Below are 72,089 nucleotides of genomic sequence, written 5' to 3'. Positions count from 1 at the left end.
TAGAAAAGACAATATTTACAGTAACAGAGAGCTGATTAATGATTGCCCAGGGCCAGGAAGAAGAAATTGACTACAGAGGAGCAAAAAAAAGCTTCTGGAGTGATGAAAAGGTTTTATGTCTTGTGTATCCTTTGTCACTAGAGATCTCTTCAAGAAAATTAGAGATACCGAGGGAACAGTTCATGCAAAGATGGGCACAATACAGGACAGGAATGGTATGGATCTAACAGAAGCAGAAGATATTAAGAAGAAGTGGCAAGAATACACAGAAGAGCTATACAAAAAAGATCTTCATGACCCAGATAACCATGATGGTGTGATCACTCACCTAGAGCCAGACATCCTGGGATGCAAAGTCAAGTGGGCCTCCACTATGTACAAAGCTAGTGGAGGTGATGGAATTCCAGGTGAGCTATTTCAAACCTTAAAAGATGATGCTGTGAAAGTGCTGCACTCAATGTGCCAGCAAATTTGGAAAACTCAGCAGTGGCCACAGGATTGGAAAAGATCAGTTTTCATTCCAATCCCAAAGAAAGGCAATGCCAAAGAATGTTCAAACTGCCACACAGTTGCACTCATCTCACATGCTAGAATGGAGAAGGCAATGGCACCCCACTCCAGTACTCTTGCCTGGAAAACCCCATGGATGGAGGAGCCTGGAAGGCTGCAATTCATGGGGTCCCTGAGGGTTGGACACGACTGAGTGACTTCACTTTCAGTTTTCACTTTCATGCATTGGAGAAGGAAATGGCAACCCACTCCAGTGTTCTTGCCTGGAGAATCCAAGGGACAGGGGAGCCTGGTGGGCTGCCATCTATGGGGTCGCCCAGAGTCGGACACGACTGAAGTGACTCAGCTGCAGCAGCACGTGCTAGAAAGGTAATGCTCAAAATTCTCCAACCCAGACTTCAACAGTACATGAACTGTGAACTTCCAGATGTTTAAGTTGGTTTTAGAAAAGGCAGAGGAACCAGAGATCAAATTGCCAACATCTGCTGGATCATAAAAAAGCAAGAGAGTACCAGAAAAAGATCTATTTCTTCTATATTGATTATGCCAAAACCTTTGACTGTGTAGATCACAAAAAAAGTGTGGAAAATTCTTCAAGAGTTGGGAATACTAGACCACCTCACCTACCTCCTGAGAAATCTGTATGCAGTTCAAGAAGCAATAGTTAGAACTGGACATGGAACAACAGACTGGTTCCAAATTGGGAAAGGGATACATCAAGGCTGTATATTGTCACCATGTTTATTTAATTTGTATTCAGAGTACATCATGTAAAATGCCAGGCTGGATGAAGCATAAACTGGAATCAAGATTGCCAGGAGAATTATCAATAACCTCAGATTACACAGAGGATACCACCCTTATGGCTGAAAGCTTAGAACTAAAGAGCCTCTTGATGAAAGTGAAAGAGGAGACTGAAAAAACTGGCTTAAAGCTCAACATTCAAAAAATGAAGATCATGGCCTCCAGTCCCAGCACTTCATGTCAAATAGATGGGGAAAAAATGGAAAGAGTGAAAGACTTATTTTCTTAGACTTCAAAATCACTGCAGATGGTGACAGCAGTCATGAAATTAAAAGACACTTGCTCCTTGGAAGAAAAACTATGACCAGCCTAGACAACATATTTAAAAGCGAAGACATTACTTTGCCAACAAAGGTCTATCTAGTCAAAGCTATGGCTTTTCCAATAGTCAATGTATGGATGTGAGAGTTGGACCATAAAGAAAGCTGAGTGCCAAAGAACTGATTCTTTTGAATTGTGGTGTTGGAGAAGACTCTTGAGAGTCCCCTGGACTGCAAGAAGATCAAACCAGTCCATCCTAAAGGAAATCAGTCCTGAATATTCATTGGAAGGACTGATGCTGAAGCTGAAGCTCCAATACTTCGGCCACCTGATGTGAAGAACTGACTCCTTGGAAAAGATCCTGAAGCTGGGAGAGATTGAAAGCAGGAGGAGAAGGGGACGAGGAAAACAGAGGATGAGATGATTGGATGGCTTCACCAAGTCAATGACATGAGTTTGAGCAATCTCTGGGAGTTGGTAATGGACAGGGAAGCCTGGCTTGCTGCAGTCCATGGGGTCACACAGAGTTGACATGACTGAAAGACTGAACTGAACTGATACCTTTGTCACAACTAATTGAACTGTACACTCAAAATAGACATACAGGCATATTTTACCTTATGCAAAGTATTTTACCATATGCAATTAAGTTGGTTTACAAAGTTAAATAGCTCCCAAAGCAAATACAATCAATAAATCAATGGCAGCAAATTTTTAAAATCTGTAGGAAACACAAGTTTCCGAAATTGGCCCAAGAAAACATCAAAAATATACAGTGACCACATAACAAACTTAAAAGATGATTTAAAAACTGTGAAAGACTACTTGGAAATTACTTAACTCCTTGATTTTCAGTTTCTTAATCTGTAAAATGGAAATAAAGTAACACCACAGAGAATTTTTGTAAAAATTGAATGAACATGCTTAGTTTAATACTTGGAACCCAATAGGTGCTCAAAGAGACTTCTCTGGTGGCTCAGACAGTAAAGAATCTGCCACGTAGGAGACCTGGGTTCGATCCCTGGGTTGGGAAGATCCCCTGGAGATGGTTACCCACTCCAGTATTCTTGCCTGGAAAATCCTGTGGACAGAAGAGCCTGGTGGGCTACAGTCCATGGGGTCACAGAGTCAGAAATGACTGAGCAACTAACACTTCTACTTTCAAGTGCTCAGTACTAGTTTTCCTGATTTGCGTAGTGTTTTAAGCCTAACTCAGCATGTACACATGCATACACATGATGATAGCTTTACTTCTCTTTCCAGAAAGGCAACATAACACTACTTAATTCAGTCAACAAACACTGAGTTCCTCCTTTGCAGGCTCTTCCCAAGGACAGTCTCAACTCCACAGGATGGCTGTCTTTCTGTGATTTTCTTTCCTGAACCTAAATGTGAAGAGTGAGGAGAAAAGACAACTAAAAGCAGGAAACAGGAGACTAAACCCTCAGAAAGGTAAGTACTACCAAGCAAGGTAGGTAGGAGATGTCTGAAGACTGTCTTCAGCATATTCAACACACACTCCCTGTGCAAGCCCTCAACTAGGATGATACTGCCAATTCTACACTGAAGAATGTTCAGGTTTCTAAAGCGTAAGCTGTGGTGTTGCAAAGCTGAGCACTTCACCCCTAAAGCTAAGCAGGTGATTGATGGAAATGGAACTTTTCACCATGGGTGCCTTCAGCACGCCCATCTCCACCCCACCCCAACCTCCTACACCTCCCCCTAGGGGAAACATCTGAGCTGAGGGTGGAGCCTGCTCCCCTGGGAAGTTTGGGAGTGGCATTCAGAGAAGGCAGCCTCCTGCCAGGTTGGAGGTCTGAAGGAATGTGGAAGGTCACTTCTCTGCTGACCTCCTCCCCTCTCCACCCCCAGTGACTGTTTCTGTTGGCCTCCTCCAAGATCTGGGACTCCTTCAGACAACTGCTGGAGTCTCCTGTAGCTCTGATCTTGGTGATGCAGAATGCCAGGGAGTGTGTGTGTGGATAGCAAGGAAGAGCACAGGCTAGGGAGCTCCTAGGGAGCAACAGTAATTTCCAATATACCCACTATCATATCCCCTCCACCCTCAAATACGTCTCTCCCCACATTCACACTAAGAGAAGTCAACATCAGAGAGTCGGGTCAGGCTCAGTGAGATTCTTCAGAATTCCCAAGAATCTGCCATCGCATCTTGGGAGCTATTCAAGAACTTCCATAGGTGACTTCTGGGGACCTTCCTCCAAACAGAGACCCACATTCTAGGCAAAGTAACTGGCATTGAAATCAAACAGATCTACCAATGGGACCTGCCATGCAGCAACTTTGGGGCCTCAGTTTTCTCATCAATAAATTGGGGATGATCATATCATTTCTTTTTTAAAAATTATTAATTTAGTTATTTTTGGTTGCACTGGGTCTTCATTGCTGTGAGTAGGCTTTCTCTAGTTGCAGCGAGGGACTACTCCTCATTGCAGTCTTCCGCTTCTTTTGTTGCAGAGCCCACGCTCTAGGGCACTCAGACTCAGTAATTGTGGCACACAGGCTTAGTTGCTCCACAACATGTGGAATCCTCCCAAATCAGGGACTGAACCCATGTCCCTTACACTGACAGGTGTATTCTTATCCACTGTACCTCCAGAGAAGTCCTATCACCTCCTTTTAATGGTTGGATTGAGAATGACAGAGGATAGCATATGTCAAGTGCCTCGTACTGTCCCTGGCTCATGACAGAGCCTCAGTAGGTATTAATCTTCCCCAGTCACTGTCATTTCACATACTTTCAGTAGGAGCATGCAAGACAACTCCCTCTATCCTGTAAATTTTCCCCAGTGCCCCTTTCATAAAAGTCACAGTGAATTTTGGTGACAACTGGTTTGCTCAACAAAAGACAGTTCTACTCAAATTTGACTTAAGAAAGATCTGTAGAGCACAAGCTATCTCTGTGTAGGTCCTGGGAGGTAGAGATGATTTCTGGTTGCCTATTGCCAAAACCACCCTCAAAATGTAGTGTTTTAAAACAACAATGTCTTACTGACTTTGTGGTTCTGTGGGTTGACCCAGCTTGTTTTCATGCAATGACAGTTAGTGCTGAGTCATTGGAAGGCCTGTCTGGGCTGGGTGTCCAAGACCACTTATTCATTGATTTATCTGATGTCTCAGTGCTTCTCCCCATGACACCTATCTCCAGGAGATCAGCCAGGATTTCTTAATTGGTGGCTTAAGGCTCCAAGGGAAAGGAAGTAGAAACTGCCAGTGATCTTAAAGCCTGAGCCTAAACACGACTGAAGTGACTTAGCAGCAGCAGCAGCAGGAAGGACCCCGGTTGTCTTCTGCCTGATTCTAATGACAAAGCAACTACATGTCAGCCCAGATTCAAGGAAGAGGAGGAATAGATGCTACCTCTCAGTGGGGGAGTAGCGTATGTTCACAAAGGGGAGGAATTGATTGATAGTGGACATCTTTACTTTAGAGACAAGCTGCCACCAGTGGATACAACATATGCATTCCACGTGGATATAAATGCACGATGTTTACTCATAAGGCTTTTTTGAGCTGATAGTTCTTCACCCAAGTGTGCCATAAACACCATTCGTGTGTCTCAAGCTTTTGAGTTCTTACCACTGGAAATGATGCCACAGTTAGGCACAAATTTAGTAACTGCATCAGATCATTATATTTTTCACTTGGCGAAGGCGTCTTCATCACCTTGGAACTCTTTTTTATCCACAAATTTTATCTTCCATGTGAGCCTGTCACTCACTTTGTAACTCATTGTTCTGACTTCAGAGTAAAAACCAAGGCTTCAGATCAGTCAGATGCTGCTTTATGTTTTTCTTTTGTCCAATGATCATGGCTTCCAGTGAGTTCTAATTACTCAGCTAATTCTTCTAACTAGAATAAACCACATCCTTTAATAGCTCCTTATACTTCAAAGCACTTACCTTAATTTGTAACTATATTCATGAGATTGTTGAATTGATTTCCATCTTCCCCACTAGACTCCAAACTCTATGGAGTCAGATACTATGTAACTCCAGCATTTAGGTCTGTACTTAGAACATACTGCTGCTGCTGCTAAATTGCTTCAGTCATGTCCGACTCTACGCAACCCCATAGATGGCAGCCCACCAGGTTCCTCCGGCCCTGGGATTCTCTAGGCAAGAACACTAGGTTGCCATTTCCTTCTCCAACGCATGAAAGTGAAAAGTGAAAGTGAAGTCGCTTACTTTGGTAGGCTGGACGGCAGCCTACCAGGCTCCTCAGTCCATGGGATTTTCCAGGCAAGAGTACTGGAGTGGGTTGCCATTGCCTTCTCCGTAGAATATACTAGATTCTCAATAATATTCTTTGAATGAATGGTTTCTTTTTCAGAACTATGGCAGAAAGAAGATCAACCCTATGAAAACAAAAAGAAATATTTTAGAAATTTATTTCGAAAAATGTAGTGTTTATGTTGACGTGTCAGACCTTCAAAACCTTGATACCCAACTTAAGAAAAGTGAAATTATTGGATTCTGTGACTCAAGCAGTACAAACGAAAGAATCTTTCAGAAGCACTCTACAGCAGCAGATGTAACCTCAGGCACACCAGGCTCTGCTAGAGGAACGTATCTAGGTTTCTGTGTTCCTGCATCTCACATTCCTTTCCAGTTGCTTCATACCTGGTTATTCAATCCTTGCTAATGGATATTACAGTTGTAATATCCATTTGGCTTAAAATCTCCCTGAATTCCCTGAACCCCTCAGACAATATCTTGCAAAGTTCTGCCCTGCCTCATGCCCACACCCACACAGAACTCTGGAATCCTTGATTAAATTCCAATACCCTGATTCTCAAAGTATTCAGACACAGCCCCATTCCACTTTGGGCCTCCACAAACTACAAACATAGAGGAGCGATAGAACTCCAGAAATCTTTTTATTCTTATTTTTTATCATGGAAAACTCAAAGACAAAGAAAATACTATAGGGACTTCCCTGGTGGTCCAGTGGTTAAGACTTTGCCTTCCAGTGTAGGGGGTGTGGTTTGATCCCTGGTCGGGGAACTCAGATCCCACATGTCTTGCAGCCAAAAAACCAAAACGTGAAACAGAAGCAATATTATAACAAATTCAAAAAAGACTTAAAAAAAAAAAAGAAAATACTATAACACACTTTGATGTGTTCATCACGTAGCTTTAATTATCATCCACTCATGACCAGTCTTTTTCCAGTCACATCTCCACCCACTATCCCTCTTCCCTGTGGATTTCAGTATCCATCTCCAAAAGATAAGTACTTTAAAAAAACACAGCTAAAAAAAATGATCATACCTAAAAATTCTCTGGGCCTTCTAAATGTCAGTGACTACACATTTTTAGTCTGAAAGGTATTGATATAAGAGAGTGCCATAAACTTAACCCTTCTCCTCCACTGCCCTCCCCAATGATCACAGATACACACTCTCTAAAGTACAGAAACTGGCTTCCCTGGTGTTCCAGTGGTTAAGACTCTGTGTTCCCAATACAGGGGATGCTGATTTGATCCTTGGTTGGGGTACTAAGATCCTACATGGTGCAGCCAAAAACAAAAAGTACAGAAAGATGTGCTTTTCTGATTATGTCCTTTATTGTCCCACGTGAGATATGGCACTAACCGACTACTGGCTTTGCTTTTTTCTGTTCTTCAAAGACCACCAGGAACACCTGTAGTGGGATAAGATGCTATTTTTTTTGTTTTAATCGGTTGCAGTGGTGGGAACACACACTATGGGGAACAATGGAGCGTCTCAGTAAGAGGGTGTCAGAAGAAGCGAGTGAAGGATTCGTAGTTTGGGACAGAATCAGTGGAAGTAAGGATTTACTTTGGGTTGGGGGTTGTCAGAAAGTGGGAGTAGTTCTATGAATGGATATCTCAATAGGTCATCTCTGTGGGGAGGTCAGACCAGAGAAGGGTGAACACTGATGTTGGTAGAGAAATTAGTCTCCCACGCAGCAGATGAGGGCAACATTTGGTATTTTGTGTTGGGCAGCAACCTTATTTTTGTCTCACTTGATGGTGGTCTGAGAGGAACCTGTTACAGATATTCTGTAAGAATGTTTCTGTGCAACAGGAAAGCAAAGTGACCCTGTGAGCCTCAGACCAGCTTATAATAACATTGACATCTAACTGTGAAGGTCAAATCCATTCTGGATGTCAGGAGCTATATTTTTTTTCTTTCTCATTACTTCATCAATTTCTACGGTAAATGAATTCACTGAATACTACTATTTGTAATCTTGGTTCTGTGTGACTTTCTGAATCCCCTTCTCCTTTAAGATCGTTTTTTTATCACTTATTATTTACCGGTGTGTATAATGAAAGTGAAAGAGGAGAGTGAAAACGTTGGCTTAAAATTCAACATTCAGAAAACTAAGATCATGGATTCTGGTCCCATCATTTCATGGGAAATAGATGGGGAAACAGTGGAAACAGTGTCAGACTTTATTTTGGGGGGCTCCAAAATCACTGCAGATGGTGACTGCAGCCATGAAATTAAAAGACGCTTACTCCTTGGAAGCAAAGTTATGACCAACCTAGATAGCATATTCAAAAGCAGAGACATTACTTTGCCAACAAAAGTCCGTCTACAAGGCTATGGTTTTTCCAGTGGTCATGTATGGATGTGAGAGTTGGACTGTGAAGAAAGCTGAGAGCTGAAGAATTGATGCTTTTGAACTGTGGTGTTGGAGAAGACTCTTGAGAGTCCCTTGGACTGCAAGGAGATCCAACCAGTCCATCCTAAAGGAGATCAGTCCTGGGTGTTCGTTGGAAGGACTGATGCTGAAGCTGAAACTCCAGTACTTTGGCCACCTCATGCGAAGAGTTGACTCATTGGAAAAGACCCTGATGCTGGGAGGGATTGGGAGCAGGAGAAGGGGACGACAGAGGATGAGATGGCTGGATGGCATCACCGACTTGATGGACATGAGTTTGAGTGAACTCCGGGAGTTGGTGATGGACAGGGAGGCCTGGCGTGCTGCGATTCATGGGGTCGCAAAAAGTCGGACACGACCGAGTGACTGAACTGAATTGAACTGATGTGTTCTATTATTTTATATTCAACTGTGTATAAACCCTCTTAAATATTTTTCTGGACAAGAAAAATGAATTCATGTTTGAAGGAATGTTTGCAAATGTGAAACTAACCCAGTTTCACTAGTCAAACACTAGTCAGAAACTAGTCAAACACTCCAAAATCAAACTCATTTTTGATGCACATTCAATACCATTTTATTTTCCTAGGGCAGTAACCAGGCCTACGTTAAAATTAATGCATTCAGTTTGGAGGCAATTTTCTCAAACTTTTTCACCCTTGCTGGGACCCTTGGTAAGGAGTACATTGTACTCAGTAAAAAGTACACACACACAATATACTCGTCTCATACACATACCTTCCCAAACTCAAAATTCTACAAAGCAATGCTAATATTTACTAATTGTGATATACCACAATATTTTCTATTTTATTTTATTTAAAAATTAAATAGTAACCTTCTAAATTGATTTCGTGACCTCCTAATGGATCTCAACTTGAAGGTTTAAAAACTGGCTTGGCATTAGGAAGTTATTTTGCACAAAATAACATATTTGGATGTTCTTCATTGAATTGATTGGAGAAGGCAATGGCACCCCACTCCAGTACTCTTGCCTGGAAAATCCCATGGATGGAGGAGCCTGGTAGGCTGCAGTCCATGGGGTCGATAAGAGTCCGACACGACTGAGCGACTTGACTTTCACTTTTCACTTTCATGAATTGGAGAAGGAAATGGCAACCCACTCCAGTGTTCTTGCCTGGAGAATTCCAGGGACAGGGGAGCCTGGTGGGCTGCCATCTATGGGGTCGCCCAGAGTTGGACACGACTGAAGTGACTTAGAAGCAGCAGCAGCGTTGAATTGATACTGATGTTGCTGTTGTTTTTTAAAACCTTGGTGAGTACTGTAAAAACCATTTAAAAATCTTTCCTGCCTAGAATGATGGTAATTAATGGTGAATGGCATAGATGATGACAAATTATTTGTGGAGAGAAATCTTAGCCCTCCCTCTTAGTACTTTTGTGCTTTCCCCATGTAGAGAAAACCTGTGTTGGGAGTATGCCTCCATCATTCATCCGGACTCTCATAACAGGACTTTAAGCCAAGTCCAGCCCTTACTTATCAGCAGAGAAGAACTGCATTCCAGTACTTCTCAAGAAGTATGATCTCTCTTTCCACCCTACCAAAAGAAGAAATGGAAGAAATGTCTGTAGAAGGAAGATATTTGGAGATATATACTATACCTAGATCTTCGTTGCTGACTCTCCATTTCTACTCTCGTCACTGTCAACATCATTCTTTTTTTGCTTCGTGGCTCTTTCATTTGCCATAAAGAGGAAAGGATCCAAATTTACCCAGAGTAAATGAGAGTCAGAATGGAGATTGTAAGTTCACCGTCAAAAGCAGACATAAACTTGGCTTTGAATACCAAGAGTCAAAGAAATCAAGACATTCACCCAGCAACAATAGATGAGAGACCAAAGAACAGAGTAGAAGGACTAAGCTGAACACTTCAGGGTGGGCAGCCTGGGGTAGGGTTGGGGAATAGGGTGAGAGTGACGAAAATTAAAAAGGGGGGTGGGGCATTAGTAGGCTGGAGGTTAGTGGGGCCCTACTGGGGCATCTACCTAGAGAAGACATTGTGGCATCAACAGACTGCCCAGCCCTGCCAGAGTGAGCCCAGTCCTTCACAGGGGCAGATTGTTGAGCCAGTACACTTGACTGATCATTGACATTCACTTGAGGAGAGCACTTCAATTTTAACTAATCAGTCTTGCTAAACTTAGTTGTTTTAGCTGCTATAAAAGAGCTTGCTGCTACTGCTAAGTCACTTCAGTCGTGTCCGACTCTGTGCGACCCCATAGATGGCAGCCCAACAGGATCCACCATCCCTGGGATTCTCCAGGCAAGAACACTGGAGTGGGTTGCCATTTCCTTCTCCAATGCATGAAAGTGAAAAGTGAAAGTGAAGTCGCTCAGTCGTGTCCGACTCTTGATGACCCCATGAACTGCAGCCTACCAGGCTCCTCCGTCCGTGGAATTTTTACAGGCAAGAGTACTGGAGTGGGGTGCCATTGCCTTCTCTGATAAAAGAGCTTGGGCTCCCCTAAAAAAAAAGGAAATCCTAACACATGCTACAACATGGACAAACCTTGAAGATATTATATAAAGTAAAATAAGCCTGACATAAAAGGACAAATATCATATCATTGCATTTATATGAGGTACCTAGAGTACTCAAACTCATAGAGAGAGAAAGGAGGAGAGTGGTTACTTAGGGGCTGAGGGGAGGGCAGGATTGAAAGTGGGTGTTTCATGGGTGTGGAGTTTCAGTTGTGAAAGATTAAAAAGATCTGGAGATGGATAGTAGCGACGGTTGCACAACAATGTGAATGTACTTATGTCTCTGAAGTGTAAATTTTAAAATGGCACAGATTAACCTATTTGCAGGGCAGGAATAGAGATGCAGATGTAGATAACGGACATGTGGATACAGGGAGGAGGGGAAAGTTAGGTTGGGATGAACTGGGAGAATATGACTGGCACATATACAATACCATGTGTAAAATAGATAGCTAGTGGGAATCTGTTGTATAGCACAGAGAGCTCAGCTTTGGGCTCTGTAATGACCTAGAAGGGTGGGATGGGGGTGGGGCATCCATCTAAGAGGGATAAGATACATGTATACATATAACTGATTCACTTCGTTGTACAACAGAAACTAATCAACATTGTAAAGCAATTATAGCCCAATAAAAAAATAGCTAAAATAGGGAATTCCTTGGCAGTCTAGTGGTTAGGACTCATTGCTTTCACTGCTGTGACCCAGGTTCAACTGCTGATCAGGAAACTAAGATCCTGCAAGCCTCCCACTGCAGCCAAAAACAAAAGGTTAAAATGGTAAATTTTAGTTTATGTGTATTTTACTATAATTTTTTAAAAGGGCAGGGAGCCCTCAATATGCAACTATGCTGAGCTGCGTGCATGCTCAGTCACGTCTGACTCTTTGTAACCCCACGGACTGTAGCCCGCCAGAATCCACTGTCCATGGAATTCTCCAGGCAAGAATACTGGAGTGGACTGTCTTTGCCTCTTCCAGGGGATCTTCTGCACCTGGGGATAGAGCTTGTGTCCCTGCAGCTCCTGTATTGCAGGCAGATTCTTTACCCCTGAGCCGCCTGCAAAGTCTAATATGGAACTATAATATACGTTGAAATAATCAATAATTATTTTAAAATTTTGTTCTTTTAAAATCCTGCACCCAAGGGAAATCTCCCAGGTGCTCCCCCACCACCAACACCACCACTTAGGGCTCTGTTTGCTTGCACATCCAGTAAGTAAGCCTTATTCAACTTCAACCTGTGTGGTGGGCACCCAGCTTCCTTCTCAGAATACAGTGATGGGTCTACAAGACGCTCACAGTTTAGTAAGGATTTGTCTCCTACTAGACCATCCATCCTTGAGGGAAAAAGAGTCAAACAGGGACTTGGTGGTTCCAGTGGTTAAAAAGCCATCTTGCAATGGAGGGGAGGCAGGTTCAATCCCTGGTCACATGCCACAGAGCAGCTAAGCCCATGGACCTCAACTACTGAGCCCTCAAGCCACAACTAGAGAGGCTGCATTCTGCAACTAAAGATCCCACATGATGCAACTAAGACCCGACACAGCCAAATAAATACAAACATAAATAAATATTTATTTTAAAAAAAGAAGAAGAATACAACTTTTTTCTTCCCTGAATTACCTTCATCTATGGAGTTACCATACGTAACAGTTGCTCTGGCCTAAAACCTGGGAAATAATCTTGGCTTTTCTCTTTCCCTGTGACCTCACATCCAGACTTTGTCATGATCTCCATCCAAATCCTTTCTCAAATCTGCCATTTCTTTGCAACCACCAACCTCAATACAACTCACTTGGGCCACCACCATGCCCTTCGGTCTGGCCAGCTGACTCATATTTTGTCTTGCTATAATCCATTCTCCAGCCAGGAACCAAAGAGATCCTAACTAAAAGGAAAAATAGAAAGAATTGTGTCACTCTTCTGCTTAAAATTTCTTAATGGGACATCACTGGGAAACCCCAACTTCTGACCCTGACGTCAAGGCCACACGTGACCTGACCTCGCTTCTTCCCTTCAATCACACTGCATCCTCTGCCTTCTTCACTCATGGCCCAGCAGCACTGGGGCCAGGTGTTGCCACACAGGGGCCTCTGCACAGGCTGTGCCCTCTGCCTGCAATGAGACTCCCCTTCTCCCTGTTTGAATCTTATCATGAATGTCTCTGAACCCCGTGCAGCGTTGGTCATCCCCACGGTGCTCCCACTCACCTTATTATTCCCTATTCTCTTATTCTGTTTGGTTCCTTTTTTAGGTTTCATCTCAATTTTTATGTACTTTCCTTGTATTTTCTTACTTTCTCTCTCCCCTGCTAAGCTCCATGAAGGTATGGACCAAGTCTGTTTTATTTACTACTTTAAACCCGGCACTGCTGGGCACAGAGCTAGCATTCAATAAAATATTCATTAATGAATAAATAAGATATATGAGATACATAAGCAAATCACATTCAAAGTAGGAAGTGATACGTGCTTGAAAAAAATGTGTGCTGTTGAATTCAGAGTCAGGAAAGACAGCTGAATACATGTGTGCTTGTGTGTATGTGTGTGTGCATGCATGTACATGGGGATGGGGGCACGGAGAGAATCAAAGAAAGTTACAAGTAAATACATGTTAAAAATATATGAATACATGCATTATATGTAAATCATATATATCTATTTGATCTTTTACCCTTTTTGCTCTCAAAGTTATACTTCAAATGTTGACAAATTTTTCCATTACAACCTAAATAAATCAAGCATTCTTCTCTTGGTCTGCGTTCCTATTGAGATGCAAGGGAACATAGTTGTTTAAAAAGAGCTTCTAAATTTTGATGATTATAAAACTATGATTTATGAACCAGAAAGATTAAAGACTATGGTATAATGTGAGCCCATGTGAAACACTGGCAGGAAATTCAGAAGGCTTGAGTACAAGTGCTACATTCGTGTGGACCTGATTTTGTCCCTGCTTCACCAGGTCTACAGCATCTTAGCTATAATACACTAGTTTGGGCCAGATGACTTGTTAGCACTATCAATCTCTGTTTATAGGGCATAAAATAATCTTCTCTGTATTGTATAAATATTTTTTCCTGCCTTCTAACTTTTGTCATGGGAAATTTTGAACAAGTAAAAAAGTTGAAAGAACAGTAAAAATGACCCCGTGTGGCCATCACCAGCTTCCTGGCCACCCAGTTCCCAGCGCTGGCTGAAGTTGCTCTGTCTCTGCTCCGACCCACGCCCATGGCTATTTTGAAGCAAATCCCCAGACATCATGTGTTTCATCTGCCATTCTTTCCTGGAAAAAAATGTTTTTAAGAGAAAGAGCAATTTTTAAATTTAGAGTCCCACAATGTCACATTTGTTCATATTTAGAAATTTAAGGACAAAGAGGCTACATGTAACAGGGTGACTGGAAATAGACAACAATTTGATCAGAAGTGGTTTTAAGAGGCATGATGCCTAGCTGCTAGAGTTAAAAAAAATAAAAAAGGTAAAGATATAATTTTTTCCCAGAATATTCTTTGCATTTAAAAATAGTCTCCTGTGGCTATTTGTCAGCATTAATTGAAGTGATCCAATGAATGGACGTGGGGATCAAAGAGAATCTGTGAGCCACAGGATGAAGAGAGGGTCAAGCCACAGTCTGATTTTCTTCTCTGGCCCCGGCTTTTGGAAGGCTGAGTACCTAGGTCTGCAAGGTCAGTCTGGCCTCCCCAAAACTGTGGGCAATCAGTGAATTTGATAGTGTAGATTCCGCACAGGTCCATATTGTAAATTAAGCACGTAAATTTGCAATACGGACCTATTGCAAAAGTTGCCAGATTTAGCAAATAAAAATATAGGACGTCCAGTTGCATTCTAATTTTGGAATAACAATGAGTCATTTTTTAATATGAGTAAGTCCCAGATAATGCATGAGACATACTTATATTTTAAAAAATATATTGTTTTTCTGAAACTTCTAATTGAACTGGACACCCTGTATTTTATCTGACAGCCTTAATTACAAAGCATAGGTTCCAGGTAATCTGTCTGCATAATGAAACTTAATGGCTTACAGCAACAAAAGCTGTTTATTGTATCACATACTTTCTACAGGTCAGGAACTCAGAAAGGGTATTGGGGGACAGTTTCTGCCATTTCTGCCTCACTATGTCTGGGGCCTCAGCAGGAAGATGGAACGTGCCTGTATTTGGCAGTGGATGCTTGTCAGCACTGCACACAGCTCTTGGCTGAAGTTCTCACATGTGGGCTTCCTTACAACACAGTAGCGGGTTTCCAAGGGTAAAAGTCCCTAAGGTAAGAACCAGGAAGAGGTCATTTGCTTTTTATGACCCAACCTCAGTGTCACTTTTACCCTGTTTCAAAGGGAAGGGACATAGACCTGAACTATCTTTGTCACATAGTGAGAAGAGTGTGTGGGATGGGAGTATATATTGATATTAATCCTTAAAAATAGAATCTTCTAGAGTACATGGTATCACTTAGATATCTTGTACCTGACTGTTCATTTTCAAATACAGATAAACATTCCAAAGATAACTTGGAATGAAGACTCTCCTTATGTATTCTTTTCCTTTATATACTATTGGACAGCTAAAATGAAATCATATGTATTTATATATCTAAGATAGAGTGCCTGATGAACTACGGACTGAGGTTCGTGACATTGTACAGGAGACAAGGATCAAGACCATCCCCAAGGAAAAGAAATGCAAAAACGCAAAATGGCTGTCTGGGGAGGCCTTACAAGTAGCTATGAAAAGAAGAGAAGCGAAAAGCAAAGGAGAAAAGGAAAGATATAAGCATCTGAATGCAGAGTTCCAAAGAATAGCAAGAAGAGATAAGAAAGCCTTCCTCAGCGATCAATGCAAAGAAATAGAGGAAAACAACAGAATGGGGAAGACTAGAGAATTGATGCTTTTGAACTGTGGTGTTGGAAAAGACTCTTGAGAGTCCCTTGGACTGCAAGGAGATCCAACCAGTCCATTCTGAAGGAGATCAGCCCTGGGATTTCTTTGGAAGGAATGATGGAAGGAAGGAAGTACTGAAACTCCAGTACTTTGGCCACCTCATGCAAAGAGTTGACTCATTGGAAAAGACTCTGCTGCTGGGAGGGATTGAGGGCAGGAGGAAAAGGGGACGACAGAGGATGAGATGGCTGGATGGCATCACTGACTCGATGGACGTGAGTCTGAGTGAACTCTGGGAGTTGGTGATGACAGGGAGGTCTGGCATGCTGCGATTCATGGGGTCTCAGAGTCGGACAGAGTCAGACTGAGTGACTGAACTGAACTGAACTGAGAGATCTCTTTAAGAAAATTAGAGATACCAAGGGAAAATTTCATGCAAAGATGGGCTCGATAAAGGACAGAAATGGTATGGACCTAACAGAAGCAGAAGATATTAAGAAGAGGTAGCAAGAATACACAGAAGAACTGTACAAAAAAGATCTTCACGACCAAGATAATCACTATGCTGTGATCACTCACCTAGAGCCGGACATCCTGGAATGTGAAGTCAAGTGGGCCTTAGAAAGCATCACTACGAACAAAGCTAGTGGAGGTGATGGAATTCCAGTTGAGCTATTTCAAATCCTGAAAGATGATGCTGTGAAAGTGCTGCACTTAATATGCCAGCAAATTTGGAAAACTCAGCAGTGGCCACAGGACTGGAAAAGTTAGTCTTCATTCCAATCCCAAAGAAAGGCAATGCCAAAGAATGCTCAAACTACCGCACAATTGCACTCATCTCACACGCTAGTAAAGTAATGCTCAAAATTCTCCAAGCCAGCCTTCAGCAATACGTGAACCATAAACTTCCAGATGTTTAAGCTGGTTTTAGGAAAGGCAGAGGAACCAGAGATCAAATTGCCAACATCCGCTGGATCATGGAAAAAGCAAGAGACTTCCAGAAAAACATCTATTTCTGCTTTATCGACTATGCCAAAGCCTTTGACTGTGTGGATCACAATAAACTGTGGAAAATTCTGAAAGAGATGGGAATACCAGACCACCTGACCTGCCTCTTGAGAAACCTATATGCAGGTCAGGAAGCAACAGTTAAAAGTGGACATGGAACAACAGACTGGTTCCAAATAGGAAAAGGAGTACGTGAAGGCTGTATATTGTCACCCTGCTTATTTAACTTGCATGCGGAGTACGTCATGAGAAACGCTGGACTGGAAGAAACACAAGCTGGAATCAAGACTGCCAGGAGAAATATCAATAACCTCAGATATGCAGATGACACCACCGTTATGGCAGAAAGTGAAGAGGAACTAAAAAGCTTCTTGATGAAAGTGAAAGTGGAAAGTGAAAAAGTTGGCTTAAAGCTCAACATTCAGAAAACGAAGATCATGGCATCTGGTCCCATCACTTCATGGGAAATAGATGGGGAAACAGTGGAAACAGTATCAGACTACTTTTGGGGGCTCCAAAATCACTGCAGATGGTGATTTCAGCCATGAAATTAAAAGACGCTTACTCCTTGGAAGAAAAGTTATGACCAACCTAGATAGCATATTCAAAAGCAGAGACATTACTTTGCCAACAAAGGTCCATCTAGTCAAGGCTATGGTTTTTCCTGTGGTCATGTATGGATGTGAGAGTTGGACTGTGAAGAAAGCTGAGCACCGAAGAATTGATGCTTTTGAACTGTGGTGTTGGAGAAGACTCTTGAGAGTCCCTTGGACTGCAAGGAGATCCAACCAGTCCATTCTGAAGGAGATCAGCCCTGGGATTTCTTTGGAAGGAATGATGCTAAAGCTGAAACTCCAGTACTTTGGCCACCTCATGCGAAGAGTTGACTCATTGGAAAAGACTCTGATGCTGGGAGGGATTGGGGGCAAGAGGAGAAGGGGACGACAGAGGATGAGATGGCAGGATGGCATCACCAACTTGATGGACGTGAGTCTGAGTGAACTCCAGGAGTTGGTGATGGACAGGGAGGCCTGGTGTGCTGCGATTTATGGGGTCGCAAAGAGTTGGACATGACTGAGTGACTGAACTGAACTGAACTGAACTGAAGGGTAAAATGTCAAAATAATTCATTTTTATTGTGAAAGCTGTTTATTTTATATACAAAAAAATTAAGAACTACTAAGTTGATAGGGAAATCAGTTGACAGTTTGTGCAATGATTTAACCTTTGCAGAATGAATTGGTGTTCTAACTTTCATAAAATTAAATAAAATAAGCTTTCAAAATTGTATTTCAATTTTGGTTATTTAAATTTCATTTAGGCCATAAATCAAAGAAAAGTCCTTTTTAAAAATTCTTTACATATTAGGAGGATGCATTAAAAGCATAGATATAACATTGGTAATTTAGTTGCTAAGCCATGTCCTACTCTTGTGAACCCCATGGACCATAGCCCACCAGGGTCCTTGGTTCATGGGATTTTCCAGGCAAGAATACTGGAGTGAGTTGCCATTTCCTTCTCCAAGTGATCCTCTAGACCTAGGAATTGAACCCAGGTCTCCTGCATTACAGGTGGATTCTTTACCGACTGAGCTATGAGGGATGCCCTAAATATAACATTAACACTTCAAAAGATTATGAGTAGAAGCTTCAAAATCATCTGACATCTGTGATCAATTATCTTTGACCTAGAGAGAATAATGTTATGATTCCATGCCTAGACTATTGTGAATATATATACAATGGAATACTGTTCACCTTTTAAAAAGGAAATCCTGCCATTTGCAACAACCTGGATGAATCCAGAGTGTATTATGCTAAGTGAAATAACCCAGAGACAGAAAGGAAAAAAACTATATGATCTCACTTATATGTGAAATATAAAGTCAAATACATAGAAGCAGAGGGTAGATTGGTGGTTACCAGGAGCTGGGTAGGTGGGGGAAATGGGGAGATTTTGGTTAAAGGATATAAACTGTAGCTATGGAGGATGAATAGAAATCTAATGTACAACATGATGACTGTAGTTAATAGTACTGTACTGAATAGTGGAAATATCCTAAGAGAGTAGATTTCAAGTGCCCTTATAAGAGGTAACTATGTGAGAACAGGGTATATTAAGTAGCTTCATTGGGTCTGGGAGATCCCCTGGAGTAGGAAATGGCAATTCACTCCAGTATTCTTGCCTGGAAAATCCCATGGACAGAGGAGACTGGCGGGCTACAGTCCACAGGGTTGCAAAGAGTCAGACTGAGCGACTGAACACACATACACACACAATAATCATTTCTTTTTGTATACGTATGTCAAATCATCATGTTTTACACCTTATATGTATATTCAACTTTTACTTTGAAAAATGCTATGAAAAGAAAGAAAATATAAATAATAGTGTTGCTGTTATTATTGTTCAGTTAATAAGTTGTGTCCAACTCTTTGTGACCCCACAGACTGTAGCACGCCAGGCTCCTCTGACCTCCACTATCTCCCAGAGTTTGTTCAAAGTCTGATCCATTGAGTTGGTGATGCTATCTATCTCATCCTCTGCTGCCTGCTTCTCCTTTTGTTTCAGTCTTTCCCTACATCAGGGTCTTTTCCAATGAGTCAGCTATTCTCATCAGGTGGCCAAAGTATTGGAGCTTCAGGTTCGGCATCAGCCCTTTCAATGAACATTCAGGGTTGATTTCCTTTAGGATTGATTGGTTTGGCCTCCTTTCAGTCCAAGAGACTCTCAAGAGTCTTTTACAGCACCACAACTTGAAAGCATCAATTCTTTGGCACTCAGCCTTCTTATGGTCCAGCTCTCACATCCATACATGACTACTGGAAAAACCATAGCTTTGGTATCTCCAAATATCTTGTTTCTCCATCAGCTTCAGGTGAAATGAGCATCTATTTAGAGTAGAAGACAGCATCCAGCAGTAGATAGTGCTGATTAATTACTGATCTCATGCTAGTCACACTTCTACAAAAAGTTCAAATAATAAAACTGCAGTGATAATTAAGTTTATTGGCAAAATTCCAGATTCATTCTTATATCCCTTATTCTATGGGGCAAAATTGGATGAATATTGATCTTAACATTTGGTTGTTATTCATGGGGTCAAAATAGATACAGTAAGCTTCCAGTGGCAATATACCATATATAATCAATAGAGCAGCAGGTTCTAATTCCAAGATTTATACAAAGGCTCTGTTTGCTTACACACTGTTTTTGGACATTTTTATTTGGTTTCCAATCACTTTCAAATTGGAATATTTTGTATGATTTCTAACTTCCTTTGAAAGATCTGGAGGGGTAACAGCCTGGTCCCATATTTCTTCATGGTAGCCAGAAGAAAGAATTCTCAGATTGATTGGAATGGTGACCCCAATTAAAGGCCTCAATTTGACTTTGCAGGTCCTCTTGTTTAGAGAGGTCTCTTTCACCATCCTTTGAATCTGGGCAAGCCTTGTGATTTGCTTTGATCAATAAAACATATCAAATGAAATCCGGCAAATACCAGTGTCTCTCTTGAAACCCTGTGATTGTCATCGAATAAACAAGCCTAAGTACCTGTAGGAAGATGGGACCACCTGGAGGAGAATCCTGTTGTCCCAGTCTAGGCCACCCTAGACCAGTCTGCTTCTAGCCAGTCTGCCAGCTGATGCCAGACTCATGAAAGAGCCCAACTAAGAGCAGGAGAACTGTAGATTTATGAATAACAAAAGGGGTTTACTAATTTGGGCTTCCCAGGTGGCTCAGTGGTAAAGAATTTTGCCAATGCAGGAGACCCAGGTTCGATCCCTGGATCAGGAAGATTCCCCTAGAGGAGGAAACAGCAATCCACTGCAGTATTCTTGCCTAGGAAATCACATGGACAGAGGAACCGTCACAAAAAGTCAGACACGACTGAGCCTCTGAGCATGCACATATTTACAGCTTTAAATCACTTGGTTTTGGTGTGGTTTGTTATACAGCAATCACAAACTAATACAGGAAAAAAGGGATAATCTCTAGTCCTGTTTAGATAACATTTTTTTCCAGCAAAACCAACATTTAACACACTTAATAATTAAGTCCTTTATATATATATATATATATATATATATATATATATATATGTACATACTTCTTCAGTTTAAGTTTTATCTAGGGGTGGGTGGAGAAGAAGGAGCTGTAGTGAGCAGGAAGCTTGGCCATGTATGTTTAAATATTTTATGTATTTATTTATTTATCTGGCTGTGCCAAGTCTTTAGTTGCAGCATGTAGAATCTAGTTCCCTGACCAGTGATCGAACCCGGGCCTTCTGCATCGAGAGTGCAAAGTCTTGTCCACTGGACTACCAGGGAAATCCTGCCATGTGTGTTAAAGAGTCAGTGATTGGAGTCCCATGCTGGGTGAGCATTCTGGTATGAAAATTCTGTCTCTCTCAGCATCACAGCAGTCAGAGTCCTAGCCTAGGGGTCAGAAGATATTTACTCTAATTTTGGTTCTGCTGTTTGCTGACTGTGTGTGCTCAGTTGTTCAGTCATATCCGACTCTTTGTGACCCTATGGATTGTAGTCCACCAGGCACCTCTGTCCATGGGATTTCCTAGGCAAGAATACTAGAGTGGGTTGCCATTTCCTTCTCCAGGGGATCTTCCAGACCCAGGGATTGAACCCACGTCTGTTGTATCTCCTGCATTGGCAGGCAGATTCTTTACCACTGCACCACCTGACTGTGTGAACTTTGGCAAATCTCTTAACCTCTTCAGCCTCAGTTCCTCATCCACTGGAAAAAAATGGCTGTAATAATACCGACTGGTGATCTCATGGTTGGAATCAAGTGAGATGGAGCTATGAATGCACACTGAAGACTGAATAATAGTCATCTGCACTTATGTGTGTGAGATAAAGTGATTATAGGACCTGAAGCTTTAGCTGATCGTACCCTGGTTTGGTCTGGACTATTCAAAATGTCTGATACCACTTAAGAATTTCAATTAATTTTTAAAAAGTCAGTGTTTGATCTATATTTTGTCAAATGCCTGGATTTTATTTTATAAAATAAACAAATAAAAGTTTTGTTCTGCTTATCAGGCAATGCACATTTTATTCCCTACCCTAGTCTCCCTGCCAGATGCAGGTAGTAAGCATTCTGCAGACAGAGCCATGACCTTCTCAGCTGCCCATGGACGTTAGCTCTGTGGTCTTCTGAGTTCAGTGTTCTTACTGCCTTGGGCTTACCCTCTGGTAGACCATCAGGAGATGACACCTAACATGGAACAGAAATTCTAGTTCTGGAATTCAGTACAAGAAACATTATGTACCATCTGGTATGAGTTTTCTAGTGTCTTTTTTCTAACAGAGGAATAAGGGTAGTAAGTTAATGAATCAGATTTTTTTCTACTCTTCTGGGGGAAAAAAAAGTTGTTACTTGCCTTGACTCTGTCAAAGAAAGGCAGACTTGTGTTTGGTTGGAGCATCCATTTTTCTAAAATATTATATATCTGTCATAATTGCAGATGTTCTTATTCTGAATAAGGAAAAGGAAAGTGAAAACAGGAAAGGGAACTGCTATGTGAATGACTCCCTCTAGAATATGATCTTCCTAAGAGCAGGGTTGTTCACCACCAGGCCCCTACACCTAGAAGAGTGATGACCACACAGTCTGTTGAGCACATTGATGAATGAGCCGCTACTCTTGACCTTTGCCTACGTCATCTTCTTGGAAACTTGAAAGCCAATTATTCCACTTCATCAATGAAATGACTAAGGCTCTGACAGGTTAAGTAATGTCTCAAGGGCCACAGTTATTAAGTGACAGAGTAAGAGAAGCCATCACAGTGAGAAGCCTGCATACCTAGAGAGTAGGTATGTTGTAACTATAGTTGTTGTAACTATAGTATGTTGTAACTATAGTAACTAGAGAGTAGCCTGTTGCTTGCCACAGCTAAAGAAAGCCCGCACACAGCAAGAAGACCAAATGCAGCCAAAAATAAAATAAATAATTTTTTTTTAAAGTGATAGTGGGCCTGCCTCAAAGACATACACATCTCAGTTACCTTTTTGTGGGGTGATGACCAGGTGTCTTCACAAGAATGCAGCATAAAACATTAAGAGGACAAATCCCTTCCACCAGGAAGCTTTGGGGGATCTTTTGGATTTTCTTCACTTGCTCTGAAGCTGATAGGTGAACCCTGAGGCTGGCAGGTAGCTCTGGAAGTCACCAGGAGCTGAACTTAAGGTCAGTTAAAATGCTAGAGCTATCCAGGGTCAGGCAGGAGGAAGACTCTGGATCATGATGGTTGTCACATTGTGGTTCATTTGGGGACTCAAAGCTAGAGAATGTGTATACATGGGGGAAGGGAAGTGGCTGATGTTTCCTCTGTCTAAAACATAACTGTCTTGGGAGTTCCCTGGCTGTCCAGTGCTTAGGACTTGGCGCTTTTACTGCCATGGCCCGGGGTTTAATCCCTGGCTGGGGAACTAAGATCCTGCAACATGCTGCATGGCCGAAAAAATTAAACAAACACAAAAAGTATCTAAACTATTTTCCAGAAAGTGTTCAATATGATGTTATTTTTCAGGTGTTTCCCACCCCCAGACAAGGAAAAAACGTGTAAATCAGGTAGGAAAATGTCTCCTTTCCCTCTCTGCCCTCCTCCTGAGCCACATCCCTCACTCCACCTTGCCAGTTTCCACGTACTCTTAAGTAGCTCTCAATTCAATTGTGAAGAAGCAATGAATGGATATTCTTAAGAGCTAACTAGAATTTTTAAATGCACTCAAAACCATACAGGAAGCACAAGAACGTGGAAATCCCAGCCTCTGAACCTTTGGGTAATTAGCTGTGTGGTTATTCCAAAAGGGTATTAAAACTGTGAGTTCAAGAAGTAAATACATGATCCTATCTTATGTTTCCACAAGTCAGGTTTTATAGTTGTGTGGGGGTGGCTGTCATTATCATCGTCATCACCGTTATCAGTTAATAGTTTATGGTGCTTCAATTCAGTGAAGATACCACGTACCAGGTACTGTCTAGGACTTTACCTTTCTAAAGATACAGTCACTGTCTTCAAGGAGTGGTCTGTCTCTTTTTCTAGGATCGAGGTTAAGATGAAAGATCTTCTGTGTGTGTGGCAGCACCATGCAGCACGTGGGATCTAGTTCCCTGACCAAGGATCAAACTGGCACCCCCTGCAATGGAGGCTTGAAGTCTTAACCATTGGACCACCAGAGAAGTCTAAGATCAATGAATTTGATGTGGTGATGAGTTTGGAAAGTCAATGTAGCCCTGGAAGTCCCAGGAAGAGAGAACAGTGCAGAGTGCTAACTTCCAAAGTCCTTGCAGAGATAACCAGTGTGACTCCACAATGGAATGCAGCAGTGGCCAGAGTGAAGCCTGAGAAATCACCACTGGATTCAGTCATGCAAAACGTTGGTGATGAACTTTCTATGGTGAGCCCAGACAGGACCCATGCAGCAAGAGGTTAACAAATCAGACAGAACCAGGGACTGGAGAGAGGGGCTTGATCACAAAAGGAAACCAAGAAGTAGGGTGATAGCTGAGGGAGGGAGCAGAGCAGAGGGAAGATGTTTCCAAGAAAAAAAAAAAAATCAGAAGTGGCAAATTTTGATAAGGATTGAAGTTTATGAATGGGTAAAAAGGAGCTCCGGCTTCCCACGTGGTGCAGTGGTAAAAAACCTGCCTGCCAAGGTAGGAGATGCAGAAGAAGCGGATTCAGTCCCTGACTACCAGCAGCCCTGGAAGCCTGTTAGAATTGCAAAGCCTCAAGCCCCACTCTGCTGCTGCTAAGTCGCTTCAGTCGTGTCCGACTCTGTGCGACCCCATAGACGGCAGCCCACCAGGCTCCCCCATCCCTGGGATTCTCCAGGCAAGAACACTGGAGTGGGTTGCCATTTCCTTCTCCAATGCATGAAAGTGAAAAGTCAAAGTGAAGTCGCTCAGTCATGTCCATCTCTTCACGACCCCATGGACTGCAGCCTACCAGGCTCCTCCATCCATGGGATTTTCCAGGCAAGAGTACAAGTCCCGCCCTAGACCTTCTAAATCAGAATATTAACTTTAACAAGCTCACAGATGAATTATATACACAGCAAATTCTGAGAAGCCATGGTCTATAACTGCTAAAATCTTTGATACACATATAGGTAATCACAGTAATGCTAACTTCAATAAAGAAAAGTACTGCACCTCTGCCAAGTCCCTCAGGCTGTACCGGATACTGAGAAGACTACCAAAGACCTCTAGGATGTATTGTCTACCCTCTAAGTTTGATCAGCATAGTTATTACTGGGAAGATTTTTTTTTTTGCAATTATAGTTTAGATTCTAAAGGAAAGTTGTTTAACTCTGATTTTCTGTGATTTGGAGCTGGTCAATCAAATGCAAGTGAGTGATGCTTACCATTCAACTCAGGCTTCTGGACATCCTTGTCAGCAGAGGAGGGCAGCCCAACCTGGCCACAGAGTAAGCACGTGTCACACCAGCTGCCTACACCAAGACTTGCTTTTTAAAAATTCTATTGTAATTGGAGAATAATTACTTTACAATATTGTGATGGCTTTTTCCATACTTCAATATGAATCCACCATAGGTATACATGCGTCCCCTCCATCCTGAACCCCTGTCCCACCTCCCTACCCATTCCATCCCTCTGTGACAGTTTTGAAGACTTGTCTTTTTTAAACTTGGTTTTAATATTTTCAACACCCTACCCTCTGTCCATGGAATTCTCCAGGTAAGAATACTGGAGTGGGTTGCCATTCCCCTCTCCAGGGGATCTTCCTGACCCAGGGGTCAAACCCAGGTCTCCTGTATTGCAGGCAGATTCTTTACTGTCTGAGCCACCAAGAAAGCCCTATTTTATTCTTACCCATAAGTTTTTGTCTCTTGCTCAGTGCTTTTGCAACTGGAAACCAGTCCTTAAAGTCAACGTGAGCATGCTTGGGCAGCAGGGCACCTTGAGCCCTTCCATCTCCCTGGGCACTGCCTCTCCTTTTGCTATGATAAACAGTGTGTGGGCTTGGGTTCAGATGCTGACTTGATGCTTTCTACTGCATGGTCCTCAGTAAGCTCCTTACCCCTCTGAGCCACAGTTCCTCCCATATAGGAAAGAGTGAGTTACTATATCCACTTCAGACGGCACTGTCAATTAAATGAGCTAACAATGAAAAGCATTAAAGGCTCCTAGCAAGGAGCAAGTGCACAATAAACATTTGTGTGTGTTTGTTAGTGTGTGTTACTCGCTCAGTCATGTCCGACTCTTTGCAACCCCATGGACTCTAGCCCACGAGCCTCCTGTCCATGGGATTTCCCAGGCAAGAACACTGGAAGCGATAGCCATTTCCTTTTCTAGGGGATCTTCCTGACCCAGGGATTGAACCTGAGTCTCCGGCATTGCATGAAGATTCTTTACCATCTGAGCCACCAGGTAAAGCTATATAATTTTGTTAAAATTTTTTCTTGGCAATTAAGTTTCAAAGGTATGTTACCTTCTTAGACAAGCTTTGATATTTTCCAAATTTCACTTGTTTTATGCTTTTTATTGGTTTCAAATATATTTGTAAACTTTCTAAAAATAAATATGACTAAAGAAATACCTGTGCAGAGCCATAGACCAAATATATGTATATATATTTGGCCCATATATATATAATTATATATTTATGAAATTATATATGCTTTTATATTGTTATTGGTATATAATTATATGTAATTAATAAAGTAAATATGACTGGGGAAATACCTGTGCAGAGGCATAGACCAAATATATGTATGCACATATAAATTTGGTATAGTACAGGTATAATAATGCAGGTATTTCCCAGTCATATTTACTTTATGAAATTATATATATAGTTATATATTTATAAGTATATAAAATTATTTATATATAATTTCATAAAGTCAGATTTATAAACATAAGAACTAAATGCAGTGTTCACATGTCTCTGCCTTTAAACCATGACATGAATTTCTTAATTTAGTCTACTTTAGAACCTGTGAGTACACTTAATTTAAAAAGAGGATAAAGAACCTCAGTTAGTGATGTTCTACTTTATGGAGAGTGAGTGAGGGCTGAGTTTCTTTTGAAAGCTAACTTTCCACCTATAACCATAGCAACATAAGGCTAAAAAGAGAAAGATCGCTGAAACCAATCGATATTTGGGCAGGTCTCAGGAAAGATTCGTCAGCCAAGGTTCATGCCTCTCTGAAGGGTCAAGTTGTGCCCTTTTGTACTGAGACCTGGGTTGGGGAGGGTCACAGAGCACCTCTTTGAGTCATAAGGCAGGGTGTGCTTGCAATTGCTCATTCTGATTTTGAAATCAACAGGAGACATGGACTCTTTGGTGTTGATGGTGCTTTCAAAATTCCCAAGTCCAAATCCTAATCGAGCTGTGTCCACTCCTATAAAATAGAGGGAAGTATCCAGAGTATCCAGCCTGTAGCTGAAAAAGGCCCTTGATGTGAAGCTAGTGCACACCGGCAGCCCTCCCTGTGTTGATCGAAACTCAGTGTATTAAGAATTACTTTGTGGTAGTTAAGAGCTTCGCCTCTGGAGAGAGACTCCCTGGGTTTGAATCCTACCTCTACTAGTGTGGCAGGTTAAAGACTGCCACAAATGCTTTGAGACTCTTTTCATACAGAGGTAGAGTCTGTGCCCCTCTCCTTGAATCTTAGAGGACTCTGATGCAGAGAATAGGCCAAAAGTGACCCTGTTCCAGTTTCTGACTCAGGTTTTAAGAAAGTGATAGCTTCTAATTCTTATCTCTCGAGTCATCATATAAAATCTCACTTTGTTGTTCAGTTCCTAAATCATGTCCGCCTCTTTGAACTCCATGGACTGTCGCACTCCAGGCCTCCCTGTCCCTCACCACCTTTCAGAGTGCACCCAAATTCGTGTCCACTGAATCAGTGATGCCATCCAACCATCACATCCTTTGCTGCCCTCTTCGCTTGCCTTAAATCTTTCCGGGCATCAGGGGCTTTCCCAATGAGTCGGCTGTTCGCATTAGGTGGCCAAAGTATTGGAGCTACAGTTGCAGACCCCTAAGACTACAGGGGGAAGAGAGGGGCCCTGCTGAGCCCAATCGTATCACCTTTCCCATCAAGGCACCTGGTAGGTGAGTGAAGCCATCTTGGGCCCTGCAAATAAATGCAATGCAGCCCTCAACTGAACAAGAGCAAAGAGCTCCAATGGTACTACCTAGAGCTGAAGAATTACCTGATCTCCTTTAAAACAAGCTAGTCCTACTTCTTCTGCTAAGGAGCAGTTAACTCATTTAACCTCGTGCATGATTTTTTTTTAAATCTCTTGTCACAAGTAAGAGGTGGTAATACTTCGGGGTTGTGCCAGGTCTTGCAGCAGGTGGGATCTTCTATCTTCACTGTGGCCTGTAAACTTTTAGTTGCAGCATGAGGGATCTATTTCTCTGACATAGGGATCAAACGCCGGTCCCCTGCTCTGGGAGCTCCGAGTCTTAGCTGCTGGACTGCCAGGGAAGTCCCAAGGTTGTAAAACCAGTGAGGTCAGAAAGCAAGTCAGATTTATTTTGTTCACTAGGACAGTACTTGGCACACTGGTGGACACACTGTGGGTGCTTCAGACACACTTACGGATTGCACTGCATTGCACTGAATTCATGAGTCTTCATCAACTGCCAGGCGAAGAGTTCAGCAGACTGAGAAACACTAATAAGTGTCACCCAAGTATTAATGCATGTCTTCTGCAGATGGTCAGGGTCACCGGGCAAACATCTCCCAGGCCTGTGCTCGTTGGCTTAGGGATGGAGTGCCTGCATCACTCCTAAGGTCCGGGAACCCCTGGACTTCCTGTGGCTGAATTTACTGCCAGCAAACTCCCAGAGGATGTGGTCCAGGAGGGCAGCTGCCAAGCTCATATTCTCCTTTTCTTTCTACAAGGATCCCTTTCTGTCCCTTCGAGAGCTGCCATCTGCTCTCACTTCTGAGGTCTTCTTCCTGCAGAACAGGAACCAAAGTGGGGCTCAGCCTCAGCCACCTCGTCCTCACTGTCTCTAAAAAGGAGGGCTCTAGCCCTTGCGATTCAAGGGCTTCACTGCTGAACAGAGAGTGAACAGCGAACGTCAAGCATGGGCGTCACAGCCTCATTGTCAGAATCTCACGAGTGTCTTAAGCAAGGACCCAGCCCTTCCTGAGGGTAAACTTCACCAAGGCTCCCTCCCCTCACCTCCCCCTTCCCCAGATTAGATTGCCACTTCCTGCTTGCAAGTCTAAAGGCACAATGAATTGTTGAACAATAAATGAATTAATCACTCTCAAAGTGTCTGAAGTCAGGGCATTCCAGAAGGCTGACTATCCCACAGCGTTTCCCCTTCTGCATACAGGCTATAAACGACCTCTAGCCTCTCCCTCATAGCTCCTCATGTACCACATCTTTTTAAAAATCATGGAAGAAACCTCAACTGTGGTCCCTGGTATCTTCTACTTTCACCTGTTCACTTAGTGATCAGTAACCCGTGTTACTAGTCTGAAAAGTCTAGTCTGAAAAAGTGACCAGTGTTATTCAAATTTCTTGAGTAACTTCTAGGGGCAAAAGTCTCTGAAGAAAGAAGAAACTGCCCAGGCTCCAAAGGGGAGCTGCCTAGCTCCAAGATGGCATCTACAAAGATCAACTCCACTCTTACATGCTGAGAACTTTGGACTTCCTCCCGACACTTTCAGAACTCCTTGTCAAAGCTGGTGGGTTACAAAGAAAGCTCATTTGCACCTGCTCAGAATGTTGAAAAGCAACAGCCAGCAAAGTGATAACAGTCCTTATCTGCTGGTGGTAGGAAAATGGCTGGTTTTTCTTCCTTCTGCTAATCTGTATAACTGACTTTTCTACCAAAAAAAAAAAAATATATTATCTTGTAATAAGAAAAAAATCACAATAGTTCATGGTTGTTCAGAAAGAAGTATGTCCCGCTGTACCCATACAATTCACACATGGTATCATTCTATTGTTTATATTGAAAAGAGAACATTTTTTTTAAGTTCTAAAGAAGAAAATCTATTAGGGAGACCATAGCCCAGGCATGGATGACAAAGAATCTTGTTTTAAAGTCTTGGTTCCTTGTCTTATTATGTTGGGATGACCTTATGATATGTACTTAATCTCTCTGAGCCCTAGGGCCTTCCCTGGGAACAAGTGGCCAACTTCTTGGCAGGACATGTCCTACCACGTTACAATGTTACTTGCTTTTTATTTAGCTACAACTTGACTGCCTGTGAAATTCTGTCTTTCTCTTAACCTCTGCTGCTGCTGCTGCTAAGTCGCTTCACTCATATCCGACTCTGTGCGACCCCACAGACGGCAGCCCACCAGGCTCCCCCGTCCCTGGGATTCTCCAGGCAAGAAAACTGGAGTGGGTTGCCATTTCCTTCTCCAGTGCATGAAAGTGAAAAGTGAAAATGAAGTCGCTCAGTTGTGCCCGACTCTTAGCGACCCCATGGACTGCAGCCTACCAGGCTCAACAAAGGGCTAGCAGGGCTCCCTTTTCATCCCACAGTCCTCCAGCTAGCTGCTAAGCAACACCAGTACCCAGCAGGGAGGGTCACTGCATGACGTAGGGCTTGGTCTAGGCATGGCAGGAGCTTTCTTAAAGTGACACAAAGCGTACTAGTAACCGAATGCTGCCCCAGACAGTTGGCAAAATTTCCAATAAAGGTCCATCTCACCTCCTCTTACACTTTCTAACTGCTCTTTTAACTTTGTCCAATCTACCTCCAATCCCCTCATCAATATCTTTCCTCTCTTCCACCCAATACCAACTCCCTTTCTCCTTACCCTTTTCAAAGATGGAGCTTTTTATTCCTGCAGAGAAGATATAGCTGAACAAGTTGATTGGGAATGGTTTTTGCTAATTCTATCATGCCAGGTAGGGAAGAAAATAGAACTTAATGGAATAGCAAATATGGAAATAGAGCAAGAAGACAACAAAATAAATAATCATCCTGATTTTGTCCTTTAAAAAATTCCTGTGGGCCCGAGCTCAAAAATACCCAACTAGACCATCAGATTGCTATTTTTCTATTGAGGAAAACAGAAGCTCTTTCAAATAACTCTTTTGCATTCCAGGCTTTCAGCGGAAAAGGCAAAGACACGCACTGTAGACCATTAAGTACTTAGGAGACATGATTTTAGCTAGGATGTAACTCAATTTTACTGTGATTTATAAAGAGCCTGGGGGAAATATTTCTTGATTTGGGCAGGCCATTGTCAGATTAAAGGTGCAGTAGGCCCAGATGCTGTTTGTTCCAGCCCTAAGTTCGATTGCAACAAGGTTGTGTCTTGTCTGTGCTGGTGGATTATTAACAGAGGTTATTGGTCTCCATGGCAAAATGATTGCAATGAACGTAATCTTATTTATGAGGGTGCAGGGGAAAAAAAAAAAGAGCTTCAGGTCAGGGAGAATATAAATGACCATCGCCATTGAGGTTCTGTTACATTTGAGAAGCTGAAGCAACTCCCAGGACACAGCTCACAGGCTGATTTTGCTTCTCGGCTCCAAAATAAGAATTGATTTGAGGACAATTGTTACGACTCTGCAGCCGATAACTTTGAAGAGAACCTGTGAGGAAGGCAGCTAGGGGGGCTTGATTGCACACCTACATCCTACATCTCCGGCATGTGCACTGGGAGCTGTGCCAAGTGCCTGGGGGGCACCCTCATCCCCCTGTCTGTGTTTGGCCTCCTCGCTAACATCCTGCTATTTTTCCCTGGAGGAAAAGTGATAGACAACAATGACCACCTTTCCGACGAAGTCTGGTATTTTGGAGGAATACTAGGAAGCGGAGTCTTGGTGAGTAAGGAAACCTCAAAATCTACCCCCATCGATTTTCATCCTATCTTTTTAAAATTGGGTACTTACTGAACAAGAAGACATTTAGTTGCTAACAAAAGCCCAAGAACTGCATGATGAAACGTTAAGTGCCTCAATATTTTCCCTTCCCCAAAGGGACCAAGGAATCCCCAGACTTAGGCTGGCAGCTCCCATGGGGCCGTAGACTTCCCTGAACCAAACTGAGTGCTACAGAATTTATTTTAACAAGACAATGATAGGGTGCGGGGTTGTGGGGGGTCGGGGAGTGAATATACTTTTTCTAGTAAATTGACTGAAAACTACCAAGAGAAACAGGTGTCAGTGAATTCCTCTTCCAATTCTTTGGTAATGATTTCTTTATCCCTTATTTCCAACATAGACTAGGAACTTCTGGTTTAGAGAGAGAAAAACTCATGTTTCATGACATTGAGGACAAGTTGTTTGCCCTTCTCCTAACCCACCATGTAAATGGAAACTCAGAGTGTCAGATCTTCATATATTGCCTCATTGGGTGTGCAGTTAGACCAAATAGAACCTAAATATTCCATAACACTCATCTACCCACCAGCCAGACTCCATTAGCTGTTGGCCCCCAAGTCCCAGTTTGGAGATGAGGCTCCCCACACAGGCAGGCAGGCATGGGGCCCCCCTTCACGTGCCAAATCACAAGGTGTTTCTTTTGCTTGTAGATGATCTTCCCTGCCCTGGTGTTCCTGGGCCTGAAGAACAATGACTGCTGCGGGTGCTGTGGCAATGAGGGCTGCGGGAAGCGCTTTGCGGTCAGTGCCTGCGGGGGACGGGAGTGGGGAATCAGCCACCAGACTCGCTCCAGAGGGCACTGCCTTCCTGTGCTGGGCATTGAGGGGATGAGTTACCAGCCCCAGGCAACACTCTGGGGGCAGCTGGTACAGGGATAATGATGGAATTCTTGCTGGTGCAAAGTAACAGTAATCATAAATTTTTAAAACCATAGCCCTTCTACTTATAGATGAGTATCATTCAAAATGTTACAGTCAGGGATATCAGAGCTGGAAATCTGCAGTGATGCTATAGAAAGAATGAAGGCTTGAGGACTTCCCTGGTGGTCCAGTGGTTAAGCTGTTGCGCTTTCAGTGCAGGCGGCGTGGGTTAGATCCCTGGTCAGGGAACTAGGATCCTGAATGCAGCACAGCTCGGCCAAAAGGAAAAATTTTAAAAATAAAATGCTAACTAAAAGTATAGCTTAATAAAGAAAAGACTACAGGCTTGGAAGGCAGAGATGGAGGCTGTGACTGCCTCTGCCGCTGAGAAGCCCTGAGACCTTGGGCAAGTCAGTTCTGTTCTCTGGCTCTGGGTTGCCTTGTCTGTAAAGATGGGGCTGGGACAGGATAACAGATGGTGACTTCTTCTCCTGGTAGCCCCATCTGCACCCCTGCCAGGATCACTGCCTCAGAGGCTCAGCACTTCCTTACCTCTACCTCAGTTTTGCCCCCAGCCTTCTGTTTCCTTTCTTGTTTCCTGTAGCCATCCATCTTTAATGAGCAAGCTACAGAAAATAGGCTTCACCATTCTAAGCTGGAGTGGGAAGGCTGGGAGTGGGGCTGAGTCCCATTTCCTCAACTGGGGTGCTCTTTGCCTCACTCTGCCCATCTGTTAAGATGAGGAAGGGACTAACTCAGAATTTCCCAAGGACAGACAAGCTCTGCTGGCACACAGATTTGCTCTTTCAATAATATAGAAAGTTATTTTCTTTTAATTCTCCTTCAATCCTCTTAAGTCTATCAAGAAAACTTACTTTGATGGAAAAAAGTCTTTGCTATTTCTAATTCTCTGTAATCTCCCTAACGAGTCTCCAGCTCCAGGAATGTGAGAAACATTAACTAAAAATTCAATAATATTGTGTTTATGTGTGTTGATAATTCTAGCTTTTCATTCATAGAGGTGATATAAATGAATAAAATAGAGAGCTGATTTAAAGAAAAATATTGAGTTCAGATACACTGATGTAGCAAAAATGAAGAAGGCCGAGACAGAATTACTGGCTGGATGATGGGTAAACCAGCACCTATCTAATATCCAAAGAGTCAGTTGTCCATCTAAAAGAACCCCAATGATAAATTATACATTCCTACCTTAATCACTTAAAGGGAAAGGTGTTGCAACTTGTCCCGAAACCTAATCATTTCTAACATTTTTTTCTTATCCGTATCTCCTCATCTGGTCAACTAAAAAATACCTGTGCTGTGCTATGCTTAGTTGCTCAGTCATGTCCAACTCTTTGCAACCCCAAGGACTGGAGCCTGCCAGATTCCTCTGTCCATGGGGATTCTCCAGGCAAGAATACTGGAGTGGGTTGCCATGCCCTGTTGAATACATGTGAAGAGCTGAGGCTGGTGCACTGTGAATACCATGATGCTTTTCCACTCGAGATCAAGGATCATTCAAAGAGAGTGCTATCACTTTTCAAACACAATCAAGCATTGATTATTATAGCAACATTTAAAATCATTATTGACAAAGAGATGCAAAAATCAACCACAATGCATTTTATACAATTATGTAATTTGATGCAAATTACAATTATGTAATTTGATACATTTGATTTAAAAATTTTGTGTATTGTTGTTGCTGCTTAGTTACTAAGTTGTGTCCAACTCTTTTGTGAACCCAAAGACTATAGCCACAAGGCTCCTCTGTCCATGGGATTTTCCAGGCAATACTGGAGTGGGTTGCCATTTTCTTTTCCAGGGGATCTTCCCAACCCAGGGATCAAATTCCCATCTCTTGCATTGCGGGCAAATTCTTTACCACTAAGCCACTAGGGAAGCTCCAGTGTGTGTTATATATAATTATATTTTCATATACTTAATAATAAAGGAAAGAAGTAAATACGTAATTCATTTTCTCTCTGAAATCTAATCCCACTGCACCTTGTGGATTTGGGGGGAATAAATCAGAGATGAGAATTTGAAAAAAAAAACGAGCAATTAAGGAAATTGGATGAATTACATAGAAATCTAACAGCTCATTCCCTGGTGCTGAGTAGAAGGCTAAACATCAGCCAGTACAAAACCAGGGTCTTTGTTTCATTTTTGTTGTTTTCTTTGTTTCACACATAATCACAGTGAGAAGGGAAACAATATTCAAAGTACTGTGCAAAGCATGTTTTTAAATTAGATTTAAATAGCACAGCACAGATATTTTTTAGTTGACCAGATGAGGAGATACGGATAAGAAAAAAATGTTAGAAATGATTAGGTTTCGGGACAAGTTGCAACACCTTTCCCTTTAAGTGATTAAGGTAGGAATGTATAATTTATCATTGGGGTTCTTTTAGATGGACAACTGACTCTTTGGATATTAGATAGGTGCTCAGATTAAATTAAATTAATCTGAGAGGAAAGCAGAAAAATTATTAAGCACAGTTGAATATATACAATCTGAAACACTTGGTCTGCTCAATGCAAATCATCTGACTGGGGTCCCTCACCTCTCAGTGGGGATCCGTTCTTGATGTAAGTTGAATAGGACTCCTTCCAGCCACTAGCTAACTGTTCACAAGGGCAGTGCCCTTCAAAGGACCAGCTCTACCACTTGGAAACCAAAGCACCAGCCACAGCCGCCCTGCACCAGGGGTGACCACTCTCTAAGTGACCAGCAGAAAGATTTCTTGTTTTGGGTTCATTTGTTTGTTAATCAGCTGCCACCGTTTAAAAATAGATTTCACATATACACAAAAGAAATCTAGATATCTTGCTTCTTTTAAAAAACAAACAACAACAACAACAAAAATAACCTGGTACTCCTGCACCTATATTTTGGCAAAAAAAACCCAGCAATCATTCTGCAATGCAGGAGACATGGGTTCAACCCCTGGGTTGGGAAGATCCTCTGGAGAAGGAAATGGCTACCCATTACAGTATTCTTGCCTGGAAAATATCATGGACAGAGGAGCCTGGTGGGTTATAATCCATGGGGTTGCAAGAGGCAGAAATGACTGAGCGACTAAACCACCACCACTTGGGCATTACTGAGCTCTTTGCCCACCCCAAAAGGCCACGGGGTTCATGTCCCTGCTTCAGATGTTTCCTTAATGTTCCAAGGCTCTGAAGCCATAGTCAGTTTTTAAAGAAAGCTATTTACAAACATGGAGGACGGCATGGCAATCCACTCCAGTATTCTTGCCTGGAGATTCCCCATAGTCAGAGGAGCCTGGAGGGCTATAGAACATAGGGTCGCGAAGAGTCAGACTTAGCCTGCATGCATACATTTACAAACATTTGTCATACAAAAAGAAAAAACCCCTGCAGCATAATTTGATCGGTTCTATAATGCTAAAGATTTGAATTATTTTTCCAAAGGCTCACAATATTCCCTTCCAGGTGTATAAGGAACACTGGGCTTCTGAGAGCATCATGTAAGAAATCCTATTGGGTAGAAAGGCCTGTGAGGCAGGAACAAACTGGGCCAAGAGCTGCTGAGCCAAATCACGTGGCTGTCTTCATAGTTGTCTCTATCATTTGTTTCCTGGTCTGTCTCTCTCTTCTTTGTTCAGTCTTTCAGGAATATTCTTCAGAAATTAGCTGCATCATTCTCTTCTCTTTCCTTGGGCAGTAAAACCAGGAGGTAGGAATCAATAGTGGAAGCAGGATGTGATTGCTGTAGAGATAAAGCAAGACAATAAATAAGCTGGAAAAAAAAATTTTTTTGAGGTTGCCTAGTTGATGGTTTCAGAGTGAAACTAAAAAATGAAGGCTAAACATTCTCTGAAGCAGAGCAAGACTGAAACCCTGTCCCTGAGATTTGTACTCTTTTAAATAAATTAGGGTAAATAAGCGGAGAAGGCAATGGCAACACACTCCAGTACTCTTGCCTGGAAAATCCCATTGGCGGAGGAGCCTGGTAGGCTGCAGTCCATGGGGTCTCGAAGAGTCGGACACAACTGAGCAACTTCACTTTCACTTTTCACTTTCATGCATTGGAGAAGGAAGTGGCAACCCACTCCAATATTCTTGCCTGGAGAATCCCAGGGCCGGGGGAGCCTGGTGGGCTGCTGTTTATGGGCTCGCACAGAGTCGGACACGACTGAAGCGACTTAGTAGCAGCAGCAGCAGCAGGGTAAATAAGAGCTGAGAAAAAGGAGCCCTGGGACAAAAGCTGCAAGAGGAGGGAGACTTTCAAACTGGGCTTTGAAAACCCTGGTCTGGGTGTGTGGCTAGGTCTCACCCTCCTGCTCCCAAACTAGAGGTGTCCTAGCAGCTGATCTGTCCTCTAATCCATTAAAAAAAAAAAAAATTTGACCTCTCAGGGTCCAATGAGCTTACCTAGTGGCTCAGCAGTAAAGAATCCACCTACAATGCCGGAGACTCAGGTTCGATCCCTAGGTGTGGAAGATCTACTGGAGGGGGATATGACAACCCATTCCAGTACTCTTGCCTGGGAAATCCCATGGACAGAGGAGCTTGGGAGGCTACAGTCCATGGGGCCGCAAAGAGGCAGGCGCGACTGAGCATGTACACACAGGGTCCAATGAGACAGCTAATTCATTTTATCAATTCTTTCCTGTTAAGTATGTACTGTAGTAAGAGCATTTAGAAAACCTTGACCTTAACTCGAGGAGTGTCTTTAATAATTGGCCTGATAAAGGAGATATTTAGGGGCAGACAGGAATTTCAGTATCCTGAAAGTATATCATGCAGATAAACGCCCACCCCACCCATAGGCAGGGCCAGAGAGTGCACTGACCAGTTCTGAAGGAAGATCTTGATCAGGTCACAAATCAATCTATTCACTGGAAGTCAGAACTTCTCCCCGCGTCCCACTCGGCTCGCCAGCGACCCCTAGGGACGCCTCCTGGTTGAGCACTTCTGACGTCAGTACTTTCTGAGGCCAAGAGAACTGCTGACAGCAGCCTCCGCATTCCTTATAAGGACCGCTAGTTTGAAGGGGATTTAAGAAAGCCCCTTCTTGTGAAATAATTATCATAAAAGAAGAAATGAAGTATGAAACCCTATTTCTTCTCTAAATGTTCTGTGTTTCAAAATCCTGTCCTGTAAAATGGCCAATGCCAGTGGCTACCTTTCATAAGACCATGGCAAGGGCTGGGGAAAAAGGTTGTAAGCATTAGCTTCAGGGCAGAGGAGGGTAGTACCAAGTGCCTGGGGTACTGGGGACTCATAGAGCCTTCATAAATGCTTATTGGATGAATGAAGTAAATGAAGGGAGGATTTCAGGTCATTTCCGTACTTTATCAGGCTCAATTCTAACAATAGCTCTTTGAGGTAGACATTCCATTTCTCATTTTATAAGTAAGGAAACTGAGGCTCTTGCAAGTTAAGTTTCTGACCACGGCAAACTCCCCCATGCCCCCACCCCCCATACCCAGCCTGTATTCCCAAGACTGAGTCAGAAAATACAGGAGGGCATTAATGTTTAAGTGAAAATATCTTCAAGTAATCTCTATGTATCTCCTTTCTGAAAGGAGACTTCATGCCCACCAGAGATGTTTCCCCAACATGTTGCCACTGCCCAAGCCTTGAAATATCCTGTCTCCTAAACCATCCACTTTTCCTCCCTTCTCAGTGTCCCCCGCCCCACCCCCACACCTCCTCCAGGTGCTTCGGCTGACAGAACACCCACAGGCGGGGGCAGAGCTGGGGTTGGACCCCACCTCATCTGCCTCCAGAGTCTGATAAAGAGGGAGGTCTTAAACTGATACCTGGTGATTCGAGAGCATTCTCTTCCACTTCAAGGGAAGCATTTACAGCATATACATTAACGCATGCTTCTTTAGAAATGCAAACCGAAGGTGTGTGTTGAGCAACCAGAAGACAGCCTGTTTACTTTTCTTTTTCTCCCCAGAGCTAGGCTGTTTGTATTTGTGGAAGGTTAACATATGTGAGGCTATGACTATTAAAATTTTTATAATAAAGACATTTATCAAGTGATTGTTAATGTCACGGAAAATTCTTCAAATATTGGGAATAGGCAAGAGAGATCTCTGGGTATCCTCCCAGTGAAGTACTGTGCTGTGCTTAGTCACTCAGATGTGTCAGACTCTTTGTGACCCCATGGACTGTAGCCCACCAGGCTCCTCTGTCCAGGTGGGAACTCTCCAGGCAGGAATACTGGAGTGGGTTGCCATTCCTTCTTCCAGGGGATCTTCCCAACCCAGGGATCAAAGCCAGGTCTCCTGCATTGCAGGCAGATTCTTTACCAGCTGAGCTACCAGGAAAGCCCCAGTGAAGTGCTAGGCATTATCTAATAGCCTACCCCACCAGGGGGTTATCTGATTTTCTAGACATGTGTACCTTTGATTCCCGATTTACTATTGATTAGGAAATCTTACATGTTATGTTCTGGGAAAGAAAGTGAAAGTCATGTCTGCCTCTTTGTGACCCATTGGACTATACAGTCCATGGAATTCTCCAGGCCAGAATACTGGAGTGGTTGTCATGCCCTCCTCCAGGGGATCGTCCCAACTCAAGGATCGAACCCAGGTCTCCTATATTGCAGGTGGATTCTTTACCAGCTGAGCCACAATGGAAGCCCAAGAATACTGGAGTGGGTAGCCTATCCCTTCTCCAGTGGATCCACCTGACCCAGGAACCAAACCGGGGTCCCCTACATTGCAGGTGGATTCTTTACCAACCAACTGATCTATCGGGGAAGCCCATGTTCAGGGAGACAGGTAGTTATTCTTGAACCTTATTTTACGGAAGAAGAAATGGAGATCTTAGAAAGATAAACTTCCCAATGTCATGGGGGAAGAAACAGGAATCAGACCTAATCTGGGACTTCCCTGGTGGTCCAGTGGTTAAGACTGTATGCCTCCAATGCAGCAGGCACAAGATTGATCCCTGGTTTGGGAACTAAGATCCCACATATCTTGTCGGACAGCCAAAAAACAAAACCCAGATCTGTCTGCCTGTACCCTGTGCCCTTGGCCACTACACAATAGAGTCCCCCCTTTACTATTTATTAATTTAGAATAGGAAAAACATGTCCATAGTACAAAAACTACAAAGGAAGTCACACATTCCTGACTCTATAAAGTTTGGCAACGCCTTTCCCCAGAGGTTAGCAGTGTTCCCAATTATTGTGTCTCCTTCCAGAAATACTCCAGGCCTTTTGCCTGTTTACTTTTAAAAAGCATCAGTTTAGAGTGCCTGCTCCCTATCATATTCAACTTCACTTTCATAATTTCTCTTTTAACTTGAAAAATGTTGTATCATGTAACCCATGGTAAATGAAAGGTACTCTTTCTGATTTTAAGACATAACAGAGTAGTAAATTAAGCAGGTTTTCAAGACTTCTAAACATGAGTTAAAACAAAGTGATATAAAATGTAGCTGGCTTCTCCATCCTGGAAAAGTAATGAAAAATTAATTGGAGAAACTTTTCAAGTTTCAAGGTGAGATATGTCAAATGCGAATACAAAAACAGAACATACCGCCTGTAGCTTTATTAAATTGTAACCTGATGCCATTTTTTCTTCAGATAGTTTTGTAAAGAAATAAAACCGTATTGCTTCAATTGAGAATGACTGTGTAGCCATCCTCTGTTATACACTCCTGCCCCCTGAGAGTAATCATAATCATGAAATCAATACAGACCATATTCATCTATTGTTTTTAACTTTTACTACCCAAAATCAATCTTCCAAATTTTCTAGACTGTACTGTCCAATGCAGGAGCCATCATCCACATGTGGCTATTGAACATATAGAAGGTAGCCAGTCTAAACTGAGATGTACCATAGGTAGAAAACACACACCAGATCCCAAAGAAGTGGTACAAAATATAAAATATCTCATTAGTAGTTTTTTTATTGATTATCTATTGATAATATGTTGAGTATGCGAGTTAAAGAAAGCATATTATTAAAATTAATCTCACCTTTTTGAAACCTTTTAAGTGGTGGTTATAAGAAAATTTTAAATTATGAATGCGGCTTGCATTAGTTTCCATTTGGACACTGTTGGTCAGAGGTGCTTATCAGGGGCCTCTTTGGTAAAGGGGAGATTATCCCATTGATGCTTTATATTAACTGGTTTTGCATGCACTCAGACTTGCCTAAAATGAGGACTGTTGGCAAGTGCACTCACTTTTTGTGTCTGTAAACATTGGCCTGTTGAAATGTTCCAGGAATGATATCTAAAATCCTCTCCTCTTCCCACACAGCAGGAATAGCACAAAATAGGTTTCTCCTCTCCCTTCCAGCCACTGGATGATGAAATCCTGAGTTGTTTTAATTGAAGGCACCTTCTAGAACTACCCACCCCTTTCTTCTGTATACCACCTAAAGCTGAGGCCGGGCAGGTGGAGACCTGGGTGCCGCCGAGAAGGCTAGACCCCTGGGCCCCTCAGACTTCCAAACTGCCTTCCTGGAAAAGCGATCTTCCTTTTCTATTATAGCAATTTTAGTTGCTCTTTCATTCTCAACAGTTAATAGTTTCATGATTCCTGACTCAAGACCAGGAAAAAGAGGAAAAAGATATTTTTTCCTTATCTGTTGTTTTATTTCTGTGAGGGAATCAATGTCACTCAAAGAGAAATTTGCAAATGACAAATTTGATCTGTTGCTAAGGGCATCTGACACTGGTGGCAGTGTGCCGCGCGTGGTGTGTGTGTGTGTGTGATTTGAAGAAGTAGCAGGTACAAGACACTGGACTGGGAGGGAGACTCCAGTTCTTTTTTTTTTTTGAAGTATAGTCACTGTACAATATTAAATAAGTTACAGGAGTATAATACAGTGATTCACAATTGTTAAAGGTTATACTCCATTTATAATTATCATAGAATATTGGTTCTATGCCCCGTGTTATCCAATATATCCTCATAGCATATTTTATACCTAATAGTTTGTACCTCTTATCCTCCACCTCTATGTTGCCCCTCCCCCTAAGCCTCCAGTCTTAGTCTAGCTTGGCCACCTTCTAGATGTGTGACTTGAGAAAGTGACAAGAACATGGCCTTTGGAACCAAATGACCGTGGACGAATCCCAGTCCCACCACTCCACTTTTTGTTTGACTCAGAACTATTAGCTTAATTTCTACTAGTCTCAGTTTCCTGTCTGGAAAACCTAGGTAATCACACCCACCTCACAGGTTTGTTGAAAAGATTAAATGAGATAACGCATCTAAGATTCTAATAGAATGAAGGCATTTTTACTAGTCAGAAAATTAGATGATTGCACTAGAAGGTTTTTGAGATCTTTGCATGAAAATATAAGAATATTCAACCCTTTAAATAAATGGAAATTTTGGCTTTTGAAGACTTTAAGCAATTTTAAGATGAGAGACTATGTATTTGTAGATGTTGTGCTGTGATGAGAGTAGATACATTTCAGGGTCCTGGGGCTAGGAGATACTGATGCCAAACTCTTGGCCTCTGTGGACTAGCACTAAATTGGAGCAGCATCTCCCAAAGTGTGTTGTTGCGAGGATTCATGATAAAAAGGTTATAGTCTCCTGTGAGATCAGAAAACTCTGCAAATTACCATGTATGTGTGCGTGCTAAGTCACCTCAGTTGTGTCTGACTCTTTGGACGGTAGCCCACCATAGCCCACTTATGGACGGTAGCCCACCAGGCCTCTCTCTCCATGGGATTCTCCAGGCAAGAATACTGGAATGGGTTGCCATGCTCTTCTTGAGGGGATCTTCCTGACCTAGAGATTGAAACCACGTCTCTTATGTCTCTTGCATTGGTGGGCAGGTTCTTTACCCCTAGTGCCACCTGGGAAGCTTGCAAATTACCGTATATACCCAAATATAAACTAGGAAAAAAATAAGCTTTATTGCTTTGCTAGGCCAAAGGGGACACAGCAGGCTTGTGCTCTGAAAAACTGTATGTTCCAAGGATTTGGTGAGGTTTTATAGCAGTGGTTCAAGAGCAGTGTTGCTGACAAGGATCAGGGTGTGTGCAGGGCCTGCACTTCTTTAATCTGGTCTCAGGTGGTCTCCTGATGAGTTTCTTAAAGTTATCAAACTGTGATTTTCTCTGAAATGCAGAATGCTAACATCTTCCATTTGTTGGGGGTCTTAATTCTGTAAAGAGCCCAAAGATACTGCTATGCGTATCCCTTGAGACAGAGCCAGGACCCTGCCTCAAGGCTGCACTACTGTTTCTTGGCCATTCCTCCCTTGTCTCTGCATCTCCTTTCTTCCTTTATTAGCAACTGTTTGAATCTGCCTTTTGGGATTCTGGGAAGGTCATGGAGGATGCAGTCTGTTCCCTACAAATAAGAAACAGGGGACATGGAAAGGCTTCCATGCCCAGGAGTCCCATAGGGTCCTGTTGAGTTTTTATATGAAGGAGAAAATGGTCAGTTCTACAGGCACGAGAAGTCAGATATGGTCCATGGAACCAGAGTTCAGTCTTGGAAAGTTGCATCCAAAGTATATTAATACATAATATGATATATGATATGAATATGAATCCAAGCTAAATAGATTACATGGATTCCAGTTGCTTAGGCACAATTAGATCCTCTCTACCCTCTAACCCCTCCCTCAAACCCTCAAACATGCACTGTGAAAAGACTGATACGAATACAAGGAACAGGAAGAAGGAAGTATCTGACATTTAACTTATGTTACCATGTCTAATTTAGGTAGGCTTTATCATGCACATTTCATAGATGAGAAGCTAAGACCCTGAGGCTACATTCATTACGCAGATTCATCATACAGGGAAAAGTAGCGTATCTGAGATTTGAGCTTGAGTCTGCTGACTTTTAAACTCTTGTGCTTTGCACTACACCTTCATGTCCCAATGCAATGGAGGTGATAATTTTTCGTCTCTAATTTCAAAATTGTTAATGTTTCCAAGCTACTCTCTAATTACTGTTTAGAATATAGATTGCATCTCTATGCCTAAATTTTTTCATCTCTAAGAGTGGGTTAGCCTAGATGGGCTCCAAGATTGTTTCTGCATTTTATATTCTATAGTCTATCTTGATTTTATAATTTGAAAAAAAGGCACTAGTACAATCCATTTTTCACTAATTAATCTGTTATATAAAAATATTTAAAAGAACTGAAATTGTTGGGCTTGTGTAACCCAAAGGAGAGAAAATTTGCAGCAGGTAGAAGGGGTGGAGAGATGTCAAACAGAAAATATTTTTGTGTAAAATATAAAATACCTTCAGATATTTTAAAGATTGCTACCTGATGGAAGAGAAGTTGGATTTAATCCCTTTTTGAACTCAAGGGATGTAATTAGGATTGATGAGGAAATATCCTAGATTTCTACCCTTTCTCATAAGCAAAACCTGCCTGCCACATGAGGTCCCATGATGACTTAGACTCAGCAAGATGACTGGACCAGAAAACTTAAGATCTCTTCCCATTTTAAGAGTCTTTGATTCTGTAATAGACTGGGCTTCCATATTAACCCTGTGAAGGACAGTCTATTTTTAACAAAGTTAAAAACTCTGCCTCAAAGGTAAAAAACCATAACTAGCACATGAGTCCTCAATGAACAGGAGAAAAATATATGGGGATGGGGGTAGATAAGGGAACATGAGACATCAAAATTCATTCTAGGAGACTCCACAGGCCCCATTTCCAGTAAAGATTGGCTTCTACCCCAGAACTTCCTCATATTCATCACATCAATGATTGGACAGTCAGGAGTGTTGCATTTAATCTCTGAACACCTTAAGAACCCCACGTGGTCTCTCTCCTTCTCTTTCAGATGTTCACCTCCACAATATTTGCAGTGATTGGAGTCCTGGGTGCTGGATACTCCTTTATTGTTTCAGCCGTTTCAATCAACAAGGGTCCAAAATGTTTCATGAGCCAAAACAGCACATGGGGCTACCCCTTCCAGGACGGGTAAGGTACACCCTGCAATACCAACGTGTCACCACAGTGGGCACCAGGGGGTACATGCCCAAGGGGCACACGGTATAAGGTCCTCCATCTTCAGTTACAAGCTTCAGGAATTTGCTCCTTTGAGGCAGAGCTGCAGTTGTGCAGTGAAGTTCCACAAGATCTCACCTCTCAGTGATCTTGTGATAGACACCAGGAGAAGTAAAATAAGAAGGCACCTCATCTGTTCCATCCCGGGGTTGGGAAGATCCCCTGGAGGAGGGCATGGCAACCCATTCCAGTATTCTTACCTGGAGAATCCCACAGACAGAGGAGCCTGGTGCCTTACAGTCCATAGGGTCGCAAAGAGTCAGACACAACTGAAGCAACTTAGCACTTACTCACTAAGCTGTCCTGAGGGAAGAGGTTGGTGGTATCACCACTTGCACTCAAACATTTATTAGCATCAACACTAGGCAACTTATAACATTAATAAACAGAGAGCTTTGTTTGAAAATCTTATAATAGAAAATGAGAATGATTACTCGTAAACAGAGCTCAAAGGCCTTCACTGGTATTCATAAACAGGGCGTAAAGACCTTCACTGATAGTCTGCATGATAAATACTTAAACAATCTTTTTTTTTTTTAATTTTATTTTATTTTTAAACTTTACATAATTGTATTAGTTTTGCCAAACATCAAAATGAATCCGCCACAGGTATACACGTGTTCCCCATCCTGAACCCTCCTCCCTTAAACAATCTTTTAAGGTGCAAATTTACTGAAAATATTGTAGGTTCATCATGAGAGTTAATGTTAATAGAATTCATTAAAGTAACATTTCATATTTTCAGGTACTTTGTAAAGAACTTTTTAAACAAATGAATTTATAATTTGATCTGCACAACAACCTCAAGAAGTGTGACGTCCCCCCCTCAAGGCAGGCTGAATAAGTGTGATGTGTTTCACGTCTCTCAGTTAGTCGGGGGCAGAGACCAGGCACAAACTCCTGTCTTCTAACTTTGGGTCTTAGTCTTTTTATATTAGACATTCTTCTGCCCCTACCTAGACTGCACCACTCAAGGCAGTAGACAGTTGCTGTATGTGACTACTTAAACTTAAGTTCCAATAAATGAAATAAAGCTTAAAATTCCTCAGTCATACTAGCCATATTTTAAGCACTCAGTAACTGCAGATGGCTATTATTGACCATACTGAACACTGCAGAGATGGGGCATTCCCATCAGATAGGGTTACACTAGATTCTAACTTCCAAGAGGGCTGAGATGGCCTCTGTCTCATTCATCATTACAACCTCTCTGTCTGGCACAGGGACTGACATATCTAGGGAGTCAGAAACTAGAGTTGTTGGGTTTTCCTGCACACAGAGGATGGGCCCACGCCTAAAAAAAAAACCCTATAGGACATCAATTCATTAAGTCAAATCCCTAGTTATGGATGTATATGAGAGGTTACAGAATCTCTGAGAGGTTACAGAATCTCTGGAGCAGGCTCGCAGAGGAGATGGAGGCGGCTGGTTCTTATGACCTGAGGTCTCAGTTTGTCCACAAGGATTTCACATAAAATATCCCCACCCTTCTCTGTAGTTACAAGCCCTCTAAGGGCTTGAGGCAGAGGCAGAGCTGTCATCCTTATAGTGCATGTAGCAAATGCCGTGAGTGTTTATGTTGCTGTGGCAAGCCCTGTCCTTTTACAGAGAACCGCTGTGGGCTTGACTTGCTTGCGTGTAGCATTCAGAAGGCATGAGGCTGAGCCATCTCCTGAGGTCCTTCCGTGGATGGAGCCCTCTTCCTGACCCAGGGGCATACCTACAAAGCTACACATTACACCTCCTTTCAAGGATCTTTCTCCTAGTATTTCTATGGACAGCATTTATCCTATAATGTGAACGGTACTCCCCTTGATGGATCTAAAAACAATTAGAATACATCTACGTCAAAAACAAAGGAGAGAGAAAGAAATACAAGAGATGCCAAGTTACACCCCAAAGCAGTACAGTGGTCTCATATTGTTCTGACACCCTCATACCCAGCTTGGGGTGGGCTGGCACTGATGTTCTAGCTCAGGACAGAGACAGCTGGCCTATGGGTCTCCACAGGAAATAGCAGCTTGGGAGAACGACAGGAAACCACTTTCCTGTTTTTCTCTCTTTTTTTTTTTTAATTGGAGTATAGTTGATTTACATCATTGTGTTAATTTCTGCTGTGCATGCTAAGTCACTTCAGTTGTGTCCAACTCTTTGTGACCCCGTGGACTGTAGCCCACCAGGTTCCTCCGTCCATGGGATTCTCCAGGCCAGGATACTGGAGTGGGTTGTCATTCCCTTCTCCAGGGGGATCTTCCTGACCCAGGGATCTATTCCACGCCTCTAACATCTCCTGCATTGACAGTTGGGTTCTTGACCACTAGCGGCACCTGGGATGCCCCAATTTTTGCTGTACAGCAAAGTGATTCAGTTTAACATATATATATATATATGGACATTCTTTTTCATATTTTTTCCATTCTGGATTCTTTGGTAGCTCAGATGGTAAAGAATTTGCCTGCAATGAGGAGACCTAGGTTCAATCCCTGGGTCAGGAAGAACCCCTGGAGAAGGGAATGGCAAAATAATGAAAACAGAATAAACTGTGCAGAAAAGCAGGAACACTTCAGAATTCTCCCACTCATTCCCTTTTTGCCAAAAGGTTTTGATAGTTATCAAAGGGAGAAAGGTTTGTGTACTCACACATTTGCATAGTAGCTTCAAACTATAATATTAAAAATTTCTGCATTCAGATTTATTACAAAATCATACATACTCTACACTCTGCAGCTGATTTATAAGATAGAATGATTTTGACTATTCGTGCTCTTTCCCATCAGGCCCTGACTGTAGGATTTCATCCCACATAAAATGCAGGTCCACCCTTGGTGTGAACTATGCCACAATTGCTACAGAAGGGCTTTCAGGAGGATGGGTCCAGCATGCGTCTCACCACACCCTCTGCCACCCGGCAGGCTTTCCTCAGCACCCATTCTCCCCTACATCCCGCGTCTTTCCTCCTTTATGGCCTTATCTCCTGCAACCAGCTCCAAACCTTCCTTCCAGGTGCAGAGGCTCATTTCAAGTTTCTTATAACCCTCGAATCTCATGTTGCCTAGTATTTTCAGTCAAAGTGGGAGGCGGTAGTGGGGTGAATCGGGAGATCGGGATTGACCTATACACACTACTGTGTATACAACAGATAACTAATGAGAACCTACTGTGAGCACAGGAAACCACTCAATGCTCTGTGGTGACCTAAATGGGAAGGAAATCCCATTAAAAAAAAGAGGGGATATATGTATATGTACAGCTGATTCACTTTGCTGTACTGCAGAAACTGACACAGCGTATAAAGCAACTATACTCCCATAAAAAAAAATAGTAAAACAATAAAACATTAAAAAAAAAAAAAAAGAAAAGTAAGTGCTTCCACCCCACCCACAATGTTTCATTTCAGCTTCACAAAAAGCTCTCCTTCAGAGGTGATTCAGCAGAGGTCCAAAGAAGACAAATGACTTGCCCAAGGGAATGCTATTCTTAATGATGGAAGCTCCAGTCCAGGTTTTCTGACTTCAGGTCACAATGCTTTTTCAACACTGTACTGATTTCACTGTCTGATTTTTGTAGAGTCCATTTTGAAAAGCCCAGGGGCCTCTGTCTCCAATCATTTTTACTATCCCATGGATTCATCCATCAGATCCCAGTGTGGAGGCATCAGAGGAGTTATGGTAGCTGCAAGTGTAACACACATACACAGCTACTTAGTGAGTGGGAAGGAATAATCACGTGTATGAGACCAGAGGAAAGGACTCAGGACAGTTTCCCTCATCACCCAATGGCAGCAGCAGAACCTTCCCTTCTCCTCTCCTTCCTCCTCCACCTCCTCCTCCTTCTGATAATTAAAGTCCAAGTGTTTTTGCATGCATTATTTCACTTAATCTTCCTAATAAATCTCAGAAGATTTTTTTAATCCCTAGAGTAGAAAAAATATAGTTAAAAGGTTAACTTTCCTGGGGCTCCACAGCTAGTAATTAGTAGAAGAATTTAAAAACAAAAGCACCTGATGGGACCTCACTTTTTGCTGAAATCTGTCTCAGATATGGAGCAGAGGACAGACCTGGTCCCCTGCCCCAGTGGGCACATGGTAAGTTAGGGTGTTAAGAGGGAACAGACCCTCACCTGCCAAAAGGGCAAAATGAAGTTGCGCAAGGGAAACTCCTTGGAAGAGGTGACAGGGGATGATCTTGGAAGATGTGCAGAAGCGTGTCTTTTGGAGAGGAGGGGAAGCAGGTTTCAAGCAGAGAGAAGAGAAAGTCCTGAGGCTGCTTTGCAAAGGTTCCATGTGCTCATAGAATGTCAGATCACTGAGTGGCCAGAAGCTTAGGATGAATGTTGACGGGGGAACAGAGGGACGCCACAGGAGGGGGTGATGGAGACCAGGTAGACCTTCAAGACATTGGGGGACAGCAGAGGACTTCAAGCAGGATAAGCCATGGCCACTTGGGAGTTTTAGGAGGATCATGATGTAGTGATGTGGAGGATGAACAAAAGGGCTCCGTAACTGACAGAGAGAGCACATCAGGAGGTTGGAGGAACAATCCAGATAAGATTCTGAGCATCTCTAAGGCAGTGGAACCGGGGCTCAAAAGGGGAGAAATTTCAGAGACTGTCTGAGATGGAATCATCAGGATTAGGAATGAGAAGAAAGAGGGAAGGTTATCAAGCTGGACTTTGAGGTTTCCAGCTTGGGGCACAAAATTCAGGGCTCTTCAAGAGTATAGAATTTAGTTCTGTTTTCCTTAGAAGTGCCTGTTGCTGATCATATTAAAGGAACAAGGGCAGTTAACTTTTTCGGTCATGGGAACCATACTGAAGAAGCATCCTAGAAGGAAAAAGAAACCTGGGACATTTTGAGATACGCCCTCCTGGCTTCCTTTGAAGTAGGACCTCCTCCCATCCAAGGTCTTCCTTTCTGAGACAATTGGCCAATCTACCTTGACCCTGAGCTGCTGAAAGGGAAGCAGCTGGCATAGGGCATGCAAACAGCTGTGGGAGGGAATGCAGGAGGCCAGGCCAAGGACAGTCAGCAGTAGGGAGGGACAGGGGACACCGCCAAGCACAGCACTGCCAGCTCAGGCTGCAGCCCTCCCTGTTCCCTGAGGACCGAGTTCAGGGGTGAGGAGAGTGCTCTCTCACCAGGCACAGAGCTGAAACCATTCAGCGTTCTGCCTGGACGTCCAGTTACGACCATCTGCAGCTGCTCTTCGTGATTACTTCTTAGCAAGGAACTGCTGTGAACACACTCCCCAGGGCAGAAAGTCACATAGATGGGGTGAGATGGGATTGCAACAAAGTGTTCCCAGCTTTCATGAAGCAGGAAAGCCCCAAAGATGTTAAGATGATGCTTTGCCCTTGACCTGACCAGACTTTGGGTCCAGTCCCATCCTAGTGGTATAATCTTGGCAATCACACCTCTTAGCTCTTTCTCTGTGAAATGGGGTGACAGTAAGATCTACCTCACAGGTTCAGGCAAGGATGAAATAACATGTACATAATGTAGCACTTGCTAAAAGTTCAACCTTACTATTCATTTTTATGAATATAAAAAATTCATTACCATGAATGGAATGTATTATGATGCATTAGAACTTTCTAAAATGTTATGTTTTTATAATAATTTTGTGATTAATTTCTGTCTTTTCAACCAGCCTCATGAGGGTTCAAAGAGAATAATCTCTTTATGATGTTATGTTGTTGTTCAGTTGCTAAGTTATGTCTGAGTTTTTGTCACTCCATGGACTGTAGCCCGCCAGGCTCCTCTGTCCATGGGATTCTCCAGGCAAGAATACTGGAGTGTGTTGCCATTTCCTGCTCCCATGGATCTTCCCAACCCAGATATTGAACCTATGTCTCCTGCATTGGCAGGCAGATTCTTTACCACTGAGCCACCAGGGAGGCCCTTACTATGGTACAGGGAAGCCTTGATTGACATACTGCTAGAGAGACTATACATACTATTAAAGATATATAGATCAAATTTCATGAATAAATCATATTTTAATTATTCTAAAGGAGTGACATTACTCAAATACAGGGCATGTGTGTAATGATTAAGAGCAATGGCTTTGGAGTCAGACAGAAGGAAGATCAAAGTCGGGCATTTATATTCCCTAGCCTCAGCTTCTTTTTTCTTTAACACTTTCTAAATATTTAATGTCTTTTTTTTTAGTAGTACATTTTTCATAACCAAAGTATAGTTGATGTACAACATTGTATAAGTTACTGGTGTACAATGTAGAGATTTGTAATTTTAAAGGTTATACTCATTTATAGTTATTATAATTCCCCGTGTTGTCCAATATAGCCTGTAGCTTATTTTATGCCTAACTGTTTGTACCTCTTAATGTTCTCGCCCTATGTTGCCCCTCCCCACTCAACTTCTCAATCTGTGTATATGTTCATTCACTCAGTGACTATTTCCTGGGGGCAACTGTATGCCAGGCATTGTTCAAGGAAAGTAGTACCTCCTTGTAGGATTGGGAGGAATGGTGGAACACAGCTGGCCCAGTGCCTGGTATAACATACACCAGGAAAGCCGCTCATTTATTGAACACTCCCTGTGGTAGAACCGGGGACAGAGATGAGAGACAGAGGTGTGGGACATGGTCTCTACCCCTGTGGGTGTATAGTCACAAAGAGAAGACAGACAAATAGAGGACAGCTCAAGGTCCCGGGCGCTCCGTACAGAGGGAACCCAGAGAGTTGAGAAGCACAGAAGGGGTGCCACAGCCAGCTGAGGTCACGAGGAGAGTCCAAGGGTCTAGGAGAGAGGAAGTGGCACCTATTATCCAGGCAAAGCACCTAGGCTCCCCTGCTCCTTCCCTCAGCAGCCTTTGCTGCTGGTAAGAAGTGAGTTGTACGAAATCCATGGTGTTGACTCTGAGGTTGATGGAATTACTGCCGCTCCGTTGGGACTGCCTTCACAAATGATAGGATTCAGGGAGTTTAAACTGTCTCAGATCTCTTCGATTCACAGAATGTGGGAGTATGATTAGCCTCCAGATCCACGAAAAATTAGGGAGCCCTTTCACCTGGGGTTGGAGGGCTGGAAGCGGCAATCATTTCAGGGATCTGAGACTCTTAGAACCTGAGAGTTTGAGGGTAAAGGAAAAGGGCCTGTGGAACAACTATCCGTGAGGGTTTGTAAGGGCTGATACAGCTGCTGGAGTGAAACTGAAAGGATCTCTCCACCCAAACTCAGTCGTTGCTTCCTAGCTTTCCCGTGAGTGTTTCACCAATCTTACCACCAGAGGGCACTGTCATCCCACCACTGGACAAACCCTTTCTACGAGGGCAGGAACTCAGGATTGACAATTAACTTCATTTTAGGATCTTTTCTTTATAAAAATGTGACTGGAATATATTGCCTTTTATTACCTCTTATAATCATCAAGTTGAAAAATGGTAAAGATAAGAGAGACTGCATGGGAAAATGCAGAAAAGAAAAATGGGTGTTTTAAAAATAACATACTGAAGTCTTACCTAGCAATACATAAGGTATATTACTGAATGTTCAGAGTTGTGCAGTTGTTCTCAGCCCATTTTATAGATGAAGAAACTAATGGTAAGGGCAGGGGTCAGGGGGTGTTAGGTGACTTCTGTAAGGAATACACAGCCAGGAAGAGGAATACTTGAATTCAAACTCAGGTCCGTCTGAATTCAAAATACCAGTCTTTTGCCTTTAGGCCACACTACTCAGCTTTAAGCAAAGTAATTAACAATATTAGGGTTTATTGAGCACTTACTATCTACTAGGCACGGTTCTAAGTGCTTTACTAGTGTTAACTCATTTAATCCTTACTTTAATCCTTATTTAACCCTATGATTTGATAGATATTGTTATTCCCACTTTACAGAGAGATACACAAGTCACAGAGCCAGTGAGCAGCCAGGACTGTATTCTTGTGGGAAGGTGAATCAATGCAATATGCAATGCTTTATCTTTAAATCAAGAATGGCTCATTCTTTCCTTTATCCCTTCTGGATAAAGGAAAAGTCTTCCATCATTTCAAAGATTTTTCAAAATCTTAACACAAAATATATCTCAAAGTAGTGTGTACTGATACGCTGGAGAAACCGTCAGAGACAGATGGTCAAAAAGATCTAAAAACAATGAGATGGGTGTTCCTTTAGTAGCCAGATAGTTTTCTACAGAGACCGTGAAGAGAGAGTGGATCCTAAAGCAAAAGGGAAAAACCAATTTGGGGCTCTAAGAATGTGAGAAGGAATTATAATACTGCAGAAATTTTATCCCCTTACCCTCATTTTTGTCTTTTAAACATACATTTCTCCTTCAAGGCACAATGCCTTTGATATTGCAGTGGACTCTTAATAATATATATATTATATTATATTTTAATATATATAATATTAAATGTATATTTAATATAATATGTTTTAATTTGTATATATAATATTATATACACTATATATAATATAATATATATATTATTTTATAAATATATTATAATTTCTCCTGTTTCAAAGTTTTTATAAAATATGTAACAAGGCAGCAGATTATTTCTTTCTTCTAGTTAATTAAACCTTTTTGCAGGTGGAATCCATATATTGTCACAAAAATACAGCTGAGTCAGTTCACAATTTGACTGGAAGTAGGCCTCAAAAGAATCAAGCCCTTCCCTTTAACTATATGACACGACTGTACTTTCCATGGCTTCAGAGGGCCACTAGAGGTGACAGGTCATTTGTCAGAAGTTCAAAGGGTCCCTGCAGACAATAGTAGGATAAAGGCCGTGGACATTTGTAAGATTGTCCTCCTGGTGTGTCTTAATTTTCATGGCCCCTTAATACATATTCGATTTGCCCATCTGCCTGGTCAGCTCACAAAAATCACTCTGTCACTCAGTAACTGTGTGAGCTGGGTAAGTCACTTAACCTCTCTGCGCCTCAGTGTTCCCATTTGTGAAGCAGGAGAAAAGAACCATGAAGTCTCCATGAGAAATAAATGAGTGGATATGTGTGAAACATTCAGAAGAGGGTCCAGCACATAGTCAGATTAGATCAGTCACTCAGTCGTGTCCGACTCTTTGCGACTCCATGAATCGCAGCACGCCAGGCCTCCCTGTCCCTCACCAACTCCCGGAGTTCACTCAGACTCACGTCCATCGAGTCAGTGATGCCATCCAGCCATCTCATCCTCTGTCGTGCCCTTCTCTTCCTGCCCCCAATCCCTCCCAGCATCAGAGTCTTTTCCAATGAGGCAACTCTTCGTATGAGGTGGCCAAAGTACTGGAGTTTCAGCTTTAGCATCATTCCTTCCAAAGAAAGCCCAGGGCTGATCTCCTTCAGAATGGACTGGTTGGATCTCCTTGCAGTCCAAGGGACTCTCAAGAGTCTTCTCCAACACCACAGTTCAAAAGCATCAATTCTTCGGCGCTCAGCCTTCTCCAGCACATAGTAGATACTCAATAAAATTGTTAGTTATTGCATTTAAACGTGTTGTTATTATGGGATTCTTTTTCTTAGGAATCTTAGGTCTTGGATAGATAGTGCTGCAAAAGAAAAATCACTGTGGTGACTTTCTAGCCTAGGGGATTGCATACTTTTTAACCAGTGTCTCTTTTCTCTCCCATGTCCTTGACAGAGATTACCTCGGGGACTCTAACTTATGGAGCAGGTGCCAAAAGCCTAGTGATGTGGTTCCCTGGAATCTGACCCTCTTCTCCATCCTGCTGATCATAGGAGCAGTTCAGATAATTATCTGTGCCATCCAGGTGATCAATGGCCTCCTGGGGACCCTGTGTGGAGATTGCCAGTGTTGTGGCTGCTGTGGGGTAAGCTGAGGTCTTTGGTCAAGACAGGCCACCAGTGCAAATGGGACAAGGGGGTGGAAAGAGTGGTGGCTGCTGGATCTCCAACCAGGCTGGAAGGTCCACGCAGCTCCTCTCTCAGCCAAGGGAAACTCTGCTGTCTATGAAGCTATTAATAGCATACCTAGGCTTAGGCTGACCACAGTTTCAGTCTTACCAGCACCTGACCATAGTTCTGAAGGCAAAGGACTCCACACACGTATAGAAGTTTATGATAATGTCTACATGAAGATTCTCAGGAAGTGGACATCTGTTATAGGAAGACACATCACAGTCTGTTCCCAAATGTTCTCTTTCCTAACTCGACCTACACTAACTTGATCTACATAGTGTGTTAAATTTGTCAAGGAATACTTGAAGGATACTTTCTTCCCCTTGGAAAAGATATGTAAGAGAAAAATTATTCTTACGTGCAAGAAATAGTGGAAATCATTAGGGATTTCCTCTCCAAATATGACTGTAAATTGTTGACACTATGAAAAATAAACCTATGGACAGTAAACCAAGGTGATTATTTCAACTACTGAATAAGCCAGATCAGGAAATTATTTCACACACATGAAGTGATTTTTAAACACAGATTAAAGTATGAGGAAAAAATTAAATAGGACTCAAGTGTTGGGGACTTCCCTTGCAGTCTAGTGGTTACTGTTGCTACTGCTGCTAAGTCACTTCAGTCGTGTCCAACTCTGTGCGACCCCATAGATGGCAGCCCACCAGGCTCCCCCGTCCCTGGGATTCTCCAGGAAAGAACACTGGAGTGGGTTACCATTTCCTTCTCCAATGCATGAAAGTAAAAAGTGAAAGTGAAGTTGCTCAGTTGTGTCTGACCCTTAGCATGGACTGCAGCCTACCAGGCTCCTCTGTCCATGGGATTTTCCAGGCAAGACTCTGCAGTTCCACCACAGGAAGCACAAGTCTGATTCCCAGTCAGGGAAGTATCACATGATCCTGCACGCGGTGTGTTGTGGCCAAAAAAAAAAAAAAATAGGTTAGCTAGAACTTCAGAGTTCCCTTATTGGGGAATTATGTAAACAAGTATAAATAAAGGTCTATCTACTTAATATAATATCACACCCAAATTAAAAATGATTGGGGAATTATGTAAACAAGTATAAATAAAGGTCTATCTACTTAATATAATATCACACCCAAATTAAAAATGATCCAAATAATTTTTTCAAATAATTCTTTTAAGCAATATATGTATATAAGTCAACAGTTGTGTGTGTGTGTGCACGGAAATCTAGGGAGGTGTTCAGTTAGGAAATCTGTGCCCTGGCCTTGTCTTTCACCCACCAATTTCTTCAGTTATGTGATTCTTATATATCCTCCCAGAGTTTCGTTGTTATTGCTTTCATTTCCTGTACCTTAAAAGGATTTTTTTCAAAACTGTAATCATACTGAAAATGCTTATAATGTTATTTAAAAAGAGCAATATACAAAAAATATATACAGAACTCACAATTATATAAATTTTAAAAATCAATATTCTAAATGGGAAAAGAATCTAAAAAAGAATAGTACGTGTATATGTATAACTGAATCACCTTGCTATATACCTGAGACTAAGACAACGTTGTAAATCAACGATTTGTGTGTGTACTTAGTCGCTCAGTCTTGTCCAACTCTTTGCGACCCCATGGACTGCAGCCCACCAGGCTCCTCCTCCACGGGATTCTCCAGGCAAGAGTACAGGAATGGGTAGCCATGCCCTCCTCCAGGGGATCTTCCCAACCCAGGGATCGAACCCAGGTTTTTCACATTGCAGGCAGATTCTTTACCAACTGAGCCACCAGGGAAGCCCAACTATACTATACTCCAATATAAAATAAAATTTTAAAAATAAATAAAATAAAATAAATGAAAACTCAAACACAATGAGTAGAAAAAAGACCTAAAGGAAATCCAACCAAAATGTTTAATGATAATTATTTGTAGGTAAGAAGACTTTGACTTTTTTTCTTCCTTCTAGCTTATATTATTCAAAAATGTTTACAATCATATATTTTTAAATATAAAAATATAAATAAAAACTTCTTCCCAAAGTCAAGAGTAAAATGCATATATTAAAAATAAATTTCCCTGACTATTGGATTTTTGTTCTATAAACTTTCAATTCTATGGTGTTGTATTTTAATTTTTTGGTCTTGAAACACAACTGGGGAGAAAAGAAAACTACTGGTTAGAAATCCATCAAAATTATTTTTACAGTAGTGGTTAAGAGTATTGTGCATTTGAATTTTGTAATTCATCCAACAAGAATGCAAGCTTGCTAAATCAGCTAATTCATTTCAAACACTGATATTTCTTTTTCTGCTTTCATGGAAGAAGTTACATTTTTTTAGTTAGGTAGCAAATTTTCATTGTAAGTATAATTGGAAATACAACTGTTCTTCTAATGAAAGATAGCAGTTTACTAAATCTGAGGAGTATCTATAAATTAAGAACATACCCACAGATCATCAAGCTAAGTGAAATAAATCAGAGAAAGATAAATACTATATGATATCACTTACATGTGGGGTCTAAAAAACACAACTATTGAACATAACAAAAAAGAAGCAGACTCACAGATATAGAGAACAAATTGGGGGTTGGCGGTGGGCAATACAGGGGTGCGGAATGGGAGGCACAAGCTCTTCAGTGTAAGGTAGGCTGCAACTCAGGGAGTATAGCCAATGTTTTGTAATAATTGTAAATGGAAGGTAACCTTTAAAATTGTATTAAAATTTTTTTAAATTAAAAATTACAAAACAAAAAAACATACCCATAGTTGTAGTCAGTTGACTCTTCAGTGACTGTCATCTATTCAGACTCTGTATTTTAGCAATTTTAATGAATAAATCACCTGATAGTGAAAAGAAGGCTGCTGAACACTCTAGCTGGCACTGGAGAATCACAGAGAACAGATGTACATCACCAGAATTCCCTTCCCTTCTTCCTGCTCCATCTTTTTATTTGGATAACTTCAAATCTATGTAAAATTTTAAAAAACAATACAATGAACACCTGCGCCTTTTCGCCTAGATCCACAGACTGTTAACATTTGCTTGCTCTCTGTCTGTACCATTGGAAAGTAATTCACAGACATCATGAAACCTTACTACTAAATATTTCAGTACACACAAGAGCTACATTGGAGGGGGAAAAACAAAACAGTGGTCTGCTGGAGATTCCTGTTTTGTGGGCAACTCCCCTTCTGTACAGCTGGTCGGGGTCCCTCCCACAGGAGGACAAGGGGGAGTGTTGGGCTCCCAGTTAATCACTCACTTGCTGAGTGAGCTGAGCAAGCTGCCTAGCTTCTAGAAGCTTCGTTCTCCCAGCCGCCTCCTGCCGAACTTCCATAGCGAGGGTGCAGATAGACATCCATCCATTCAGACAAGAAGTATTTATTGAGAGGCCCCTGGCCTGGCACAGTGCTTACATGAGGTAATAGGTGGAAACGTGCTTCAAAATACAAGCTATTGAATGCCAGCTGTGTGGTCTTAGCCAAGTTGGTTGCCCTCAACTGTGTCTTTGCCTAAAAAATGTGATTGTTAAACCTACTTCCTAAGGTGCTGAGTGAGTGTCTAACCTGGGGTGATCAATGTGCATCCAAGTCAGGACTTCTTTGGTGGTCGAGTGGTTAAGACTTTGTGCCACAGCAGGGGTCCAGGGTTCAATTCTTGGTTGATAAACTAAGATTTCACATGCCACGTGGCACAGCAGGAAAAAGAAAAAATGCATCCATGTCAGTAACTAGAAGGCTCAGTACACTGTACTGTTATTTCCTTAAGAGGATGGAAATCTGTGTAGCAGCCTAAGTTCAAGAAAAGGAACACAGTTTCTGGATTCTACCTCCGAGGGTTCTCTACTTATTAATTCCTGGCTTCTCTAGTTATTAACAATGGCTTCAGATACATCATTTGAGCCCTCAGTTCCACTCATTAAAAATGAATTTTAATAATAAAGTGAAGCTTCCACACTTCTAGCCTAAACATAGGTAAGTGACAAAGATCTGAACCAAAGTCAGAAGAGTATAGAAAACATTCAGTAAGTGACCAGTAAGGGCAGAAGTAATCAAGACTAAGGGGGGCTTCTCAGGTGGTACAATGGTAAAGAATCCCCCAGCCAGTGCAGGAAATCCAGAAGAAGTAGGTTCAATCCCTGAGTCGGGAAGATCCCTGGAGAAGGAAATGGTATCACACTCCAGTATTCTTGCCTGGGAAATCCCATGGAGAGAGGAGCCTGGTGGGCTACAGTCCATGGGGTCACAAAGAGTCAGACACGACTGAGCACACAAACAAATTAAGACTCCGAGGGGTGATGGGAGGGGAAAGTGTACACACACACAAATGATGTAATTAATTAATTTTTTCTGTCTTCTAGGGAGATGGGCCAGTCTAAACCTCCATGATGAGCTGTTGTAAATTGACGGCGTGTGAGAAGATATATTAAACTTAATTCTTCCCTTCTTGGAGTTGCCAGTTCCTACCTGCTTCCTAACTGACAAAGCTTAGGCAGGCCAGAGTTATTTCTTCTCCTTTCCAACCAGCTCAGTGCAACTTAGAATTTTATGTTAGTTTCAGATAAAAAAAATAGTTTGACCACTTAAGGAATATTTATGAATCTTTCCAATTAGCTTCCTTTTATAATTGAAGAACAGGTTCAAAGCAAATGTTTCATAATTTTTTCTCTAAGAATGAAAAATGTATAAGAACACATGTACTGCTGCACTGCTTCTTTGTACATAGAGATGTTAATATCTTTGGAAGTTTTACAGAACTCAAAGGAGTAAATCACATTAAAAATGAGAAGCTAAGACCAATTTTTATTTTTAAGATTTATGGGGAAAACAGGATGACTGATATATCATAATTTTTATTTATTGCCTTTTGGGCTAACATGTTTGAATTACTTGTGACTGATCTTTTGAGCTTGACATCATTTACTAGGGTTTCCTTATGTATTAAATTAAAATCAGAATTCAAAGGTGATATAATAAAGGTTATATGTTTGCAAGGAAGGAGGGGCAAAAGGTTAAATGAAAATTCATGTTTTCTACAAATGCTTCCTTTGAGCAAACAAAAGCAATGTTTTTAAAAAATTGATTTGGGTAATCATTTTGTCAGCCTATGGCCCAGGATTAAGGTAATAGATTTGTATGATCAGTTCTACATGTTATATTAGGATATTAGCTTTGGTCTTATGAATCAGGCACTAATATAGAATCAAATTCATTCCGCTGATTTGAGTTCAAACCCCATCTATCCACACGTCAGCTTGGGGATCCTGGGAAAGTTACTTCCTAAACCTCAGTTCCTCCATCTGAATAAAGGACTACTGAAAAGCAATCAATCATCCAAGAAATGTTGAAGCCCCTCAAGGGGAAACAAAAAGATCTGTGTGATTGTCCACATTACTGATGTATAACAAGGAGGATTCTCAGAGGTTGACACCAGCTAGCATCTCACTTCTGCACCTGCCAAGTCGATGGGCAGCACTATATAAGTTAGGCACACCCAATAATGGGTTTCTCAGAGTCACCAAAAAGACAGTTACTAATCATAGTGCTGGCCACTCGAGGCTGGGCACTGAAGACACGACATGCTGTGATTTTGCCCTCACTGTAATGAGAACTCTGAGGCCAGAGAGTGCCCCTGGCACTAGCCAAGTTGAAGGAAGAAAGGCAGCCAGACAGACAACTAAGATCTCATTTGATGGGGGGGCGGGGGGGGGGCGGGGCGGGGGTACTTCCCTGGTGGCGCAGTAGTTAAGACTTTGCCTTCCAATGCAGAGAGTGCAGGCTCAACCCCTGGTTGGGGAACTAGCATCCCACATGCCTCACTCCCCAAAAATCAGAACATAAAAAACAACAGAAGCAATATTGTAACAAATTCATTAAAGACTTTAAAAATGGTCCACATAAAAAAAATCTTTGAAAAAAGATCTCAAAGGGGTACTATGAATGCAAACACTCACACACTTACACGCAATGTGTTTCAAATCAGTTTAGACCACTGGTTTTCCAACATAGCTGATCATTAGAATAGCCTAGGAAATGCTCTAAAACTATGATTCCTGAACCCCAGCTTAGACCTACGACATCTGAAAATCTAGACATGAGGCATGAAAGTTTTTTTTTTTTTTTTTTTCCATTCTGTAGTGTTTCGAGCTCACCAAGTGATGCTAAAATCCAGCCTCTTTGAGCAACCATTGATTGAGATCACAGGCTTGTGGGCATCAAGGATGACAATGGGTTGGACCCCGTGACAGCTTGTCGGGAGCTCACACTTTACTGATGAATATTAATTAACGGAGTACATGCTAAACCCTAAAGGTGACAGAGGTATCTATGGAGGATATTCATCTAAAAGGTGAAATAGAACAAATAAAAAAAGAGAAAGAACAGGCGAAAGATGAGGAACAGGAGGGGCAAAAAGGAAAGAGTAGACCCAGGGTTTAGAAAAAGTCATTTAGAGAACCATTGAGATTGGCCCCAGGAAAGAAAAAAGTCTGCCTTTGTACAAAATTACTTTGTCCTGTGTTAAAAATACTAATTGGTTGATGTCCACCTTAACCCGTGTCAGTCATGGTTCAATCAGAGATTAAAGATCTGTGTGTATAAATTACAAGGATTTTCCTTTACTAATTGTGGGAGCTAGGTAAGCATTCTCTGATAGACCAGGGGTCCCCAAGCTCCAGGATCTAGTGCCTGATGATCTGAGATGGACCTGATGTAAAAATAAGAGAAATAAACCACACAATAAATGTCATGCCCTGAATCATCCTGAAGCTACCCCCACCTATCTTGGCCCGTGGAAAAATCGTCTTCCACAAAGCGAGCCCCTGATATGAAAACGGTTGGGGACCACTGTTTCCAACTGTTGTCTCAGTGTCTGATGCTGGGGCTTGAAGTCCACAGGGCAGAATCTGCGAGGAAAGATGGATGTAAGGGGTGAGAGAGCGTGAACAAGCTGGAACCCACAGCATGAGCTGAAGCCCACGAGGAGGCACTGAGACCCGTGGCAGTTCTCACTGCTTCTGGCTTCAGCGGAATGGTGTCCTCAGGAAGCTGGAACCAGGGGAGATAAACACACTGGTATGGTGGGCCCAGGGGTCAGAAGAGCTGTTGATCCCAGGGGAGGTGAGCAGATGTAGACCCTTGTGTCAACGACAAAGTACAGGAACCCCAAGGTGCTGCTGCTTCTTGTCTGCCCTCCAGGGCTGGCAAGAATCGCTCTTGTGGTGCACCGTATTGGGAAACATAACTTTGGGGCATGCAGTTTGCCCTAGCCATGCTAACATTACAAAGCCACCACACTCAGGTGGGAGAAGGGAAGTTTTTTTTTTTTTACTTCCTTGACTGTGTATATCAGGCATCCCCAATCTCCAGGCTTCAGACCAATACCTCCTATCAGATCAGCGGCAGCATTAGGTTAGAAATAAAGTGCTCAATAAATGAAATGAGCTTGAATCATCCTGAAATCATCCCTTGCCCCCTGGTTTGTGAAAACATTGTCTTCCATGAAACATCCCTGGTGCCAAAAAAGGCTGAGGACTGCCAGTGTACATGCCCTATTTCTTAGGGTAGATCAGGGCTTCTCAGCCTCCACTCATGAGACGTCTGGGCGAGATGATTCTTTGTCTGGTGTGAGGAGAGCTGTCCAGTGCACTATAGGATGTCTGGCAGCATCCTTGGCTTCTTCTTACCAGGTGCTAGTAACAACCTCTCCTTCTCAGTTGTGACAACCAAAAATATCCCCAGATGTTGGTAAGTGTCCCTGGGAGGAGTTGGGAGGGGGCAAACTCACCCATGTTGAGGATCACTCATCTGCTGCTTGAGGAGTCTTCTTTCTCCTGGACACCAATGCAGTGTTTACACACACTGTGCTCGGTGACTGCTTGAATCCTCTCGTAAGTCCATAAGCAAGTATTGGCCCATCATCAAGTGACATACATACATTGAAAAGGAGATACACTGCTCCTTAAACATTCTGACTTCAGAGCACTGCTTTTTTTAAAAAAATTAATATTCATTTTTCACTGTGCTGAGTTTTCCTTGCTGCCCGAGGGCTTTTCACTAGTTGTGACAAGAGGGGACCACTCTCTAGGTGCTGTGTGTGGGCTTCTCGTTGCCATGGCTTCTCTCGTTGCGGAGCCCACGCTCTAGGGCAAGAGGGCTTCAGTAGCTGTGGTGTGTGGGCTCAGTAGTTGTAGCCCCTGGGACCTAGAGCACAGACTCAATAGTTGTGGCACACGGGCTTAGTTGCTCCAAAGCACGTAGGATCTTCCTTGATCAGGGATCAAACCCTTGTCTCCTGCAGTGGCAGGCGGATTCTTTACCACTGAGCCACCAGGAAAGCCCCTGAGCACTGCCTTTCTCGGTCTAAATATGCTCCCAGGTGATCTTCACTGCTGTGGTTTCATGACAATGCTCATGACCTCCATGTCTTTTTCTCCAGTCCAGACCACTGCCCTGCCTGCTACATGTCTGTTTTTGAATTTCTCATTGGTATCTCAAAGCAACATTTCTAAGCTGAACTCTCCCAGTCCTTCCATACAGGCTTGTCCTGAAATCTTTGTCTTAGTTGGGAGAAGGGAATGGTTTTTTTTCATTTTTTTTTTTTTTACAGTCATCATCTATATCAGGCAGACACAGAAATGTAGGAGTGAGCTGCAACATGTCCTAAACACAAAGTTTAGCATGCCCCTGCCCTATCTATGCTTCACAGGTGGTGCTACTGTAAAGAACCCACCTGCCAATGCAGGAGATGGAAGAGATGTAGGTTCAATCCCTGGGTCGGGAAGATCCCCCGGAGAAAAGAATGGCAACCCACTCCAGTGTTCTTGCCTGGAGAATCCCATGGACAGAGGAGCCTGGAGGGCTACAGTCCACAGGGTCACAAAGAGTCGGACACGACTAAGCATGCTCGCATGCCCTTTCTATGGCTTCCATCACCTAACTCCCACTGGCTTCTGTCCTTGCTCTGCCCGAAACTCAGGGATCCAGTAACTGCCTGATGTCCTGGGCACCCCCCACACCCTTTGAAACCCTGGCTTTGTATGTTGTGTTCTGTTTGCCTGGGAACACTCTCTCCCTACTATTCATCAGGGTAACAGCTTCCTCTTCAAGACTCAACTCAGTTCTCATCTTGTTCTTCGTACATCACTGTACCTCCAGCTAAGTCACAACCCCTCCATATTCTCCCATGACATCCCGTATATATGAGAATGATTGCCCTTTGCAGGTTATATCACGTAACACTTCCTTCTTTCCCTCTGGACTGAGAACTCCTCAAACTCAGAAACTCTGTCTCAATGTTTGTGCCTCTTCCCAGCACCGGGCCTGAAACATAGTATTGGCTTGGCCAAAAAGTTTGTTTGGATTTTTCTGTGTGCTGTTATGGAAAAACCCAAATGAACTTCTTGGCCAACCCAATAAATACTCACTGAATGGGCTGTTACCCTGGTTATGGTTCCATGACTAAAATTATTCTCCTCAAAGGAAAAAAAAAGCTACTCTCTAGCATTTTAGAGTCAAGCGTTTGTAACAAAAAAAGAACTTGGCATTCATGCTGCTGCTGCTAAGTCGTTCAGTCGTGTCCGACTCTGTGCGACGCCATGGACTGCAGCCTACCAGGCTCCCCCGTCCCTGGGATTCTCCAGGCAAGAACACTGGAGTGGGTTGCCATTTCCTTCTCCAATGCATGAAAGTGGAAAGTGAAAGTGAAGTCGCTTAGTTGTGTCTGACTCTTAGCGACCCCATGGACTGCAGCCTACCAGGCTCCTCCATCCATGGGATTTTTCGGGCAACAGTACTGGAGTGGGGTGCCATTGCCTTCTCCCCTTGGCATTCATATATACCCAGAAATCTTGGCAAGTGATATACATGGAGAATTTACTTAATCTTCCAAACAACCGGCCAAGTGTTCACAACTGCCCATAGCTTACCCACTGCTTTGTCTTGATGGAGCTTTAATGAGGCTCTTCTCCTCCTCACAAGACCATGAACTCTGCTCGCTTCCAAGCCTGAGCAAGCACTACAACATTCCTTCTTCAGCTTATCTGGGAAATGGGCTGCCCCAGTTAGACACTGTTACTGTCAGACCCCAGCCATCATGCACACTTGCTCACCTAACTTCCAATTGCTACTTACCCCTCCCATAAAGGAAAGGCCTTTTAAATTTATTTTTATTTTTGAGATGCCAACATATTTCTGAGATTGGAGATTCTCCCATTGCAATAGTCCTTTTGAATAGTTTCCCTTTTCCAAGTCTGGGTTTGTTTATTTGATACAACTCTATGATAAAGAAACTACAATTAGCCCATTTTGTATGAGACCAAAGTGAAGCTTAGAAAAAAACAAACAAATAAATTCCGCAGAACCTCATAAAAAGCAAGTAGGAAATCCAGGATCTAAGCCTAGAGTGTCTGACTATTTGAGGGTGAGAATCTTTACACTCTCAGCCACTGAGCTCTTTACCCTCCTAATTCTTCTAAAAGCATCTAGGAAGGGATGCTTTGTCACGCTAAAGATCCACTGTAAAACTGAAAATACTAAAATATTGTTATTTTTTTTAAGTCATGGGAATTTTCCTGGTCGTTCAGTGGCTAAGACTCCATACTCCCAATGCAGGGGTTTGACCCCTAGTCAAGGGACTGGATTCCACATGCCACAACTAAGAGTTTGCATGTTTCAACTAAAGATACCTCTGGCCGCAACTAAGACCCAGCACAGCCAAATAAATAAATGAATCAAAATTTTTAAAATAAATAGTCACAATTTATACTGCTCACTATTTCATTCTAAACTGAATTAGTGAAAACTATTAAACCATGATAATCAGAGTCATTATTTTTATATAATCTTTCAAAGCACCTGTATACAGACATCCACCCACAGAGTCCCCCTGGTTGCTCACTTCTGTGTGTTTTATTTCTCAATTATTCCTATTTAATGATTTTCTTCTCTCAGTGTGGAAGAAGCTGGAATGCACAAGCAGAATTCTATAACCCTCAGGGTTAAAAAAAAAAAGAACAAAGAAAGAAAGGAAAAAGAAAAGGAAAAAAGGAGGGAATGAAAAGAACAAAGAAAGGAAAGAGAAAAGAAAGGCAGGATCCTAAGCAATCTGCCCCCAGGCCTGCCACCAACGAAGAGTGAACATTTGCAGAGTATGCAGTCTGGTGTGGACATCGGTCTTGATGGGCATCAAACCGATTTAATAGTCACAACCTGCTCATCAGAGATAGCTGTGATATTATCACCCTTGAGTGAGGAGTGAGGAAACTGAGGCATGAAGAGAATAAGCAAAAGCCCCAAGGTCACAAAAGGAGCTCACGGCAGCGCTGGCATTAAACCCAGGACACCTGGCTCCAAGCCTGAGCTTCCCCTGACCAGGACCAAGCTCTCCTGCTCGGTACCCCCAGGTGTCAACACCAGGATCACCCTCTCCCTGCACTACAGCCCGCTGCTTCCCACCAGCCAGGCATAGGTTAAGCTCATTCCCAAGAAAACACGAGCTGAGTTGAATGCAAATGAGCAGTAGGCACCACAAATAGTGAGATAAAGAGGAAAGAACACTCAGAGCTGATATCAAAGATCTGCTTCAGAAAGTGCTGAGATCTGGGTCACTGCTGAACACGGGCATCTTCGTGTCCAGGCTTCTTCAGGAGCGCCTGGGTTTGCTGTTCCAGTGTGTGGCCATTCCTGGAACAGAGACCCATGGAGAGCTGAATGCTGCCTGAGACTCTCGGTAACTCTGCGGTCTTGGGAAAGCTCCTCAGTCTCCAGGCCTTGGGTTCCTCACTGGTAAGTGAAAGCCATGAGTCAGACCTTTCCAGGTCCCTTTCTAGGAGGAACTAGTATGCTCGAGTTTGGGGTTGTCAGAAATAGTCTGGCTTGTCATTATCTGGGTCTACAGAGCTTACCTTCTTTGGCGGTTCTTTAGTCACTATATTGTGTCCATCTCTTCACAACCCCATGGATTGCAGCCTGCCAGGCTTCCCTGCCCTGCATTATCTCCTGGATTTGCTCAAACTCATGTCCATTGAGTTGGTGAAGCCACTCAACCACTTCATCCTCTGTTGCTCCCTTCTCCTCCTGCCCTCAATCTTTGCCAGCATCAGGGTCTTTTCCAATGACTTGATTTCCTTAGGATTGACTGCTTTGATCTCCTTGCTGTCCAAGTCTCAAGGGTCTTCTCCAATACCACAGTTGAAAAGCATCAATTCTTCAGTACTCCACCTTCTTTATGGTCCAGCCCTCACATCCATACATGACTACTAGAAAAACCATAGCTTTAACTATATGGACCTTTGTCAGCAAAGTGATGTCTCTGCTTTTTAATACACTGTCCAGGTTTGTCATAGTTTTCCTTCCAAGGAGCAAGCATCTTTTAATTTCATGGCTGCAGTCACCGTCCCCAATGATTTTGGACACCAAGAAAATAAAATCTCCACATCCTTTGGACAATTTTTTAAAATCCCAAATTCCAAGAATGACTTTATGTTACTGGAGGAAGGATGGGGGATGGGATACTTAGGGAGTTTGGGGTGGACATGTACTCACTGCTACATTTAAAATGGATAATCAACACGGACCTACCGTATAGCACATGGAACTCTGCTCAATGTTATGTGGCAGCCTGGATGGAAGGGAAGTTTGGGGGGAGAATGGATACATGAGTATGTCTGGCTGGGTCACCTTTCAGTCCACCTGAAACTGTCACAACATTGTTTGTTGGGGACTTCCCTGGTGGTCCAGGTTTCCCTGATAGCTCAATTGGTAAGGAATCTGCCTTCAATGCAGGAGACTCCAGTTCGATTCCTAGTTCAGGAGGATCCCCTGGAGAAGGGATAGGCTACCCACTCCAGTATTTTTGGGCTTCCCTTGTGTGGCTCAGCTGGTAAAGAATCCACCTGCAATGCAAGAGACCTGGGTTCAGTTCCTGGGTTGGGAAGATTCCCTGGAGAAGGGAAAGGCTACCCACTCCAGTATTCTGGCCTGGAGAATTCCAAGGACTGTATAGTCCATGGGGTCACAAAGAGTCGGATGTGGCTGAGCGACTTTCACTTTCACTTTTCCCTGGTGGTACAGTGGTTAAAACGATGCATTCCCAATACATGGGACACAGGTTTAATCCTTGGTCAGGGAACTAGATCCCACATCCTGAGCTAAGAATTTGCATGCCACAACTAAACCCAGCACAGCCAAATTAAATAAATACATATATTTTTAAATAAACCATTTTTTGTTAATCGGCTATACCCCAATACAAAATAAAAAGTTAAAAAAAAATAAAAATTTTAAGAAAAGGAAAAAAAATCCCCATGTCCAGGCCTCACCTCCAAAGATACTGATTTAATTAAATCGGATTGATGCCCATGAATCAGTGCTTTCTCTCTCTTTTTTTTTAAACTCACCAGGAGAGTCTTATAAAGATGCACATTTGAGAACCAATAAGCTGGAGTGTTTTCAAACTTGAAAGTGAAAGTGAAGTCACTCAGTCGTGTCTGACTCTTTGCGACCCGTGGACTGTAGCCTACCTAGCTCCTCCGTCCATGGGATTCTCCAGGCAAGAATACTGGAGTGGGTTGCCATTTCCTTCTCCAGGGGATGATTGAACCCAGGTCTCCCACATGGCAGGCAGACGCTTTAACCTCTGTGCCGCTAGGGAAGCCCTTAAATACAAGAATACAGTCTCTCAGAAAACCTCCTATAGAGACACAGAACTTCAGATCCAAGTACTAACATCAAAGATTTCAAGGGAGGAAAGGAAGCCAGGTTGAAAGAAGGGGGAGGAGGCAAATATTCACTAAAAATACCTGGATGGCTTATTCCCAACCAAAAGTTTGATTCTGTAGGCCTTAAGGGTGGAGCATTTCTAGTAAATTCCCAGAAAATGCTGACACCTGTTGTCTCAGAGTCCACATTCTGAGAACTCCAGAAACTTTCACACCCTCTGAAATGGTGTCTATGGGAAGATGAGTACATTTCTTTCCCTTCCAAGTTCATAGGGTTCATTAGATTCTCAAAGAGACCCATGACCTCAAAAGATGAAGAACCAAATTTAGAGTCTAATGGCGAATTTAAAGCTTTTTGTAGGCCAGGTTTAATAGCAGATGATTTTGTAGTTTGTTCAGACTTGACGTAGTCCCAGAGGGTGAGTGTGTGTGTGTACGTGTGTGTGTGTGTATGAAGTACCTGGGTGTTGCCTCCATGCCAACACACCAAGCAGTTCACACTCAGCTTCCCACCCAGAAGTTGTATTCAGGCTATCAGGTTGGGGAAGAGGGTAACCATGACAACTTTCCTCAGCACCAAATGGGAATCTGAGTGGGAAGGTGGGTGGGGGGAATATCCCCAATGACTCTTCGGAAGCAGAAATAAAATCTCTACATATAATCATGCTGCCTCACGCACACTGATGTTGCGGCCCTAAATTTGAGAAAATGAATATTGTGCCATCACAATCAGCCTGAAGATCAGTTAAACAACATTTCATCAGCATGAATTATCCTTATCCTCTCATCCAAAATGTGGTATGGGAAGTTCATTTATAAAACTTAACGTGTATGCTTTTCAATCTTCCAGAATTTCTATTTTTGTGAAATGCTTTATGATGTACAGATATATTAGGACAGCCATGGCTGTGGTGTGCTAGGCCACTTCAGTTGTGTCTGACTCTTGGTGACCCTGTGGACTGTAGCCCCCCAGGCTCCTCTGTCCATGGATTCTCCATGCCCTCCTCCAGGGGATCTTCCCCATACAGGAATCGAACTCACTCTCATGTCTCCTGCATTGGCAGGCAGGTTCTTTATTGCTAGCGCCACTTGGGAAGCCTCTGGGACAGTCTTCTATGTATATAATTTATAAAGAAATGAGCAGGCAAACATGCATACCTTGGGGGATCCATGACAGAAAAGTTTAGAGACTACTTATCAGATGTTTGGGCTTCCCTGATGGCTCAAACGGTAAAGAATCTGCCTGCAATTCGAGAGACCTGGATTTGATCCCTGGGTTGGGAAGATCCCCTGGAGGAGAGCATGGCAACCCACACCAGTATTCTTGCCTGGAGAATCCCCATGGACAGAGGAGCCTGGCGGGCTACAGCCCATGGGGTTGCAAAGAGTCGGACACGACTAAGCACAGCACACATTCACATTCATCATGTGTGGTGGTTCTCAAACTTAAGAGTGCACGAGAATGACCTGGAAGTTTGCTAAATAAATACAGATTCCCAGTCTTCGGCCTCATTCAGATTCAGGAAAATTCTAATTCTATTCTGATGTTTTAGGATAATCTGAAGCAGGTGATCCATTGACTCCACTGTGAACCTTGCTCTGAGAATGTCTTATTTTTTCCTTTTTTTTCTGTATTCTTAAAAATAACTTTATTTTCCCTCAAAAGCTATAGATCTTCCTGTCAAGAGATATATAGGCGAATGCAAGGAAGGTAACAAAATATCAGTACTTTGCTTGTCCTTCTAGTTCCCCCTCCCGTGATGCCTGGCTCCTTCCCGCCCTCACTCGGCTCTGGTCACACCCTGACAAAGCCATTTGCTGCCCTCTAATGGCAACTCAGCCAAACTGCTCACAGCAGATAATTTCTCAGTGGGCAGGTTTGGCCATCTTTCTAAAGAATACAATTGTAAAGTAATTAGCCTCCAATTAAAATAAATAAATTTATATTTTAAAAAAATGATGTTGGAAACTTCAAAAAAAAAGAATACAATTTTCCTCTGATACCTCCCCCATTGAGGAACATTTTCCAAAAGCTTATTGAATTCAAGACATGGAAGTGCAAGCCAACAAGTCAATCAAAGATGGTGCCATCCTCAGCAAGGGTTGTGGTGTGAAAGACAAGTTCTCTTAAAGGTATTCATTCATTCAACAGATATTTTTGAAAATACTTTAGAACAGTGTACCAGGTATTGTTCAAGGTGCTAGGTGCTGCTGCTGCTAAGTCGCTTCAGTCGTGTCCGACTCTGTGCGACCCCATAGACGGCAGCCCACCAGGCTCCCCTGTCCCTGGGATTCTCCAGGCAAGAACACTGGAGTGGGTTGCCATTTCCTTCTCCAATGCATGAAAGTGAAAAGTGAAAGTGAAGTCGCTCAGTCGTGTCCGGCTCTTCGAGACCCCAGGGACTGTAGCCTACCAGGCTCCCCCGTCTATGGGATTTTCCAGGCAAGAGTACCGGAGTGGGGTGCCATTTCCTTCTCCAGCTAGGTGCTAAAGAAACAAAAATATCTTCTCTCACAGCACTGACAGGTTAATGGGGAGAGACAATGACATTATATTGTTAGGTGGTGGTGAGTGCTATGGAGAAAAACATGGCCTGGGAAGAAGAGAAGAAAAAGCTTACAGAAAAAAGAGGGAAATAATCATTTATTGACCACCTTTGAATTACTGAATGTTCTACATAAGTCATTTCCCTGGAGCTTCACCACCCTTTCATTGTGCCCTCCTTTCTTAAAAAAATTATAACATCCCAATTTACATGTAAAGAAACTGAAGTTCCACAACACTAGAAACATGGCTGAAGCCATGATGTTAATTAATAGTGGGATGGCACTGACCTTCTTCACTTGTTGTGGGAACAAAGCCCACAGCAGATTTGTAAAGGAGACTGCCCACACCTGCGCTTCTTCAACTCACACTCCCACCTTCTCCAGGACCTGTAATGCTGCACAGAATGTGCTTGACTCACCTTTCTCCCTTCATCTTTGGCTTGTTCTCACTCTCTGAAACTCTTACTTCACTCTGTGCTAATTCCATAAATGGATTCTCTTGCTAGCGTGCGAGAGTTTGGTGACTGTTAATCTCTGCTAATCCCATAAATTAATTTTTTTCATTTATAGTTTAATTAGTCACATCATCGTTACCCAGGTAAGATATCTGAGGAGGACCCAGGGCTTCCCTGGTGGCTCAGATAGTAAAGACTGCTTGCAATGCAGGAAACCTGGGTTGGGAAGATCCCCTGGAGAAGGGAAAGGCTACCCACTCCAGTATTCTTGCCTGGAAAATCCCATACACAGAGGAGCCTGGTTCATGGGTTCTCCAAGAGTCGGACACGGCTGAGCAACTAAGCACAAGCCTTACAAAAGACAGCCTGTAGGAAAACGTTGCAGTCTCAGGTCAATAGAAGGGCTCCAGAGAACCTATGAGCCATCTATGAGCCATTAACAGAGTGTGTGAGCAGCTTCCTGTGAACAACATCTAAAGCTTTGGTCAGTTTCCTAAAGCCTCCAGACTGTGCAAAAGTCAAATGTGTTGGTTGCTTGTTTCAGTAAATCTTGAAATCTGGGGACATTACAGAGAAAATTTTAAGGAATTCTCCTTTGAGGACCTGAGTGTCCCAGACCTTCTGAAACATCCCTGGAATAAATTCATTCTGTTTTAAGGCCAGAATTCATACAACCATCTCCCACCAGTGACCAGAATCTCATCTCAGAAATCTGAATGTGACCTAATATGTCTGATCTTGATTCTGTATTCATTTTTATTTATCACATATATTTAACTATTTTGGGGAGCAAGACAGATGTCATAGTTTCTGCAGATTTTTAACATCTGTGGTCCCTTCACATTGAAGGCAGGAGGAGAAGGGGATGACAGAGGATGAGATGGTTGCATGGCATCACCTACTCAATCGACATGAGTTTGAGCAAGCTCCGGGAGTTGACGATGGACAGGGAAGCCTGGCATGTTGCAGTCCACGGGGTCACAAAGAGTCAGGCGTGACTAAGCAACTGAACTGAACTTTCATATGTGCTCTCAGTGGAAGTCAAGTAAATTACATTTGCAGAAGCTCTGATGGTCACACAATATTTAATCATAATGTAAAAAAAGAAAAAAAACACAGTGCCCCAGGGAAAAATATAGTGGTCACAGGTTT

The 72,089-nt window shown here is 42.6% G+C and overlaps 1 protein-coding gene across 1 annotated transcript; it reads left to right on the top strand.

The window, feature by feature from the left end:
- The first annotated feature begins 31,033 nt into the window (after nucleotides 1–31,033).
- TM4SF4 (transmembrane 4 L six family member 4) lies at nucleotides 31,034–59,017 on the top strand. The gene is made up of 5 exons (XM_019960993.2): nucleotides 31,034–31,449; nucleotides 32,160–32,249; nucleotides 44,151–44,290; nucleotides 53,982–54,171; nucleotides 58,579–59,017. The coding sequence occupies exons 1-5, from the start codon at nucleotides 31,276–31,278 to the stop codon at nucleotides 58,594–58,596; spliced, it is 612 nt and encodes a 203-aa protein (XP_019816552.1). The 5' UTR covers nucleotides 31,034–31,275; the 3' UTR covers nucleotides 58,597–59,017.
- The last annotated feature ends 13,072 nt before the right edge of the window (nucleotides 59,018–72,089 follow it).

The sequence above is a fragment of the Bos indicus genome, chromosome 1, assembly GCF_029378745.1.
Source record: "Bos indicus isolate NIAB-ARS_2022 breed Sahiwal x Tharparkar chromosome 1, NIAB-ARS_B.indTharparkar_mat_pri_1.0, whole genome shotgun sequence".
Taxonomy (NCBI): Eukaryota; Metazoa; Chordata; class Mammalia; order Artiodactyla; family Bovidae; genus Bos; species Bos indicus.
Note: the sequence above shows the minus strand (reverse complement) of the source record. Positions and strands in the feature narration are given on the sequence as shown.

Bases quoted from the DNA above. Each gene is read 5' to 3' on its own strand.
- TM4SF4 (XM_019960993.2), top strand. From the start codon at position 31,276: ATGTGCACTGGGAGCTGTGCCAAGTGCCTGGGGGGCACCCTCATCCCC. The intron at 31,450-32,159 runs GTGAGTAAGGAA...TTTTGCTTGTAG, and splicing joins TACTAGGAAGCGGAGTCTTG to ATGATCTTCCCTGCCCTGGT. The intron at 32,250-44,150 runs GTCAGTGCCTGC...CTTCTCTTTCAG, and splicing joins GCTGCGGGAAGCGCTTTGCG to ATGTTCACCTCCACAATATT.